The sequence below is a fragment of the Lagenorhynchus albirostris genome, chromosome 12 (genome assembly GCF_949774975.1).
Source record: "Lagenorhynchus albirostris chromosome 12, mLagAlb1.1, whole genome shotgun sequence".
NCBI lineage: Eukaryota > Metazoa > Chordata > Mammalia > Artiodactyla > Delphinidae > Lagenorhynchus > Lagenorhynchus albirostris.
Window position 1 is genome coordinate 15876016 of NC_083106.1, and position 53094 is coordinate 15929109.

A 53094-nucleotide genomic window follows, 5' to 3' on the forward strand; every position below is an offset into this window, starting at 1 on the left:
TGTTAGATTTACCCATGTGTTAATCATTTCTTTACTCACCATTCTTGCATCTCAGATCTTCCACATAGGATGTAATTTTCCTTCCTTCTGAAACACAACATTTGATATTCTTCAGTGACAGTCTGTTGATGGTGAACCCTTAGTTTCTGCTTATCAAAAATGTTTTTAGTTCACCTATGTTCTTTAAAGTTGATTTTCTACATACACAATTTTAAGTGGACAGCTATTTTTTTCTCACCACTTTGAAGACGTTCTACTATCTTTCGTTATTGCTGTGGAGACACCCATTATTATTCCTAATGTCATTACTTTGGAGGTAATGTGTCTTTTCTTTCTGGTTGCTTTTGTTGCTGTTGTTGTTGTTGTTATATTTAGTATAAATAGTCTTTATTGAACTGCACTGAGAAGATTGCATCTACATAAGCATAAGTTGTAACATTTCACAACTTCTAAAAAGAATGTCAACAATTATAGTGGTCTATAATCACATTTAAGAAGCATATTCAACCATTTCTAAAGAAATGCTTTAACATTGTTATATTTGTTGTTATTAATTAAACTTTTCATGTTGTAGATTCACATGCAATTATAAGAAATAAACAGATGCTTGTACCCTTCACTCAGTTTCTCCCAGTGGTAACATCTTGTAAAAGTGTAGCACACGGACTTCCCCGACAGTCCAGTCGTTAAGACTCCATGGTTCCACTGCAGGGGGCACAGGTTTGATCCCTGGTTGGGGAGCTAAGATCCCACATGCCGCACAACACAGCCAAAAAACAAACAAACAAACAAACCAAAAAAACTGTAGTACAATATCACAACCAGGATATCGACACTGACACAGTGAAGACGCAGAATATTCCCATTACTACAAGGGTCCCTCCAGTTGCCCTTTTATAGCCACACCCACTGCCCTGCCTCTCCTAGTACCTCCTTAACCTCTGGCAACCAATTAATCTGTTTTCAATTTCTGTCATTTTGTCATGTCAAGAATTTTATATAAATGGAATTACATAGTGTGTATCCGTCTGAGATTGGCTTCTTTGTCATTCAGCCTAATTCTCCAGAGATTCTTACAGGTTGTTGCATGGAATTTAAGGGGGAAAAATGTCATGAAGAACCTAGGGGTAAGACAGGAATAAAGCCACAGACCTACTAGAGAACGGACTTGAGGATATGGGGAGGGGGAAGGGTGAGCTGTGACAAAGCGAGAGAGAGACATGGACATATATACACTACCAAACGTAAGGTAGATAGCTAGTGGGAAGCAGTCACATAGCACAGGGAGATCAACTCGGTGCTTTGTGACCGCCTGGAGGGGTGGGATAGGGAGGGTGGGAGGGAGGGAGACGCAAGAGGGAAGAGATATGGGAACATATGTATATGTATAACTGATTCACTTTGTTATAAAGCAGAAACTAACACACCATTGTAAAGCAATTATACCCCAATAAAGATGATAAAAAAAAATAGTTAATTTGTTTTTATGGCCAGTAGTGTTTCCTGGTATGGATGTACCACAGTTTAACCATTCACCCACTGAAGGACAGTGGGTTGTTCACCGTTTGGAGCTATAATGGATAAAGCTGCTATTGATTTTTGTGTGAACAGGAATCTTCATTTCTTTTGGGTAAATGCCCAGGAGTGCAATTGCTGAACATACAGTAATTGCTTGCATAAATGTTTACAAACTGCTAAACTGTTTGCCAGAGTGGTCATACCATTTTACATTTCCAGGGTATGGGTGATCCAGTTTCTCTGCATCACTGCCTATTTGGTATTTTCACTATGTTTTTTTTTTTTTTTTTTCCACTATGTTTTATTTTAGCCATCTGGTAGATGTATAATGACATCTCACTGTGGTTTAAATTTGCATTACCCTAATTGCTAACGAGGTTGAACATCTTTTCATGTACTCATTTTGTCATCTTCATATATCCCCTTTGGTGCAATGTCTCTTCATGGTTTTTTGCCAATTTCTAATTGGATTTTTTTACTTTGAGAGTTCTTTGTATATTCTAGATACTAGGTCTTTGTTGGGTATGTTGTTTGCAAATACTTTCTCGCAGCGTCTTGCTTGTTTTTTTCATCCTGTTAACAGGGTCTTTGTAGGACAAAAGATTTTCGTTTTATTCAAGTTCAGTTTATCAGTTTTTCCTTTTGTGGACCGTGCTTTTGGTGTCAAGAATAAGAATTGTCTAGCCCTGGATCCTGAAGTTTTTCTCCTACTTTTCTTTTTCTAAAAGCTTTGTAGTTTTAAAATTGAAGTCTGTGATCCATTTTGAGTTAATTTTTTTTTGCGGTATGCGGGCCTCTCACTGTTGTGGCCTCTCCCGTTGTGGAGCACAGGCTCCGGACGCGCAGGCCCAGCAGCCATGGCTCACGGGTCCAGCCGCTCCGCGGCATGTGGGATCTTCCCGGACTGGGGCACGAACCTGTGTCCCCTGCATTGGCAGACTCTCAACCATTGCGCCACCAGGGAAGCCCTTGAGTTAACTTTTGAGTAAGAGGTAATACTTAGGTTGAGGTTCTTTTATGGATATCCACTCACTCTAGCATGATTTGTTGAAAAGGCTCTGGCAGCTTTTAAAGGTTTTTCTTTGTCTTTGGTATTCTAGAGTTTCACTATGATGTGTCTAGGTGTGGATTTATTTTATTTATCATTCTTTGTATATAATTTCTATGTTTGATGGCTTCATACTTTTCACCATTCTGGAAACTTCTCTACCATAATATTGCCTCTCCTCTATTCATTCTATTCTTTCCTTTTGCAATTCCAATCAGTTTTTTGTTAAACCTTCTCATTCGGTTCTTTGAATCTTAACTCTCATTTTCCATATGGTGTTTTCTGAATAATTTCTTCACGTCTATATTCCAGGTCACTGATTCTTTCTTTCTTCCTATAAACATAATCGGCTATTTAATCCATCCAATGAATTTTTGATTTCAGTGATTCATTTTTAGAAGTCCCATTTAATTCTTTTTCAAATTTGTATGCTTATTTTTATTTATTTATTTTGATAGGTAAGAAGCGGATTTATTTAGAGAGAAACACTCCACGGACAGAGTGTGGGCCACCTCAGAAGGTGAGAAAAGCCTGTATGGTTATTTTACATTTTCCTTGCTTATTTATTTCCATTCTGTTTTGTTTCCATGGTTACTTAATATTGTGTTTTTGACAATTCCAATATCTACATTTTTTGAGAATTTGAATCTAGTTTTTTTCTGCTAACTTGTGCATAGTGGATTATTTTGTGTTTCTGATGTTTTTTTAAATGGGGGATACATAATTTGGGACTCCCAAGGTATGTAAATTGAGGATGCTTTTCTCCAAAGAAGATTTCTGTTTATTTTTTAGGCTCCAGGTGATGTTATCACTTGGGGCCATTTTAATTTCTTGGCTTACTATTTCCATGGGCATACATAGTGTACTTTTGAACCACAGAATCTAGTGAGAGTTTATAAAATATTAGGGAAGGTACGTCTATTATTAGGATCTATCCCCATCTCCATCATTGCAGAGCTGGGAAGATGCCTGAAGATTTTTTTTTTTTCCTAGCCTAGTCCTTCTCTTCTAATCTCCTGGCTTCATGTGAAAATCTTAGATTCAGTTTCTGAACTTTCTTTCAAGCCAAAAGTCTAGTCTTCATCAATGTCTTTCATCACTGTGGCCTGAGGCTGTTAGTCCCCAAAGCTCTACATTGAGGGCTGGTGGTTTGCTTACCATTTTGTTCATATATTTTTGATCTTGAGGAGTTTCCCCAACTGTCTTACAATCTCATCAATGCATTTAAAGTACGACTGCTGGAACTTATCTGGATTTATCTTACATGTGGATTTATCTGGCATGTGTAGGGAGAGGGGAATGTGAATGGTTACAGTTCAGAATATCCAGCCCACCACACTGCTAAGAGCAGACATCTCTCCGCTAGTATACATAACCCTTAGCCACCAATAGAAGAAAACTGTAATGACATTACATAAGAAACTATCACCCTGAATATAGAAAAATAAACATTGTCCACGCAGAAGATTCTAAAATGTGGTTTGAAAGATGAATGAGCAAGAGAGAAATGATTGCTGACTGTGACAGGAGTCCTGAGAAGAAAAAACTTACTGATAACTAAAACTTGAATTCAATAGGTTCAGTGGGAAGAATAAAAGTAGTAAAAATTTCTGAACCTATTGTTTCAAGGAAAAACTATCCTTAATTGCAATAGCTGATATCTTGGGTATGAAAGACTCTAGTTTTAACAAAGTTGTATGTATGGAAACACTGAGTCCTATTAATCAGAAAGTATTTTTAATGGTGATGACCTCTAATTACAGTGTCCGTCAAGTCTCCTTGACTAGATACAGGGCAGCTGTGGTGCTATGTTAGTATTACTAACAAGTAGGGTAAAGTGACCATGTTTCCTGCTTCTTCTGTTTTGCTTCTCTAGGTTTTAGGTGAACTCTTAAAACCAGGCTCCAGTAATATCTTACTTTTGCTTAAAAAAAAAAAAAGTGAGCTGTAGGTATATATTTTTATCTTTAAGAGGAAAAAAATAGTTATTTTGGGACAAAATTGCTCATTCCTTGTAACTTTGCTGTAAACTTTCAGGTTTGATCTCCCTTACCCGTTGAATTTTCAAAGATTTTGATCGGAACTATTAAAGGCTAAAAGAAGAGAAACTTTAAATAGGTCCATACTTTCACAAACGCCTTTTAGTAAATTGGTTGCTTTTTATTACTGAAAGATATATTTCATACCTGTGTTTTCCACTCATCATAAAAAATTTTTAATCTTGAATTTGACATTTCTTACCCACCTAGATCGAGTCACAAAGAATGCATTATAGATAGTAAAATCGAAATCACAGAAGGCTTACCTTTCAGTAGCTGTTGCTATGAAACCATGTTTTGATGGGAAATTTTAGAGAAGCTTGTGCTTCCTGTTGTTAAATGATAGAATATGGAGATCCCCTTAATTTTTAAAATTGCCCTTTTTAAAAAGCAAGTAACCTCAATTATTCCTTCTAATGGGACACTCTTTGCTCTTACCCTACCTTACCCACCCAGGACTGCTAATTAGGTTTAATTTTATCTTTGCTTCCTCTCCTATTCCTTGTGCATTGAATGGGCAGATGGGCAGAGTTTATGAGAGATGTTTTATGTGCAATTACAAGGTTGTATTGCTATTATTTATTTTACCTAGGACACTAGGATGCTCAAGATACAGAAAGAATCAAAAATATGGTAACTTACGAGCAAGAGAGCGTCCATAAAATGGGAAGTTAGAAAAGTGCCTCTTTGTTGTTGTGAATCTAGAAAAAGACCACAATGACCTCTGGTTCCTGAAAAAGAGAAAAATTTTGTTTAATTTTGTTTCCTCCAGGCAGTGTGATCTGGTGGAGAGAGCTTGGGATTCCAAGTCAGAAAACAAGTCAAAAGGCAAGAGGTGGAGGGAGAGTAATCTGCTGGTCTGACTAAAGCAGAGGACTGTGAAGCAGAGAGCATGGAAAGGCGGGAGGAGATTAGGGAAGGGAGTGAGCTGAATGCAAAACTGGGCACCTTGGACTTGATTTGCCAGGCAGTGGGAAAGCAGAACATATTCCTAACAAAGGAAGCGGCACTGGGATAGTTGAGAAAGTTACTCTGGGAGTCGTGTATAGTTACTCAAGGGTTGGCACCAGATTCCTCAGATGGCACTGCATATGATTCATTTGTCATCTATTGACACATAGCCCCCAATGCAGATTTACATCAAAGCAGGCTTCCCAGGGGAGACGATGTATATATGCTGACACCTTCTGCATTTGCTATCCAAGTTGGTGCAGAACGTGGAATGGGCCGCCCAATAAAATTTGTAAAACTCATACAATCTTGGCGACATAATCACTCATTGAGCATTATAGAAAACAATTCAAATATCTTTGGAATGGTGGTAGATGGACATGCTTTTAGTAGAACTTTGATATGGTGTAGGGTCGGAATGGAGACCCCCTGGCTGAGGGCTGCTCACTTCGTACTGCGTTGGTGGGATGTGTGTGTAGGGCTAGCCTGGAACCGTCCTGAGAACAGGCACCTCGTCAGATTCATCGCTGCACATCTGACACGCAGGAGAGTGCCTCACCTTCGTGGGAAACCAGCCCACAGATTCTGCGATCTCAGCAGATGGCAGTAATGTGGGTTTTTTTGCGGTACGCGGGCCTCTCACTGTTGTGGCCTCTCCCGTTGCGGAGCACAGGCTCTGGACGCACAGGCTCAGCGGCCATGGCTCACGGGCCCAGCCGCTCTGCGGCATGTGGGATCCTCCCGGACCAGGGCACGAACCTGTGTCCCCTGCATTGGCAGGTGGACTCTCAACCACTGCGCCACCAGGGAAGCCCAGTAATGTGTTTTTAACTTTATCATAAGTGGTGTTTCATTATTATGTTGATAATTATCTACTATTCATTCTCTGAAAATAAACCAGAGACACACATTCATGGCCTTTTCCCCTAGCGTGTGCTTATGGGAAAGAATGTGACAGGCATCCCCGTAAAACCTGCTTGATCTTCGGGCTTGTCTATGATGTCTTCTCGCTGCACACCCCCAGCATGTGTAGGCACAGGCCGTGTGCAGCACGTGCAGACAGCCGCTTCTCGGCCGGCCAAGCAGCCCTTGGGCACAAGGACTCAACTCTTCCCGCTACACAGGAGGAGTGTGCTTAGCTTAGTCAGCGGTTACCACGGCTAAGAGCCCTGGGGGAAGACGTTTTGGAGGTTAAGGGGTGTATTCGTTTCCTAGGGCTGCCATTACATATTACCACCAACTGGGTGGCTTAAAACAACAGAGGTTGATTCTCACAGTTCTGGAGGCTAGAAGTCCAAAGTCAAAGTGTCATCAGGGCCCTGCTCCCTTTGAAAGATCTAGGGAAGAATCTTAACTCGCCTCTTCCTAGCTTCTGGTGCTTACAGCTGCATCACTCCAATCTCTGCTTCTCTTCACCTGGCCTTCCTCCCGGCAGCTCTTCTGTGTCTCTGTATCCAGATCTTTTCTCTTGTAAAGACACTAGTCATTGGATGTGGTGGCCACCCGCATCCAGTGCAACAGCACCTTAGCTTGATTACATCTGCAAAGACCCTATGTCCAAGTAAAGTCACATTCACAGATGTTGGAGGTGAGGACTTGAACATATCTTTTTGGGGGGCACAATTCAACCCACTGCAAGGAGTGAGGTGTTGCAAAGTTCAAGAAAAGCCTCTGTAGCACTTTGGCCAGAGGCCAGAAAAGATGCTGTTAAGAGAATATGGAGCTGAGCCTTAGAGCCCAAGTTTCTAGACGTAGAATGTGTTGCAGGTGTTCAAATGTGACCACTTACATCTGCTGTCATTAGACCCAGAGTAGTGCTTTATCTGAACACAAGTATTGTCACTCATTCTACGCCCTTAACCTGGGTTCCTCCACCTGTTTCCCATAGACCTCACACCTTTTGATTCACGGTCTCTCTTCCTTGCAATGGCTAGAGTGTTAGACCATCTCATGTTTCCCTCAAGGCTTTTTGTGAGACAACTACGGACTCCAGAAAATGCGGGTTCCCCAGAGTCAACTGAAACTGTAGGTGTGGTTGCAGCAGCTTTAGGGAGCTTTTCCAAAATGCCAGCTTATTATAATTACATAGATGCACTCTCACGATCTAAGTAGAGACTGTCTCCAGGACCAAACACAAAGGCATTCGAGCCCTCAGTCAGCGACTCAGACACTAAACAATGGGGCAACGAATTCGGTAGCCAAGGGTGGAGAAAGAATAGAGTCAGTTGGACAGTGCCCTGGAAAACCGGTACTTTTCTTACTTCTGGTTGGTAAGAAGGTCTGAGATGCTTCAAAGATTAGATGACCTTTGAAAGGCCAGGCTCTTCTCTTTTTTTTTGCGGTACGCGGGCCTCTCACTGTTGTGGCCTCTCCCGTTGCGGAGCGCAGGCTCCGGACGCGCAGGCTCAGCAGCCATGGCTCACGGGCCCAGCCGCTCCGCGGCGTGTGGCATCTTCCCGGACCGGGGCACGAACCCGTGTCCCCTGCATCGGCAGGCGGACTATCAACCACTGCTCCACCAGGGAAGCCCCAGGCTCTTCTCTTGATAACTTCGAGTACTCTGATACCCTCTGTTTTCCCAACCTGGTAGCTTCATGACGGCCCAGAAATGGAAATCATGACAAAACAACCCATGTGTGAAAGAACATATTAATGATTCAGTTAATTGTATTTTAAAAAATGAAAATGCTTCCTAAAAAAAAAAAAAGCGTAAGTTTTTCCTGAGCTGAGTTGTTTCCCCTTGGGCCCGAGCCTCAGCCCCAGGGAGCTGGGCATGCTTCCTGTCCCTCTGAGCCTCTGCCTAGATTTCCCTCCATCTGGAATATCCCAGAGAACCCAGCCTTCTCTCGGGACACTCTGGCCTCTCCTTCAAAGTCACCCAAGCCACCCTCTCCTCCACGAGGCCTCCTCTGCCCCTCGTGCAGTCAGTACTTCCTCGTTGATGGAACCTCTTGCCCAGCAGTTCTGAATCAGGGGCGATTTTACCCCCAGGGGACACTTGACAATGTCTGGGCCCATTTTTAGTTGTCACCATGTGGAAGGTTGCGCCGCTGGAATCTAGTGGGTAGAGGCCAGATGAACGTCCTACCCTGCACAGGTCAGCACCCACCGCAAAGAATTATCCAGCCCATGACATCAGTGGTGCCGAGGTTGCTTTAGTCTAACGCTGCTTCACGCTAACATTTACAGTGTCTCTGTCATTCTTTGTTGACAATCATGTCACTCAGGGGGCAGAAACTTTGTTTTGTTGGTGTTTATGTTCTCAGCCTGGTGCGTGGTGTGAAATGAAAGTGAAATGAATTTAGCAATTTTTTTTTTTTAAGCAGTGTTTTTATTGCCTTGATCCCTGCACTTGTTTATGGTAACATCTCAGGTAGAACTCAAAGAAAGTGACACATAGATTTTATTTAATAACAAAAATTGTTTTAAATGCACAATTGTTTTAAATGAGATTATTGGGCTAAGCCAATAACAACTGAGGTTAGATTATTGGCTAAGTGATAGAACAATGACAGCAGCTTCCCCACTTGCTTCTGTGTGGTTAGTGGACGTACACTTCCCTGTTGATGACCCAGAGGGTTGTTCTGCTTGTCTCTGGAGCCCTCTGACAGTTTTGCAGTGTTCCCTGGGTGCTAGACTTGGCCATCATAAGTTCTGGTAATCCTATCTTCATTAAAATTTGTGCTCATAATAATAACATCTAACTATTAAGCACTTGCTCTATGCCAAGCACTGTTCTAAGCACTCTATGTGCATTAATTAATTTAATTATCACGATATCCTTGTGAGATAGGTGTAATTATTATCCCCATTTTACACATGAGGAAATAGAGGCACAGGGAGGTTAAATAATTTGCTCAAGGTCACACAGCTAGTAAGTGACAGGGCAGCCCGACTTCAAGTTCATGACACCAAACTGCCTATCCTGATAAGCTTAGGTCTTTTCTCATACAATTTGTAAAAAAAAAAAAAAAAAAAAATCCAGATCATGATAAAAGATCTGATTATGAAAAATAGAAACTTACAACTTTAGAGAAAATCTAGGAAAATATCTTTACAATCTCAGGATAGGGAAGGATTTCTTAAACAAGATTCAAAAAGCACAAATGATGAAGGAAAAGCCAGTAGATTTGACTACATGAAAGGAAAAACATCTGCAGGCCCCAAAACATCATAAACAAAGCTAAAAAGACAAGCATTTGACTGGGAGCTGAAAGCTACAAAAGATATACATATACAAAACATATACAAAAGATAAAGGATTAGTAGGAAGAATATATGAAGGTTAATACCAATTAATAAGGAAAAGACTACGCGGTAGGAAAATGGGCAATAGAGGGAAAAAAGAAGAAAACTATACTCTCCGTGAACATATGAAAAAATCCTCAAGTTCACTAGTAATCGGGGAAATAAAAGTTAAAATAACCATGAGACGTGACATACCATTTCTCACACATCAGGTTGGCAAGAAGCAAAAAGTCTCACAGGCTCAAATGTTCGTGGGGTAACAGAGAAACAAGAACTCCCACGCGCTGCCAGCAGTGCAGTCTCTGGGGAGGAAGCTGGGTGACCTCCAGCAGGGCTGAGCCTTTGCGCGCCCTAGCTACAAACAGCTGCACCCTGTTTCAGCTCACAGAGAAACCAGATCATACAATAAGACTGTTCTTGGTGCTCACTGATGCTATACATAGACGGGAGGTAGCCAAGCCAGGGGTCCTGCCCTGGGTCCATCCGCAGGCTCCCAGGGTCCTGAAACAGCCCATGCCATCTGCCCGCGGGTTCATGTGTTCCTCTCTGGGGAGGGTCTGTACCCCACATTTAGGAACGCTGTCTCCACACCTCCAGGCTGCTTCCTGAAAGTACAGACCTCTGTCTCTTACAACGAGGGCCAGAGTGCAGAAAAAATAGCCTCAGGTCAGACTCAGTGCCAATCTTAAACAGAGCAGAAGAAGGAAGTGTGCCACTGTTCTCCAAGTCTAATAGCTTTAGAGACATGTAGACATTGACCCAGTTACCTCTGCAAGTGGGAAGCTGCTGTCCTCTTTTCAGTCTACCGTAGACAGAGTCTAGTTTGGGGTGAGTGATACAGTACCTAAAATTGTAACCTCTGGCAAGTTACAACTGGGGAGAAATAACCTAAAACAGTGGTGCAAATCTTTTGGCTTCTCAGAGTGGTGGCAGCTAAGTCATTTTAGCTGTAGAGGAATCAAGGTGAGATTTCTTTAAATCAGATTATGTTATTTAAAGTCACCAGATGGTGGCTCTTTTCTCAGGAAGCCAGCTAAGTAATAATTTTTCTGGTCTACATAACATCTCCAAGGTTTCAGACACAGAATTCTAGGATGTCTGCCAAATACTTACTTGTCTGATAGTTGAGCAGATTCAAGCATCTTTTTGGCGAAACTGTTAGCTGCTGGCCACTGTGGTGCCTGTCCTGTGCAGAGGTGCCACTCGCCTGGGGTTGACACAGATCAGGATTCATAAGGTTCACCGCCCAGGTTCATCTTTTATTAAGTTCATAGCATGGTGGCACTTGACAATCTCCGCAGAGAATTCCTTCCTTGACGGGTTTCTATCCTGTACGTAAAAATATTGTGGCTCAGAATCCGGTATTTGGGAGAGATGGTCCAAGGAGCCCCTTTGCAGTGTGTGGCTCTGAGTTCTGTAGCTTTATTTGGCTAGACAGTCAGAGAACAAGGCTCTTGGACAACGTTAGGTCATTTCCCCACAGAAACCCTCTCCTGAGTTGAGGTGTGACAATTCTGCTTTGACGGAGGCTTCCAGTAAAGAAGGGGCATTTGATGGCCCATGCCTCTTCTATAGGACTCGAGCTGAAGATATTGTCTGATATGTTACTTAACATAAGGACTTTGATTGCTCCTAAAATTTAGTACCAGGAAAATATTTACTTCTCTTGAAAACTGTGCGTGCTTTACTAGGGGGTGGGAGCTGACAGGCTACACGTGACCATGTAGAGTGTATTTTGGGGATTTCCCTCGTGGTCCAGTGGGTAAGAATCTGCGCTCCCAATGCAGGGGGCCAGGGTTCGATCCCTCGTCTGGGAACTAGATACCACATACATGTGGCAACTAAGAGTCCACATGTCCCCACTAAAGATCCCTCATGCGGCAACTAAACATGCCGCGATGAAGATTCCGCAGCTAAGACCTGGCGCAGCCTAAATTAAAAAAAAGAAAAGAAAAGAGTATTTTGAAGCCTGATGGCCCTGGGTTTCAATCCTGACTCAGCCACTTACGGAGTGAACTTGGGCAGTTTAGTTACCCTTCCTCAACCCTGATGACCTCATCTCAAAAATGGGAATAATAATTCCTATGCGTAGAGCTATTGTGGGATTAGGAGACTTTGATGGAACGTTAACAAATATACTGCAGGGGCTGGACACATGGCAGTTTATTTTAGAAAATCCATTGTGCCCCACATTTCAAAGCTATGATTAGTGTTCAAATGAGGTGACTATTTTCATCCAGGTTCTAGTACATGTTCTTTTTTTCTTTGAATGATTTCTGGTTGTACTTTTATTTTTTATTAATTTTATGAATTTTCATCATTTAAAAAAAAATTGGAGTATAGTTGATTTACAATGTTGTGTTAGTTTCAGGTGTTCAACGAAGTGCTTCGGTCATATATATATATATATTTCAGATTCTTTTCCCTTACAGGTTATTACAAAATATTGAGTGTATTCCCTGTGCTATACAATAGGTCCTTGTTGCTTATCTATTTTATATATAGTGGTGCGTTGATGTTAGTCCCAAACTCCTAATTTATCCCTCCCCTCCTCTGATTGTACTTTTTTTAATTTAGATGATCCATTCTATAGGTGCTTTAATATTCCAGACTGCGTCCAATCTTCTGTGGGAGACAGACGGGGAATAAATAAAGAAAAGCAGCAAAGGTCTGGGAACTTGTGACTTTATTTCCTCGGCACCAACTCCCAGGATCTAAACTCAGCTTGACCATCTGGCTGACTGTGCATTTCTGGACAGGTCACTTTAGGGGCGTTGTCACTTGCTGGCAGGTGGGCTGCTTTGGGATTTGATTGTGTTCCTTCCTCTTATTCTGACCCCTGATGGGCATCCTCCAGTGCAGGAGATAACCACAGAGCTCGGGGTCTGTTGCCTGTACCTGTTGAGGCTGCAGCAAGCTGGGCTGCAGGATGCTGGGGTCACGGTGTCCAGGGTTAGGCTCCTCCTGCCACAGTGAGAGAGAAGCAGCTGCACACCCCATACAGGGCTGCAGAGAGGGGAGCCCAGGGTCATATAATCCCCAACAGAGGCCAGTGCCCTGATCCTCGAGCTGGAAGGACTTTGTGACCTGCCTGGGACCCCTGTGATGGCAGGCAGTTGCCCACACCCCCCTGCACCGAGTCTCCACAGCCATGTCTGCTCTCTCCCTGCCCTGCCCCCTCTTGGCTCCTGCATTCTGTATTTTTTGTTTGTTTGTTTGTTTTGTTTTGTTTTGCGGTACGCGGGCCTCTCACTGCTGTGGCCTCTCCCGTTGCGGAGCACAGGCTCCGGACGCGCAGCCTCAGCGGCCATGGCTCACGGGCCCAGCCACTCCGCGGCATGTGGGATCTTCGCGGACCGGGGCACGAACCCGTGTCCCCTGCATCAGCAGGCGGACTCTCAACCACTGCGCCACCAGGGAAGCCCCATGCTGTAGTTTTGTTTGTGAAGTTGTGAGCACCCAGCCTCCTAAGGAGCATCTAGGCTCAGATGCTCTTCTCCTCTGGCGGCACGAGTGGGAGCAGCTGTGTCCACTGTCGGAGGCCAGAGAGCTCATGCTTTGGTCTGCGGCCAGCCCTGCCCTCACAGAGCGTGTTTTGCATGTGGTTGTTGAACTTTGATTCAGTGACTCATGCTGAGGCGCAGGCTTTATCTCCCTCCCTCATCTGATTGCTTTCTTCCTTTCCTTTTTTTTTTTTTTTTTTTTTTAAGTGCAAAGCAAAACTACCTTTGCAGCTGAACATGACTCTGGTGAAAGGAAGTGGAGCTTTGGCCTGAAGTGGCTCCCCGGGCCTCGGGGACACCTGGCCAGCAGGGAGGACAGCGTGTGACCGCTGCTGAGGGGAGCACAGCATCCACTGTGAGGGCCCTCGACACGCCCTGCTGGTGAGTGCATGTCCCCTGGCCATCCTTCAGTGTGACAGAATGCTGTCAGACTTGGGTCCAGGGGTGGGAGGAGAGAGACAGAGCACACGGGGAAGGGGGGGCAGTTCTTGGATGCGTGGCGTCCTAGCAATATCATCTCCTTCAATTACTTTGAGGGCTCAGCAGAAAACAATTAGGTAAGCATCTTTAACCTCCTTTGGGTGAAACCTTGCTCATTCTAGCAAAATTGTAGTTAATGTCAAGAGGGCTTTTGTGTACCTCCCTTGAAGGGTTGTCATAGGACTGAATGAGAATTTGTCAAGTGTGAGCACCATGTCTAGCACATAAAAAAATTCTCAGTAAGCTTTCTGTTATTATTTTAAGAAAGAGGGCTTTTGTGGGAGAAAGATTAATGAGAGGAAGCTCTTCAGTTTAAGTAAAAACTCTTGCTGTGGTCTTTGAAGATGTTTTAATTTTATGAACTCAGAAGAACTAGAGCTCTCAAGCACATCTGAAACCTGTCTCCGTGCTCCTGAAAGTATCTCCTAGACTAGATGCTTTTTGGCAGGTGTCTAGTTTCCTGGCAGATCAGGAACGTTTGGCAGTGGCCCCAAATGCCGTCTCCTCTAGAAGATGACCCTGTGGGCTTCAAGAAGGCCTGTGAGGACATGGAAATAAGTCTTCACCTGATGGCAGTGAATGTAATTTTGGCCAGTTCCCTGGAGCCATTAGAATGCTTGGCCATGAACCCTAAGATATGACCTCTTCTCCAGGGCCAGACGTTGTCAAGGTGGGAGTGCCAACACCTGGCACGTGAATAGGTTGGGAGTGGCATTTTTTTTTTTTTTTTTGTGGTACGCAGACCTCTCACTGTTGTGGCCTCTCCCGTTGCGGAGCACAGGCTCCGGACGCGCAGGCTCAGCGGCCATGGCTCACGGGCCCAGCCGCTCCGTGGCATGTGGGATCTTCCCGGACCAGGGCACGAACCATGTCCCCTGCATCGGCAGGCGGACTCTCAACCACTGCGCCACCAGGGAAGCCCTAGAGTGGAATTTTTTTTTTTAACATTTTTATTGGACTATGATTGCTTTACAATGTTGTGTTAGTTTCTGCTGTATCACAAAGTGAATCAGCTATACGTATACTTATATCCCCATATCCCCTCCCTCTTGCGTCTGGGAGTGGCATTTAGTAGAGGGTTTTGTTTTAAACTTTGCTTCAGAGTTGCCCTGGGATCAGGACTGTAAATACTTGTGTGTATGCCTGAAGTAACCTACGACAGCACACAAGAGCAGGAGACAAGTTTGAGGGGCAAACAAAGACCAAGCCAGTCCACCCAGGCTCACAGCTACACTATTCACAACAGCCAAAGCGTGGCAGCAGCCCAGGTGCCACTTGGGTTGCTTGAGTGGATGGATGGATGGATAAACACAATGTGCTATATACGCACAATGGAGTATTATTATTTCCTGCCTTAGAAAGGAAGGAAATTCTGACACCTGCTACAACATGGATGAACCTTGAGGACATTATGACAAATGAGAGAAGCCAGTCACAGAAGGACAAATACTGTATGATTCCACTTATATGAAGTACCCGGAGAGGTCAAATTCATAAAGACACAAAGTAGAACCGTGCTTACCAGGGGTTAAGGGAGGGGGTGGGGACTTAGTGTTTAATGGGGAGAAACTTTCCATTTTGGAAGATGAAAAAGCTCTGGAGATGGATGGTGGTGATGGTTGCTGAATGCCGCTGAAATGCACTCTTAAAAATCGTTAAAACGGTAAATTTTATATTATGACCACTTTGCCACAATTTAAAAAAATTATAATTCCGTTAAAAAAAAAAAAGACCAGACGCAAATCAAAATCTCACGGGCTGAAGTCTTTGCCTCTCTGTGAATTCTTCAAACTCTGACAGCTTCCCTGAGGGCCTCTAGATCTGAGCTGAACCAGAAAACTTCGGCGTGGACCCTGTTTAGAACTTTCTCCTCAGCATGGTGGGTGACTTCTGATGGGTGTCTGTGGTAGGTTTCCCTGGAGCTGGCAAAGGCGACCCAGGAACGGACTTGGGGGTCAGTGTCGTGTGTTGAATGAGGGCTGGCCCTGCTCTGTGGCCGCCGAGCAGCCCTGGACTGCACCCTCTGGCAGGAATTGGGACGCCCTTGGGAGCCTAGTCTCTCCCATCCATTAGCTGTGGGATCCTGGGTACAGCATCAAAACTTCTCTTTCCCTCAGTCTTGTTACCTGCAACGTGAGGAACTCTTTCCATGTCCCAGGGACTTGGGGATTTTCCAAAGGTGACATACCAGCAGGCACTTGTAACTAGAAAACACAGTGCCCATGTGAGCTGCTGTTTCTCTACAGCTCTTATCCCTCTCATTTTCTCATTCTTCTGTTTCTCATTTATTTTTTTCCTTAGGGGCTCTTCCAGCCAGAGGTTACAGCCTTTTTGGCCCAGAGCCCCTCCCTCTGGATTGGCTGATTCTAGAAGACCTGATCTGACCCCCGTTGTTCCACTTGTGAGGTGTCCCTCTCCTCCTTTCCTGCTGTTCTGTCAGGTCCTGAACCCACCTCCACAGCCTTGACACTGAGCACAGAGCAGCATGCCACACTGACCGTTGTCAGAGCTCAGGAGACCTGGGAAGATTTTCAAAGTGTCACTAATCATCTGTGCTGTTTGTGACTTCCAGTCAAGATTGAGGAAGAAAACTAAGATGAAATTGTTCATACTTTCAGGTCTTAAAAATAGAAAGGAAAAAGTAGCTGCTGGCAGTGGTGCAGCTCAAGGGCCGACACAGCTGAAGGGGGAGGGTTGTGACCTGAGGCTGCGGAGAGCGGCCTCCCACCCCCGTGTTCTCCCTTATTTGGAAATTTTATGAGGAAATGAAGTTATTTTAAAGTCTCAAGGAGGGGGGGGGAAGCCTCTGAAGTAGGTGAATTCTTTCAGTTAATTTTGTGTAAAAACAGCCCTCCTGTCCCACACATAGCCTTTCAGAAGTCTGCTCAGAAGAGGAGCCCTGCTGAAACTTGAGGGTTCTGTGGGCAGCTGCCAAGGTCAGGGTCCCACTCCCTCTCCCCTGCCCCAGGGGAAAAGGCCAAGTTTTTTCAGTTTGAAAATGTTCATGTTTCTGTCATACCAGAACGCAAAGTCACAAAACAAATGTGGACTCTCCTCGTAGCTGTTACTTGGTGACCCAAGAGAAGTCACCTGACACAGTCATATTTTGGTTTTTCCATTTCTGTGATGGCAAGGTGTTGCCTCCGTCCTGAACACAACTCAAAGCAACCCATTATTTTGGGCATCTACTTATGGTCAGTCTCTGCCATTTAGTAGCTGTATAGCCTTTACTCTGTACCACTCTGAACCTCAGTTTCTTCATCTGTGAGAAGGGAGTACTTTTATCTACCCTGTCTAACCACCAGGGATGATGGGAAGTTCAAGTAAGAGTCTCTACAAGAAAGCGACCTGGAAACGAAGAACAACGTGAATACAGACTTTTACGTTCGTGTTGCCTGTACTGTCTTTCTTCTCTTTCCTTTTCTCTCGTTTGTGTTCCCTCCCTCTTTTCTTTCTTCTACCCGTCCTCTCAAGCCTCCCTTCTCTCTCTCTTCCAAACCCAAATAAGTGCTACAGAGCAGGCGTAAGCAGGGAGGGGTGGAGGTGGGAGCGACTGGGGCCGCCAGGACTGGGAAGGTTTCTCAGAGGAGGTGACAGTGGGGTTCGGTCTGGTGGAGGAGGGGCAGGCGCTCCGCAGTGGGAAGGGCCCAAGGGGAGGCCTCCAGGCCTGAGAGACCAGGGTCTTTCAGGGACAGTGAACAATCCCTGGTGTGAGGCTGGCCTGCCGGGCGGGTGAGTGTCCCCTTCCTCTGTGGACATTGGGCCAAAGCTGGACCCCGGCCCAAGGGAACAACCTTCCTCAGAGAAAAGGACTGGCCACTGGTCAGGGAAAAGGTGAGACTGAACTAGAGGTATGTGGCCATCGAGACTGGAGAAGGGGTTGCAGCCGTTGTGAGGGGCCTTGCCTCTCATGCTGAAGGGTTTGACATCCACTATTAAGGACCCCAAAGAAATTTTGCTTATGTGGGTTCTAGCTATCTATGCATATGTACCTTATTAGAAACTAAAACTATGAAATTTAAAAATATTCATTTATTTTAAAATCAGAATAAACCAATTATATTAATATAAATGATGTATTTTATGAAAAAGAACTCTATTTTCCAAAACCCCCCAAATTTGTAAGAAGACTGGCACTGATTTACATTTTTTGCAAATCTCTTTAACAGCCAATTTAATAGAAGACCACTTGCTTCTCATATCTGCTTCCACATTCAAGCTGTCACAATATCACAACCACATGTACCCTCTGGGCTACTTCATGGTATGCTCATGAGAGGATGAGAGTGAAAAAAACCCAAATTACACCTAAGCATTATTATGGAAATAGTTTTTACCTTAAAGACTCCCTGAAAGGGTCTTGGGCTCCCCCTGGACCCCGCTTTGAGAACCACTGAAGTGGGCTCAGCAAATGCCTGGTGCGTGACAGCATTGTGGGTTCCCACAGCACTTTATCGCATAGCCTGCAGGGCATTTATCTCCTAGATCTGCAGCCATGTGTGCCCCGTGCTAGCAAGAGGTCTGAGCCAGAAGCGCCGTTGTGCGCTCCTTGATCTAGGGGCTGGGGGAGGGCATGAGGGGGAGGGAAGATGGCCTGGGCAGGGCCCTGACATTGAACAGGGGAGCAGAGGCTAAGGAAAGAGCTGGAAAGACTTAGGAGGAGACCCAGGCCAAGTTGTACAACCTAAGGGAGAAGAGAGTTTCAAGAAGGAGATGGTCCAAAATTTTTGGATTTAAAAATCACAAGGAAGGGAGTGGTCCACAGAGTCAAAAGTCGCAGAGAGTTTGCCTAAGGCGAGGCGTGTGAAGGTGCCGTTTGGATTGGGCAGTTAGGATGTCATGGTGACCTTGGGGGCGGTTGTGGTGTTGCAGCAGTCAGTGGGCCAGGTGGGTGGGAGCTGACAAGGGGAGGCTGCAGGAGAGACCTCTCCATTCAGGAGGCTGGCTTACAAGTGCCCTTGACCTGCCAGCCCCAGGCATTGTGAGTCCTGCTTGGGTTCCAGCACTACCGGGAGATACCCTGCAGGAGAGGGGGCGGCCATGCTGGGAACCCAGAAGAGGGAATGTTGCAGAGGATTCCAACAAGAGACTGGGAACTGAGGATAAAGAACCTGTAATACTGAGGAGAGGATGAGGTGAAATGATAGACGTGTGTGAATGTGCGCTGAGCATGAAGTGTAACAGGGAAAGATCGAAGACCATCTAAATTTCCGTCATTTGGCATATGGATAAACACCATTCATTCATTCATTCAACAAATATGCATTGAGATTCAGCTGTGCCAGGCACTGTTCTAAATGCTGGGGTTACGGTGGGCAGCAGAACTGGTAAACCGGCAGGGAAAGCTTTCCAAAATGCCTTTTTAGTAAGAAAAGTACGTTGCTAAACAATAAGTCCAGAATGATGCTATTTATGTGAAAATCACCTCCTTTAAACAGTATATGTGTGTATCTATTAGATATGCAAGTAAATGCATAGAAAAAACTCTAGAAGGAGACAGGAGAGGCAAGTGGGATTTGGGGTAGGTATGAAGAGAACTTATATCTTTTTATTTGCTATACTTCTACATTGCTTCAATTTTTCACACTCAATATATTTTCGTGATTATTTCTATATTTTAAAAGGCTTTTTGAAAGATGTAGGTCTCTGTGAGTAGAAAAGAGAGAAAAGACAGAGGGACCCAGTGTGTCCAGAGTGTCCCCTTTGGCTCACTCATCTTTTTCTTGTAAACGTCTGTCAGGCTGCAGCCCACTGCCCAACACTACCCCAAAGGTGCAGGCCAGGCAGTGATGGCTGAGTGGAAAGGATCAAATTTGGGTTAGGCCCTTCTATTTTAGAGGTTCCGTAAGATCTGAGTTCATTGCTAGGGAAAGCGTACCAGTGCACAGAGCTGAATTTAGGTCAGAGCGTTGTGTTTCTGGGAATAGAATTCACCAAGGGGCGTTTTCCCCTATTTAAGCCGCAGAGCTGTATTAGTTTGCCAGGCCTGCCGTGACAGAATACCACAGAGTTGGTATTTATTTTATGCACGTATAATATGTATACAATCGGCCCTCCATATCCTCGAATTCAACCAATTGTGGATTCAAAATATTCGAAAAAAAATCCCAGAAATTTCCCAGGCCCAGGCCCTGGAAGGCTGAGCCCCTCACCTGCTCTGGCCCTGGAGAAGCTGTCCCGCCACCTGTCCTCCTTCCTGGCTTGGTGGGGCCTGGCTGAGGGGCAAGACTGACCCACGGAGGAAGGGGGAATCTGTACCTGCTGCTGCTTCCTCTGTCTTGGCTAACCCCCGTTCCCCCCGAACAGCTAACCAAACTCAAAGAGTTCCCAAAGCCTGAGACCTGGGCCATTCAAGCAAAACTTAAATTTCCCACGCCCTGGCAACTATTTACGTGGCATTACATTGTATTAGGTATTGTAAGTAATCTAGAGGGGCTTTAAACTATACCGGTGCATATGCTTAGGTTGTGTGCAGATACTAAGGCATTTTATATAAGGGACTTGAGCATCCACAGAGTTTGGTATCTGCAGGGGTCCTGGAGCCTGCCCCCTGCCCCCAATACCAAGGGATGGCTTCATAGATTTATTTTTAAAATTTTAATTTATTATTATAATTATTATTACTATTATTATTAGCATCACCTCCTCACAGTTCAGGTGGCCAGAAGCCTGAGATCACAGTGTCGGTGGGGCTGGTTTCTTCTGAGGCCTCTCTCCTCAGCTGGTAGATGGCCTTTTGCCCCTGTGCTTTCGCGTGGCCTTCCCTCTGTACCCAGCTGTGTCCGGATCTCCTCTTCTTATGTGGACACCAGTCTTATTGCATTAGGGCCCACTCCACTGACCTCCTTTTACCTTAATCACCTCTTTAAAGACCCTATCTCCAAAAAGTCACATACTGGGGGGCTGGGGGCTGGGGGCTGGGCTTCAACATATGAATTTGGCGGGGGAAACAATTCAGCCATAGCAGAGCCTCAAAAACATTTCTTTGGCCTGTGCACGAATGTCCCCAGGGCTGGGCGGCCTGCTCAGCGGCTCTGGGTCCCTCTGGCCCCCTTGCGGGACCGGGAGTGGGGTGAAGGCCTGGGAGAGCCACTAGTCCAGGCACCGTGGTTGCATCGCAGCTCTTCAAGCACACTCAGCCACTGAAACTCCTCAGGGGACCAGGCCCCGACGTGACTTCCTGACAGATAAGTGGGGGGAGAGAGCACCCGTAATTCACCTCCTCTGCCCAGGAAACACCTGATGGATGCCTTTTCTCTCTAGCTCATGCCGGTAGGGCTCTGCCAGGAGGAGGCCGGCGGCGGGACCCTCACGGGGGCCCAGCTAGCACAGCATGGAGCGCTCGAGAAAGATGGAGTTCTTCCAGAAGCTGGGCTACGGCCGGGAGGATGTGGTCAGGGTGCTGGGCAAGCTGGGCGAGGATGCCCTGGTCAACGATGTGCTGCAGGAGCTGATCCAGACGGGCAGCCGGCCCAGTGCCCACGAGGGCAGCGCCGCGCCCCTGCTCGTTCCCAGGGGCTCCTGTGGGAACCCCGACTCTGCCCAGCGCGGGCTGAGGGCGGACCCGGAAGAGGACAGAGGAGGCCCAGCCAGTTCCTTGCGACCCATAGTGATCGACGGCAGCAACGTGGCAATGAGGTAGCTTTCTTTGTCCCCTAACCGCGGGCGGGGAGAACTGCCCTTCTTCTCGGTGGGTCTGTCCGAGGAGCTTTGGAACCCATGGATGGGGCTTGGAATCCCCATTCCATCCCTCAGTAGCTGTGTGGCCTTCAATAAGTCAGTTAACCCCTCTGAGCCTCACTTCCTCCCCCTGTAACGTTGGTCTACAAGCTCCATAGAAGGTAATTGTAAGAACTGGAGCTGCACAGAAATGCCTAGCGCAGTGCTGACACCAAGTAAGTGTTCAACAAATGGCAGCTTTTATCGTACTAACTCAGGAATAATCGGGGAAGAGCCTAGAGCTGGGCCTTGGTGAGCACGGCTCCCTGTCTGGTGTCTGTCCCTAACCAGCTGTGTGACTCTGGGAAAGCTGGGGTATCTCAAGCTTCCTCCTCTGTGACACAGGTCAAGAGAGAACTCTTCTACTCCCCTCAAGATTATGAGAAGCAGATGGGAAAACGTAATACTTGAACCGTGCTGGAAGCCCTCTGCTGGGGGTTGTGAGCCGTGCTGGTGGTGGCCCTGGTGGTGGAGTGGCTCCCTAGCTGGGTGCGGGAGGTGTGCTTGTGGCGCCTGAGCTCTAGAGGCAGTGTTATACTGGTGTATTGGCATCCTGTGTGTTTCGGTGATGAGAGCTTCGCGCCCCAACTCATCTTTCCTGGAGAGGCCAAGTTCAGCTGAGGGAGAAGCTCTGCAGCCTCACCCACACTCCGCGCTGGGCATGGAGGAGGCTTTGCCCAAACAAGCGCATTATTTTACTGTTTGGCTGGGCTGCAGCCCCGCAAAGGGCAGAGCCGTAGGAAGGCGGTCACTCACAACTACAAACAGACGCTCGTCCCTTTCCCAAAGCTGAGCCACGTGGATGGAGAAGAGCAGTGTTATCAGTGCTGAACGTGTCAACAGGGTATTCTCTGGCTGACAGACCGAGTGGTCTTCCCTGAAAATTTGGGCTCGCTTTTTTGTTTGTTTGTTTTTAAATTTAAAAAAAAATTTATTATTTGGTGGCGCCAGGTCTTAGTTGCAGCAGGTAGGCTCCTTAGTTGCGGCATGCATGTGGGATCTATAGTTCCCTGACCAGGGATCGAACCTGGCCCCCTTGCACTGGGGATGTGTGTGTCTTAATCACGGCACCACCAGGGAAGTCCCTGGGCTCACTTTGGATTGGGCGCTGCAGGACAGAAGTGTGGAAAGGTTAACTCAAGATGGCCCAGGCTTGGGGGTAGTTCCAATATGCCCTGCTTGGTGTGTGGGACAAGTTCATTCAAGCGTTCATTCAAGTTTTAGCCAGCCAAGTCTCCCTGGCTTGATTATGTCAATAGGCAATGGAGCCCTGCCTTTTCCCTGGGGCCTAGGAGATGGTCCTTCGGTCTCTCACGCGTGCTCTGTGGAGGCACCAGATAGGTGAGACTCTGAAATCCTGCTTAATTCAAGATCTCTGGGGGAGTTAAAGGGATTTTTAAGAATCCAGTAGGTTCTGAGCATCCTAGGAAGAAAGTCTGCTGGGTTCTGAGAGGGGCCTGGCCTCTGCCTGGTCTGGATGAGGCATCTCTTCCTCTAGACATCAGTAGAAAGACATGGGTTACATGTAAAGATTTTTTCGATATGGACCATTGTTAAAGTCTTTATTGAATTTGTTACAATATTGCTTCCGTTTTGGTTTCTTGGCTGTGAGGCATGTGAGATCTTAGCTCCCCTACCAGGGATCGAACCCGCACCCCCTGCATTGGAAGGCAAAATCTTAACCGCTGGACCGCCAAGGAAGTCCCTGGCTTGTATTTAAAATAAGATGATATTGCTTAAATCGAAGACCTTTCCAGTCCTAAGATTATATGAGCTCTCCGATTCCAGATCAAAAGAGCAGAATGGCTGCAGGGTAAAACAACTACTTCAGATGCTACAGGAAAGCATTCTCTCTTTGGGGACCAGACTTTTTTTTTTTTTTTTTTACTATTTATTTATTTATTTGGCTGCACTAGGTCTCAGCTGCGGCATGCAGGATCTTCGTTGCCGTGTGTATTCTGGCGTGTGGGATCTTCTTAGTTGCGGCATGCCAACTCCCAGCTGTGGCATGTGGGATCTAGTTCCCCGACTAGGGATCGAAAGCAGGCCCCCTGCACTAGGAGCGCAGAGTCTTAGCCGCTGGACCACCAGGGAGACCCTAGGGACCAGACGTTTTTTAGGAACGGCTACAATAGGGTGATGGTGGAGGGTTTTCTTTTGATGAAAGTCTCTGTTGCTGCTTGGAATTCACATTTAAACCACGTCCTCTATTTGCACATGACCTAGACGTGTTCTGGGTAAATCCATTTAGTCCCACCCTGCCCTCACCTCCTACGATTGTAATTAGTCTGTGGCTTACAAATGGAAACCATCTCTCAGGCTTATTATGAACATGTGTGTGTCAGAACATGAATTCTTTCAGACTTGTGCTGCCTAAAAACGACCTCAGATACCTAGAACACATGTATTTGTGTGTGTTCTCAGGGTGTGTACGTACATATATGCACGTATACACAAACATCCCCTCCCCTGCCCCCCTGCATCCCCTTAGTTAGGAACAAAAAGAGAAATTTCACAGCTCCCTGAGGGTGGGACTTAATTTGTTCAAAGAGCCGTCTGGGAGAGAGCTGGGGTCCGATGTTCAGATCCACACCTGCTCCTTCTCCTGCAATAACACCTCCCGTGTCCTCCAACCAGAGTTTCAAGAGGACCCCTGACCTCAGGCTCGGCCGGATCCTCGTTTGTAAAGGACAGCTCCCAGTGTGGGGCGCGTCTTTAGAGGGGCCAGATTATTGAAACCCAGCATGGTGTCTACTCGTCATCTGCTGACCTCAAAACTCAGTTAACCTCAGAAACATGGTTTCTGAAAATTCTCCTTCGCTGAAGTTTTATAGTATCGCAGGCATTGCCATTCTCTGTTTTTGAAGATGCTGCTGCTTCATGTGCTGTCTGGTCCTGGAAGGAGTGGGGAGGAGCCTAAAAGACAGGTTGGGATGCATGTCCTTTCTGCCCTGAGCAGGTGAGAAGCGTGTCTTCTGTTGGCAGCAGCATCCTATAGGGTGCCTGTTGCCGATTTGCTGACTGTGGCTTTGTCCCCTGGAGCCTGGGACTGTGTCTGCCTTTGCTCACAGAGAACAAGAGCCTGACTTTTCAGCCATGTTTTTTTTTCTCATTATCTTTGGGAAGTTGTGTTTCAGTAGATCTTTAAAGACCAAAAAAATCTGTATTAGTTTCTATTGCTGCTATATCAAAATTACCACACAAATGTAGTGACTTAAAACAGCACAAATGTATCGTCTCGTAGTTCTGGAGGTCAGAAGTCTGGCCTGGGTCTCCCTGGGTTGAAATCAAGGTGTCAGCAGAGCTGTGTTCCTTTCTGGAAGCTCTAGGGGATGATATGTTTTCTTGCCTTTTCCGGCTTCTGGAGGCCACCTGCATTCCTTGGCTTATAGCCCCTTCCATCTTCAAAGCCAGCAGTGGCCTGAAATGATTTACAAAAAGTAGAATCTGTACATATATTGGTTCCCTTGGGAGAAGATCCACAGCTTCCAATAGCTACTTAGAAGGTCTGTGATCCCCAAAATGTAAAGAAACACTGATGTAGAATGAGCAGTTCTAGATAATGTCATGCTTTACGGCAGGGCGCTAAGCCTCTCCATTAGCACAGAGAATGTGAGAGGGGGTCATCTGTCCTTGCCTCTGACCATCTGAGTCGAGAGAGGAAAAAGCACAGGAAGGGCCTAGAAGGGCTTGGCCAAGATCAACACTGGCTCCATCAGACCCTGGCCTCCAGCCTTGTGCTCTGACCATACCATCACTCTAGGAGTTTCCATGGGCTCCTGTCCCCAGAGCCTCAGAATGTGTAGCCCAAGTCTATTTGTAGTGGCTGAACCCAGTAGGCCTGGGGTGGCTGCTCTCTGGAGATCGGCAGTGAGGGTCACTGGCCAAGTGCTTTTAAAGATAAGTGGGAATGTATTTGTTCAGAGCACACATCTTGTTCAAGTCATTTCGAAAGGACCGTACCACCCAATTCCAAAAACCTCCCATCTCCTCACTGTAACAACAAAAGGAGTCTATTTGGTTCTTACAAGCAGGAGCAATGGCTTCACTTATCATTTCCTAAGTGGTGGGTCAACTTCAATGTGAATTCTAAGTTGCAGTGGCGGACGTGTAAGATTGGGACCTGGGAAGCAGACCTCATGCTTGTCCGTAGTTTTGCTGAAATCCTTGTATTTCACGTAGGAAGCTAGGGAGGTCAGGAGCAGGGGACAGAACATAGGGCTTAATAGTCCGAAGATCTGAGTTGTGACCTCTAGCCTAGGGCTGCCCAATAGCGCAGCTCCTTGTGACGATGGAAAGTTCTTTACCCGCATATGGTGGTCCGTATGGTGGCCGCTTGCTACATGGGGCTGCCCAGCACTGGAAATGTGGCTGGTGTGGCAGAGGAGCTGAATTTCCAATTTTATTTCTTTTGAATTAACTTGAAGTGTAAATAGCCACATGTGGTGAGTGTCTGCATAATGGACGGTACAGCTGTAGCTCCTCAGCTTACCTACTGTGTGACCTCCACATGCGTCACCTGACCTTTCTAAAAAAATTTTTTTTAATTTAATTTTTTATACAGCAGGTTCTTATTAGTTATACGTTTTATACACATTAGTGTATACATGTCAATCCCAACCTCCCAGTTCATCCCAGTACCCCACCCCCCGCTTTCCCCCCCTTGGTTGGTGTCCATACGTTTGTTCTCTGCATCTGTGTCTCTACTTCTGCCCTGCAAACCGGTTCATCTGAACCATTTTTCTAGGTTCCACATATATGCGTTACTATACGATATTTGTTTTTCTCTTCCTGACTTACTTCACTCTGTATGACAGTCTCTAGGTCCATCCACGTCTCTACAAATGACCCAATTTCATTCCTTTTTATGGCTGAGTAATATTCCATTGTATATATGTACCACATCTTCTTTACCCATTCATCTTTCGATGGGCATTTAGGTTGCTTCCATGACCTGGCTATTGTAAATAGAGTCACCTGACTTTTTTGAGCCCTGTTTAGACAGGTAAGAGGTTGGACTGAATAATAATAATCTTATGTAGTTTCTCATCTCTAACATTCTCGGATTCAGAGTGATTATTTTATGCATGTGTGAAAGAAATAGATGCATTTTTCTTATAAAGGAATGTCTCTCCTTCTGCAGAGGTTCAGAGAGAGTAAGTAACTTGCCACAGGTCCCAGAGCAGTAAGTGGCAGGCTCTGGCTTCAGTGCTCTTCCATTTCCCCAGCACTGTGTATCTTTGGGCTGCTAATTCCATGTATCTTTGGTCTCAGAGTGGGAGACCCTGACCCCATAGACTTTTATTCCGGGGCCAGAGCCTGCCTGTGCTGCCCAAAGTCCTCCCCAGGCACGATGAGCTCCAGGCGTGCTCGCTGCAGACAGGACACGCCAGACCCCTCTCCCTCACCAGGGGCCAGGATGCCCCTCCTGCAGCTGCCAGCCTGTTGGGAACCCTCAGAAGGTCACACGTGCATTGAATGGTGGCTCTGCTTGACCAGCAGCACAGAGACGGATTTTCAGTCCCTACACCTTCAGGGGTGTGTGCGTACGTGTATGTGCATGTGGGCATGTGCAGGAAAGAGGAAGCTGTGAGCCGAGCACTGGAGTCGCTGTACGCTTGGCCTTAAGAAAAATGGCCAGAGGTTTTAAAAAGGTGATTTTCGTTGAAAGCATGTGACCAGCTGCACCGTGGTGTTTGGGAAGAATGTTGCTTCTCGCTGCCGACTCTTGCCAACATTTTCTTGCCTGGCAAACTCACAAATACCCACACGTACCGACAAGTACCAGTGGTGTATGTTCTGTAGGCAAATTTAGGAAAGGAGTGAGTTGAAGGCTTTCAGCCTGGGGAAAAAACACCTAATAATTTCACATCCTCTTACTGGCCTTGACAAGGGTTTCATTTGAGTGTTTCCTCATTTGGGGGTGTACAGGGTTTTTTGTTTGACTTGCTGTTTACCTTTTTAAACTCTTAAAAACCTTAACAGCACCTGGCGTATTCTGGAGAAACAAATCTTCAGTGATGAGAGAGCTGAGGTTGGCAATGGGAGGTTTTCATCAGGCCCCTCTCAGTGGGTGTAGGGGGCACACTCCTGGGCTAGGGGTCCAACCTGCCTCTCAGCCCCTGAATGGACTCCAACCAACATTGGCCTTGGGTTCCCACCTAAGTCTGCACCCATTTCTCCTTTTATGAGATGAGGGAGCACCCTCTCTCAGAGGTCACCCCCGTCTCCCTGCTGACCTGAGCTGGGGAGATCTCTTGGTGGAAGGGCTAGAAACTCCAGGTTCAGAGTGTTTGCAGTTTAACCCCAAGTAAGAAACAGAGTCAATCAGTGTTGGGCCTTTACATCTCACACCCCAAAGGAATCACCGCTTGTCTTTCCTTTCGTCCCACCCCCAAACCACTGCCTCGCTCTTCATAAGACCATCTGCTGGTTTCTGCAGAGACTTCTTGGGCAACAGTTAATGATACAGGGGCGTTCACTTAGATTGTCAGTTACTGTAAACGGCTACGCGCTGATGGTGGCTGCCCAGGCACACTCGTCAGGCAGGATTTGCCTCAGGTACCTACCCACTTCCGTTACCACCTCCCTTTGTTCAAATCCTCCCACTCCTGTTTCCTTTTCCCCTGCATTGGCGCTCAGCTCTCTGCCTGATAAATGGTTCTCAGTGGCTTTTAATAAGCGCTAAGGTCCCTCCCCCAGCTCGAGCATTTTAACAGCTGGTAATTTTTTAAAGTTTTGATTGGAGCACAGTTGATTTACAGTGTTGTGGACAGGTGGTAATTTTTGCTCCGAAGGAGCTGCTGTCTGGGTCCCAGGAGCAGAGACTGGAGAGGGGCAGGAATAAATCGAGATGGGAAGGAAGAGTTTGCAGCCCAACAGATTAGGCTCTGAGATCAGCGAGCCAGCACATGGCTTTGCTTTAGTTTCCTCAAGGGTGAAATGGGACCAATGTCACTTCCTCAAGGGCTTCTTGCAATGATTAAATTAGGCACATGTGCAAAGTGGTCAGATACACAGGACTCTGTTAAGAATGAGCTCCAAGAAGCTGGCGTGAGGTCTGCCTCGTTCACTGCTCCCCAGGCCCCCAGCACAGCGCCCTGCTGACGGAGATGTTCACAGCTGCATGCTGAGCGAGTGGAGGAGAAGCCCAGGGGAAGGGGTGCCTCTGGCTAATGTACGCGGGGTGTGGGCTTCCAGGGTGACCGCTGAGCTTTATTACCTGACCGAGAGCTCTGCCGTCTCCTAGAAACAGAGCCCCACGTGGTGAGGAGGTGACCCCTGCTTGTGGCATCAACCCTGCCATTGCTCAGAGCTTTCTGTGGCCAGGACTAGGGCAGCCATGGTGGGGTTTTGAGGTTGGTAAAAAAAGACATGGCAAGGACTGAACATAGATAATCTTCACATTTCTAGAGACCAGAAGGCTCATGAGGCTGGGGTAGAGTGTGTGCAAAACGGTGGACCTGAATGAATAAATCCTCCATTCCAGAGAGACCAACTTAGGGGTTCTCAGGGCCAGTCCCCAACCTCCTTGTGCCTGGAATTCAGGCTGGAAGACAGGGTACCTCCGAGGGAGAGAGGGAAGATACTGGCCGCACTGATGGGAAGATGTACACTCCCTCCATCGTCCACTGGTCTGGGGGGTGCGTATCTGTCCTTTGGAGCCTCCTGGTTGGGGTCTGCCATCTTGGAGTCCTGTATCAGAGAGGCCGTGGGGCCAATTTCTGCTGCATGAAGCTGATGGTGGCCCCATTCCTCAGCTCTTCTCTTCCTGAATCTCTGCACCTCCAACTGCCTCCCCTCCACCTGCCTCCAGAGTCGCTGGAACTCGTCACCCTGCTCCCCATTGCCCACTCACAGGGATGGGGTGCCTGACACCTCTGATGGGTGTGAGATTTATACCTCCCAACCCCCGTCCCAAGTCACACACCCATCAAAGGCATCAGGGATGGAAAGTTGGCTTTTGAACAGTTAAAGACAGATAGGTAGTCACAGAAAAGAGAGCAATCAAGAAACAAATTTTAGGGACTTCCCTGGTGGTCCAGTGGTTAAGACTCCACGCTCGCAATGCAGGGGGCCCGGGTTCTATCCCTGGTCAGGGAACTAAGATCCTGCAACCCGCATGCCACATGGCATGCCAGAGAAACAAATTTTAAAAGAATCGTGGCAACGATATGTTTTCTTGAGAATGGACTGTGGGCACTTTGCTGCGGCCAAGAGATACGTATGCTCGGGGGCGGGGTGGGAGTGTGGGTATCATCCGATGTTCACATCACTGCTGCAGTGTGCACAGAACACAGACTTTGTTTTCTATGATAGATGAAATCTCTTCGCCACCTTCTAGGTAGCGGGAAGGAGCAAACTTTACACTTGCCCGTCTGTGATAGCTCAGTGTCTTCTGTCTTCTGGAGGACTCAGGCTTCGTGTTTCCTCTCCCTTCCTCTGCCCCTCTCCCAAATGGCATCTGGAGGCTTTTGAGACCTGGTGTTGTCTGGCTGAGGGGTCTGGGACGGTCACCGGGCTCCTCTGCAGAGCAATGGGCTGGCCTGGCTTCCGGAATGGTCAACAGAGAGGGTTATTGGTCCCATTTGTCCTTTTGGGGAACCATGCTGGCTTAAAGTGCTGTCCACCAGGCTGCGTGAAATCCTCCAGGCCTGGGGAAGCAAGGGATCCAGGGGTGTCGCTTCCGGTTCACCTATTCACCACTTTCCTCCACGGCAGCTCTGCAGCCCTGCGGGAGGCTGCACCCACTCAAACCACGATTTCTCTGAGAGGCTTGCAATAGACCCAGGCTGTGCTGAGAGACAAGCCTTCAGCCTCCTGTTCACATCCATCACGGTGTCGCCAGCCCTCCCGTCCCCTCATGGCTCAGCGAGTGGGGCAGGCCTGGGGGGCAGGGTAAGGACGCTGTGAGTGGCCCCTCATTCTCCCTCCTTCTCCTTGTTTTGCAACTTCTGCTGGGGCCGAAGGGACTAGCTTTCCATTTCCTCTTCCTTTTTACCACAGACGGCCCCATTGATTTTTTTTAAATAAATTTATTTATTTGTTTGTTTTTGTTTTTGTCTGTGTTGTGTCTTCGTTGCTGCACGTGGGCTTTCTCTAGTTGCGGAGAGTGGGGCCTGCTCTTTGTTGCGGTGTGCGGGCTTCTCATTGCGGTGGCTTCTCTTGTTGTGGAGCACGGGCTATAGGCGCGCGGGCTTCAGTAGTTGTGGCACGTGGGCTTCAGTAGTTGTGGCTTGTGGGCTCTAGAGCACAGGCTCAGTAGCTGTGGTACATGGGCTTAGTTGCTCCGCGGCATGTGGGATCTTCCTGAGCCAGGGATCGAACCTGTGTCACCTGCATTGGCAGGTGGATTCTTTTATTTTTTGTGGGTTTTTTTTACTATTACCATTTTTATTAGACAGTCTTCTAAAAAAAATCCTAGTCTAACTAAAAATACTGAATTAGAAATAAGGGGTATTAACTGTAGGAAAAGAAGATATAAAAGTAGTATTATTGCTGATAATTAATGTATTACTTGAGAACAAAAACCACAAACCATTGGAGAAATAGACCCTTGACTACATAAGAAAGTAATATAAGATGAAGAAAGGGCCACCAGTCAATGGGAAAGAAATTGGGTTATTCAATCAGTTGTGTACAGCATCCAACTATCTACTTTGAAAGAGAAAAATTGCATAGAGCTGCATGTTACATTCTACCACAAAACAAATTCTAAAATACTAAAAAGATAAGTATGAAAAAGAGTCATAAAACTAAAGAAAACAAAGTTGATTATTTATCATAACCTTGAATCAGTAATAATGTTCTAAACTCAGTTAAAAAAAAACTGCAAAGAAAAAGATTGGTACACTTAAATATGTAAAAATCTGAAACTTCTACATATCAAGAATTGTAAAATTACATGTCCAACAAAACTAGAAAAAACATTGGCAATAATATGACAAAAGCTTAATATCGTTAATAGGTAAATGTTTTTACAAGTAAAAGAAAAAACAGACATCCCCAAATATATGCAATAGAAAAATAAGCAAAGAACATGAATAGAAAATTCACAGAGAAAAAACAATAGCTAATGAACATATTTTTTTTAACGTTCAATCTCATCAGTAATCAAAAAATGCAAATTAAAGCAAGATTTCATTATTTGCCAATAAAATTACCAAACTGTTGAAATGACGCAGTGCTCTAATACACCACTGGTGGGAATGTGAATTGGTACAATCTCTCCGTAAGATAATTTAGCAATATGTATCAACACCCTTAATAAAAATACTCATGTTCTTTGACCTAGTAATTCTAATTTGAGGGAATCTATCCTCACGACATAATTTTGAAATACAAGTAGAGTTTTATGCACAAAGATGTTAACTATGTCATTATTTTTGATGGCAAAAGACTGGGAATAACGTAAATGTTCAGTAATAATGGATTAAGTAGATAATGTAATTCTACATGATGAAATTACATTTACTACAAACTCTTTTTTTTAAACATCTTTATTGGAGTATAATTGCTTTACAATGGTGTGTTAGGTTCTGCTGTATAACAAAGTGAGTCAGCTATACATATACATATATCCCCATATCTCCTCCCTCTTGCGTCTCCCTCCCACCCTCCCTATCCCACCCCTCTAGGTGGTCACAAAGCACTGAGCTGATCTCCCTGTGCTATGCAGCTGCTTCCCACTAGCTATCTGTTTTACATTTGGTAGTGTATATATGTCCATGCCACTCTCTCACTTTGTCCCAGCTTCCCTTCCCCCTCCCCATGTCCTCAAGTCTATTCTCTACAACTGTGTCTTTATTCCTGTCCTGGCAGGCGGATTCTTAACCACTGTGCCACCAGGGAAGTACCCCTGTTGATATTTTCTCCTTACTGTTTGCATAAGCCTCACAGCTCAGCGACAACGGCCAAAGGGCTATTTTCTCTAAGCTGGAAGACCCTACAGATCTAGGGGGGTGAGGCCTGGTTCCTGATACGTCACTGGAGCTACAGGAATCTAGAGTTCTCTTGAATCTCCACAAAGCCCAACTTCTAACACCATTGATTAACATTTCTTTTTTTTTTTTAAAGAATTAATGACTTCTTACCATATGGTGTCATATACTAAGACTTCATGATGTTTTCTTTTAATTTTATTTATTTATTTATTTATGGCTGTGTTGGGTCTTCGTTTCTGTGCGCAGGCTTTCTCTAGTTGTGGCAAGCGGGGGCCACTCTTCATCGCGGTGCGCGGGCCTCTCACTGTTGCGGCCTCTCCTGTTGCACAGCACAGGCTCCAGACGCGCAGACTCCGTAATTGTGGCTCACGGGTCCAGTTGCTCCGCGGCATGTGGGATCCACCCAGACCAGGGCTCGAACCCGTGTCCCCTGCATTGGCAGGCAGATTCTCAACCACTGCGCCACCAGGGAAGCCCCTGATTAGCATTTCTAAGACTCCCTTTTTTATATAAACCTGGACCTATCCTAATCCTCTCTGAGAAAGTAGTGGAAGAAGCCACGCACAAGAGAAAGCACAAATGTGAAGATCTGATGTGTTGACCTTGCCTGGACGTGGAGAGGATGCGAGGGCCATGGGGACCCTTGGCTCTCTAAGCACCCAGCCCTGCCCCTCCCACCTCCCCTTCTCCTGCTCCATGGGTTGCAGCCGCACTGTCCTCTTTTCAGTCCCTAGACACGCAAGCCTTTCCTGCACCAGGGTCCTTCCAGCCAACCCTTCCCTGTGCCTGGGCTGCTTCTCTTCCGGCTGCTCATAAGACCTGTTTCTTCTCAGTCATTCATTTCTTCAGCATGTTTTTGTTGAGCCCTTACCAATTATCAGGCACCACCATGCTAGGTGCTGGGAACGACGGGCAGCAACAGGAACCTATGCTCTAGAAAGGGGGAGGCACAATTCATCCTGTGGGGGAGTGTGCATGTCCATCTGTGATAGGTGCCAGGAAGGACAAGGATGGTGCTGTGAGGACTCCTAACAGGGGAATCTGACGGAATTTAGAGGCGAGGGGATGCTTTTCCTGAGGAAGTGACGATGAAGCCGAAGGAGGAATGGGCTGGGCTGAGAGGAGTGGAAATAGTTGGTGCAAAGGCCCTGTGATGGGAGTGAAGGGAGATGCATGGTCAGGACAAAGGGCTGAGGGAGTGCTGGTGGCTGGGTGGAAGTTGTGAGCAGGGGGTGAGCTAGTCTTGAGGCCAGGCCATGGCCGAGTCCCAATGAGTCTGCATTCTCAGTATCTCAAATCTATGTACCTGTCTCCCTCTCCAGCAAAATGCCGCTGACCTCCACTCATGAAGTCTGAGGGGTGTTTTCAGGCTTCACTGGCCCCTCAGAGCAGCATTTGGCTGCCTTCCTCCCGAGGCTTCCACGGTGCAGCCTCTTCTGCTTTACCCCCTGCTCTTCTTATTTTTTTATTTTTTATTTTTTTGCGGTACGCGGGCATCTCATTGTTGTGGCCTCTCCCGTTGCGGAGTACAGGCTCCAGACGCGCAGGCTCAGCGGCCATGACTCACGGGCCCAGCCGCTCCGCGGCATGTGGGATCTTCTTGGACCGAGGCACGAACCCGTGTCCCCTGCATCGGCAGGCGGACTCTCAACCACTGCACCACCAGGGAAGCACCCCCCTTCTCTTCTGAGAGATGCCTTTGTTTCTTCCCTTGGTTGTCCTGCTCTACCTGCAACCAGCTGCTCGATTCCAGGGCTCCTCCAGGTCCAGCCCCTGATGCTCACTCTCTGTCCAGGCAATTCTCTCCACGCGGTGGCTCCAACTGGTGCTTAAACAGATGACTCACATGTTTTATCACCCAGACCTCTCTTCTGAACCCTAGCTGTTTATTTAATATTTCCACTTAGAGGTCACCAAGGCTCCTCCCAACTCTCCATGTGTCCACGACCAAACTCAGGATTGTTTTCTCTAAATCCTGTCTTCCTCCCAAACAGGATCTGTCTCAGGGAGCCCTCCATCCCCTTATACAAGTCAGAGGTCTCCTCAGTGCCTTTTCCCTATCACCCCTGTACCCAGTCAATCACCACATTCTGGAGATACTACCTTCTAACTATCTCTCAGCTTCACCTACTCTTCACCACCACCAGTGGGTCCAGGTCACCATCAGGTTTTGCTTTGATGACCACAACTGCTTCTTAACTGGTATCCCCCCTACTCTGGATCCTTCCAACTTATTGTCCTCTGTGCTGCCAGGTTGAACTCTTTGAAACATACATCAGATCACATCTCATCACATCACATATACCCCCAGTCTTAAAATCCTAAAATCTTTCTACAGCTTCTCATGCTTCTTAGGAGTAGACAGATCTTCTAGCTCCTAAGACCCTGCCTGGTCTTTTTCTTTTTTAATTTATTCTATTTATGTATTTGGCTGCTCCGGCTCTTAGTTGCGGCACGTGAGATCTTCGTTGCGACATGCGGGATCTTTAGTTGCAGCATGTGGGATCCAGTTCCCTGACTAGGGATCGAACCTGGTCCCCCTGCATTGGGAGCACGGAGTCTTAGCCACTGGACCACCAGGGAAGTCCCCCTGCCTGGTCTTGAGTCTCCTCTCACACTACTCTCTCCTTCCTGTCTCCATTGATGATGATTACAGTGGAATTTGTGGGGCACATTGGCATCCTTACTTGGACTTGGGAAGACCAATATCACATGGACAACCCTCTCTTTTTTTTTTTTTTTTTTTTTGCGGTACGTGGGCCTCTCACTGTTGTGGCCTCCCCTGTTGTGGAACACAGGCTCCAGACCGCAGGCTCAGCGGCCATGGCTCATGGACCCAGCCACTCCACGGCATGTGGGATCTTCCCGGACCGGGGCACGAACCTGTGTCCCCTGCATCGGCAGGCGGACTCTCAACCACTGCACCACCAGGGAAGCCCTGACAACCCTCTCTTGATCCATATTAGCTTCAGTTAATAAGAGGATCTTGTCTATTAATCCTTGGAATGCACTCCCCTTGGAGCCGGAGACCCTCTACATATTATCACAAGCTAATTGGTTCCAATTAAGGGACATATTTTGTGCAAAGAATGACCTATTTTCAAAATGCAGATTTGCCTGATTCCCTTTGATTATGAGACTATGATCCAGGCTATTCCCAGGAAAAGTCACTCTTGAGGAACCCTTCCTGTTTCTCTGCAGATGTCTTTGTTTTCTCATTGTAGTCATGGAAATAAAGAAGCCTTCTCTTGCCGGGGAATCCAGCTGGCTGTGGACTGGTTCAGGGACAGAGGACACACCTACATCAAAGTTTTTGTCCCCTCCTGGAGGAAAGAACCACCAAGATCTGATACCCCGATTAGAGGTATGCTGGAGCAGGTACATTCTCAAGAGGGACTATACACCTTTCCTCCACAGTACTCCTGAAAATCACAGTCAGTTATCTGCTTACCGCTTGTTTGATGATGTCTGTCTTCCTCACTGGACTATAAGCTCCATGAAAGCACTGACCATGAGTGTGCCCTGCCGGAGCCCTGTCACCTAGCGTAACAGCTGGCATATAGCAGGTGCCCAATAAATAGTTGTTGATAGATAAATGAACAAAGTATTTACTCTTTTAGTGTGAAAGATTAAGTTCCAAAAATAATAGAATCTTATAACTTTTAACACTCTGCAGAAGATTGGGTCTGCATCCCACCCCTAGTAGAATACAGGAACTGAAAGAGGCATCCGTTTGGTCCAGTGATATTTATTAACTGAATATCTAGTTCAATCTCTTCATTTAAAAAAAAAAAAAACAAAGGGAAACGAGACCCAGGGAATTCTTTATTTTTAATTCTTATATCAGCTAGGAATATTTTCAGCTACAAATAATAGAACAGGTGGTTTAAATAAACAGGGTTTTTTGTTTGTTTGACTTTCTTATAAGAAGTCACATGCTGAGCCACTGCTGGTATCATGTCAGCCAAGTCCGCAATGTTGGGACCGACCTCTTCGTGATCCTGGCAGGTTTCATTGACTTCTTCTTCCAGCCTTTTAACCAAAAGTTGCTGGTTTTGTTTTCAGTTCTGTCAGTGGTTACCAGTTGCTTCTTCTTCTCTTTCGGATTCTGTTTTTTAAGTAAAACGCTATTCTTGTTTTACAGATACGGTATCTTCTTGACTATTTCTATACTAATACAGACTTTAAAAAAGTTCTCTGAAGTTCCATGAATCTTATTTATTTTTTCTGGGGTCAGTTCTGTTTGTTCATCTCTCTCTTTCTCTCTCTTTGTGCTGTTAAATCTTCTTCTCAAAAGTCTGGTGATCCTTTGCTTGTCAGTGTTTACTTGTGAAAAAAGAACCAGATTGGTTAAATACATACCTGTGCAGTTGCCGTGGGCTTCCTCTCCTGGTATTTGGATCTTTCCCTAAAAGGTAGGACTGACCACTGAATGTGCTGAGCAGGAGAGTTCACTTCAGCACACCCTGCGCAGAGCAGGCAGGCAGCTGGACTCCTCTGCCCACCACACGTTCCAGTGCCACGAGGATGATGGTCTTACTTTAGGAGGTCAAAGGCCACATGGGGACCTCCTCCTTCCTACTTATATCTTCACTTTCCATACAGTGATAGGGACCAGAAAGGGTGGATGCAGCTGCCCCATGGTAGCCTTTCAGTTAATAATCCGACTTCTGCTGACTCGCCACTCCTGCTGGAGAGCGCTGGGACTTTGCAGGGAACGGGCTCTACCTCCTCTTCAGCCTCCATGCACATCTGGGCTGTGGTTCCCTTTGTACTGTAGGATCAATATGATCCTACCTGCTTGCTTCCTTTCTTTCTTTCTTTTTTTTTTTTTTTTTGCCACGTGGCATGTGGGATCTTAGTTCACTGACCAGGGATCAAACCCAAACCCCCTGCATTGGAAGCATGGAGTCTTAACCACTGGACCGCCAGGGAAGTCTCTGATCCTACCTGCTTTCTGTCTTCCTAAAATTTGTCAAAATCCTGGGTGTGCTGCTGTCCCCAAGCCCATTTTTAATGTGCTTATGGATTCCCTACCCCTTCTGTACTGCTTCCCTTCTCTTTCAATGGGATTATGAGAAGGAGGGGGGATGAACACCTGTGTTCATCATGGACCAGTTGTCCCAGATTATTCTTTATGGTCTGAACATGGAGAATGGTGTCTTTCAACAGCTGTGCAATATTGTGCAATATATATTGTGCGATACATAATGGATAAAGAGTAGGGAATTCACTTTGGGGTAGGGAAGAATTTTTAAACAAGCCACAACAAATGCAGAGACAGCGGAAAGAGTCATAAATTTGCCTACATTACAATAAAAGCTTCCGTTCATTAGCAAATACCACAAAAACAAGAAAACGAAAAGACAAGCCTCAACCTGGGAGAGGCCATATATCACTTATCCCTGATGAAGGATTCCTGTTGGAATCTATAGGGAACTTATCCAAACTAATAAGACCAAGACAAAGGACAAATATGTAGAAAAATGTGCTAAGGCATGAATAGGCCTTTGACAGAAGAGAAAACACAAACGGCCAATAAACATATGAAGCGATGCTCAGTTGTATTAGTAACCAGAGAAATGCAAAATAAAATCACAGCAAGAGGCCACGTTTCACCCACCAGACTGGGAAAAATTTTAAAAACCTGCAAATGCCAAGTGCTGGCAAGGTTGCCTTAGACGCTGTGTTGGGTAGTAACTTGATATAACTACTTTGGAAAATAACGCAGCGTTACCTTGTAAAGTGCCTTTCCCTACAACTCAGCAATATCACTCCTTAAGACAGACCCTAGAGGAACCCTTGTCCTTCTGTACCAGGAGACTTCTGTGCAAAACTGACAGTCATGACATGGCCAGACCTCAGGCACACAATGTTCAATGAGGAAAGAAGTCGCCCAAGAATATGTGCGAGGTGATTCCATTTGTGTGAAGTCTGGAGGCTCATAATCACATTGGAAATTGTCCTTTTGAAGGGTACATAGATATGCATTTAAAAAAATAAAAGCAAGGGAATTATAAACACAAAGGTCTCAAAATTGGGTTATCTTAAAGGGAGTGGAGGGAGATGCAAACTTCGAGGGGCAATGGGGACTTCAAAGCACGGGCCGTGTTCTATTTCTCAAAGGGAGTACCGCACACATGGCATTTAACTAATGAACTGTAGTTTTAAATTGAAGTATAATTGACTTACAGTATTGTATTAATTTCAGATGTACAACGTAGTGATTCTGTTGCAGGAAAAATGGGGCACAAGAGGATAGTCATGTCTGAGGTCTTGAGTGAGTCCTTGGGACAGACGACCAAGTGAGGGTCCTTGGCTTTGGGCAGGAAAGAATTCTAGAGTGAACCATAGTAAAGTGAAAGCAGGTTTATTTAGAGAGCTACACACTCCATAGACAGAGTGTGGGCCATCTCAGAGGGTGAGAGCCGGCCCTGCGATATGCAGTGGTTAGTTTTTATGGGCTGGGCTAATGAGTGGGGGGAATATTCTAACTGTCTTGGAGAAGGGGCAGGGGTTTCTAGGAATTGGGGCACCCCTACTTTTTGGCCTTTTATGGCTAGCCTTGAAACTGTCATGGTGCCTGTCATAGTGTCATTTAGTTAATGCATTACAATAAGGGTATAATGAGGCTCAAGGTCTAGGGAAGTCTAATCTTCTGCCGTGTTGCGCCTAGTAGGTTCTAACCAGTTTTTGTCGCATCCCGTTCTTCTTAATGGTTGTGTCATTCTTTCAATAGTTGTGTCCTTCCGCCTTCCTTCCTGTCTCAATTCGATATTTTTATACATTACAAAATGATCAGGGCTTCCCTGGTGGTGCAGTGGTTGAGAGTCTGCCTGCCGATGCAGGGGACGCGGGTTCGTGCCCCGGTCCGGGAATATGCCCCATGCCGCGGAGCAGCTGGGCCCGTGAACCATGGCCGCTGAGCCTGCGCGTCCGGAGCCTGTGCTCCGCAACGGGAGAGGCCACAACAGTGAGAGGCCCGCGTACCGCAAAAAAAAAAAAAAAAAAAAAAAGATCACCACAGACACGGCATTGAAAAAAAATTATTCTTTGTACCATACATGCATTATGCACTTTTGAAAAGTCTGGGAACCATGTCATATAGGGAAGGACTGAGACATGGGGGACGAATATGCTAATAATCTTCCACATGCGGAGTAACTGTTTCGTGTGGAAGGGATTTCTTTTGTCTCCGAAGGCAAAACTCAGATCAAAGAGTAGGCCGTCCAGAGATGCGGATTTTAGCTCCTGCTAAGAGACCTTGTAACGTCTGCAGCTCCCAGGACACACTCCCTCCTCCCTGGCTTCTTGGGGGCTCGCCCCACATGCGCTGGTCCAGTCGCCCCACAGATGCTGGGAGGCAGGTGCAGGAGTCATCCTCCTCATCTTATAAGTGCAAAACCTGATGTTCAGAGAGGGGTGAAAAACCCGAGAGCTGGAGCTAAGAGCGGAATGTAGGCTGCAGATTCCTAATCCCGGCCTCTCTGCGTGACATTCTTGTGTCCCTCAAAGCTGTCAGTTGTGGGCTGCTCCGTCCTGAAGGTGTCGCAGCAGACTCCTGTGTCATGGGAGAGGGGGCAGTGGTTCTCCGCTAAGGGCCCCGGCAGCACTCTTCCAGGTGGATGCAGGGCTCCTGGTAATTCCTAAGTGCCGGGATTCTAGTTAAAATAGGGATGTCTTTCTCTAGAAGAAGGCCTCTGTGTCTACCGTGGGAGGGGCACGGGGCAGGTAACCATCACAACGACAAGGCTTCACTCTTCCTTCCAAAGTGTGTCTCCCTGGCTGGGCACCATCCTCAGGGCTCCCGTCATGACGCAGGCAGGACAGAAGCCAAGAGCCCACTTGACCTCAGGCTGCTGGCAAATTCCTCTCGAGACCTCCCTGCTCTTCGCCTGCTAGGCTGGGCCATAGGGGAGAGGGGGAGGGGGGAGAGGGGGGAGGGGTCTAGGGGAAGGGGGAGTAGGGGGAGGGAGGCGGGGACGGGTGGGAGGGGCGAGCTGATCAGAGAGGAGCCCTGAGCTGCCGGAGCCGCTCCGGAGTTTAGGACGGCTCTGGGGGTGGAGAGCCCCTCCGAGAAAGCGCCTCATGCGGTCCCCGCCCTGCGGCCCCCAGAGCAGCACGTGCTGGAGGAGCTGGAGAGGCAGGCGGTGCTGGTGTACACGCCGTCCCGCAAGGTGAGCGGCAAGCGCGTGGTCTGCTACGACGACCGCTACATCGTGAAGGTGGCCTACGAGCAGGACGGGGTCATCGTCTCCAACGACAACTACCGCGACCTGCAGAGCGAGAACCCCGAGTGGAAGTGGTTCATCGAGCAGAGGCTGCTCATGTTCTCCTTCGTCAACGACCGGTGCGTGTGGCCCGTGGGGTCCCAGGGCGGGTAGGGGGCGGGGCGGTGACAAGGGCCCCCGCGGGGCTTAGTCACGGGCTCAGAACCCCCTGCCCCGGGCCGCCCGCGCCCCTTCCCCGCCGCACATCTCTCTGTTGGCCCTCTCTGCCTCCTCTCTTTCGTGACCAGATGTCCCCCACGGGGCTGTCTTGTACCAACTGTCCTGTGACCTTTCTGTTCCCAAGCCCACATCCAGCTGAGCCAGCACCCAGTTGCCTGATGCATGGCCTTGGGGGGACCTTTCTTTTTTTTTTATTTTTGAAGAATTTAACATTTCAAACAAGAGCACTGGAACTGTCATCATGGGGTGAATCTGAACTTTGTTGCACTCCCTTTCACTTCTTTTATGCTTCTGTCTGTTTTTTTTCGAAGTTTTGAATTCCGGATGGGAGTGGGCACCATCACCTTTTCTTTGGGGCTGTGAAGATCTTGGAACCGTCTCTGTCTTAATACGTCTTGGTTGACACTTTCAAGAGAATCTGGTTGGTTCATCTGTCCCCTAGGGTGTTTCTCCTGGGTCAGGTCCCCCCGGACCAACCAGCTACAGCAAAGGGAGGACGAAGTCAGGGTCACAAAGCACAGACCAGTTAGCAGGTGCTGGGTGACCAGTTAGCAGGTGCTGGGTGAGTCCCTAGATGGGGCTGAGGTGGGCAGGGTGTGATGGCTGGTCCACAAAGCACAGACCAGTTAGCAAGTGCTGGGTGAGCCCCTAGACCGGGCTGAGGTGGGCAGGATGTGATGGCTGGTCCACTGCAGGTGTCCTGGGGCATGCTGAAGAGCCTGGCAAGGTGGGCATGGTCACAGGGTGGGACAAGATGGGAGGGCACAGCAGGCTGGGACGTCACTCGTATTCCAATTTCTGTTCCAGGCATGGTAGCTCGGTCCTCATTCTGGGCTCTCTCACTGGCTTGTAGGAATGTGGTTTGGGACAAGCTCCCCAACTCCGTGAGGGCAGGGACTGTATGTGTCTTATGTGCCACAGCTCCAGCCAGCCTGGCGCATCATAGGCACCCAGTGACTAGTTGTAGATTACTGAGTGAGTGAGTGTAAATGGCTGTAGCCCTTGGGTAGGGAAGATGGGGAGACAGAGGCCACGTGGCCGCTATATCAGGCCACCTGCACACGGCAGACCAGCTCCTGACCTGGAGCCTGCGGGGCTGTGTGTGTGGTGGAAAGGGCTAGGGCTCTGGAAGCAGCAGATGAGGTTTCAAATTGAGGTTCTGCCACTTACTGGCTGTGTGTGGTGAGGAAAGCTCTCAACCTCCCTGGGCTGAATGTTCTTCACCTTGAATCATCTGCCCTTGGATTAGTCACACTTACCTCTGAGACGGTCGTGAGGACCAGAGAGGACTGTATGTACCCCTGGTGGTGGCGGTTATTCTCAGGCCAGGCCAGGACATGTGCCTCCAGGGCGTACTGCTGCCCCCACCACCCCTTGGCCCACAGCCAAGGAGGCAGAGGCACCGTCCTACGCCCCAGGGCGGACGGTCACAGCAGCTACTCCGCAGCATCCCCCACGGCCATTTCCACGTTCAGGAGGCTGGAGGCTTCCTCTCTCTGGCTCAGGCCCGGAGGAAGCTGGCAAGGCTGGCACCCTCGGATCCCGAAAATCCTCACTGAGTTCTGACGGATCATGGCCGCCTCTGACCTGGTGACAGCCTGGGGTCCAGGCCAAGTCCTCTTGACACACTGGCCTCTGCTCAGGGCCTGCCCGAAGGTCCCCCGACTGCCAGAGGGCAGAGCCTGCCGCCTGCCTGTGGGCAAGGACGCTCGCCCCGTGCCCAGGGCACGTCCATAGGGCCCTCCTGGCCCAGCTCCCGGCTGTGAGGCCCGGGAAAGAGCAGGAGGTGACGCCTTTGGGAACTTTTAATAACTGCACTGGGTGGCTCCCTGGATTCTTGGTCAGGGCCCAACTCTGAGAAGCCGGCTGTGTAGCTGGGATCTGAGCCACGCAGGCTACCCGGGACCAGGGATCACCCAGCTCGGGGCCGGCCTGGGGGATGTGGTCTGCACGGTGGGACCCCAGCGTGACCCTTGACATTAAGGGGGAAAGCAGCCCGTAAATACAAGCCCCCGATCAGAATCCACTCCCTCTCGAGTGGAACCTCTGCGTGACCTGGAAGCGCCTCCTGGGAACGACAGTATTCGTACGAAAAGTGGATCGTGCTGAACCAGGGAGTTTCCCTTCTGAGGAAAGTTGTTTTCCCTTTTGAGCTGCGGGCATCGAGGATGCATTCCCTTCCTCCTCAGACCAAAGCCAGGGAAGGGAAGGGGCAGGCGGGGGGCAGGGTGGTGTCAGAGAGTGACAAAGTGACCCCCGCCCGTGGTTTGCAGAGGAGGGGGGAGCCTGCGCTGAGCCCTGGGGCTGCGTGTGCCGCCGCACCTGTGTTCAGGCTGCACCCGGATCCGCTTCTTCGCTGACCCACCAGCTGGCGTTTTGAACTCTGTTAATTTTCATCCCCAACCTGAGAGGCCCAGAGCTGTGGGGGCAACACGGGAGAAATGGAGCTCCCAGGACCAGAGAGTCCCCCGGGCCCCCCGGAGGTCTCCAGCCTTCTGCTGAGGACATTGGAATGCAGCTTAGAGTCGCTTTCAGACTAGGCCCTAGTGCAATTATGCTTCAACTTTAGTGGATAAAAATGATCTGGGAAGTTGTTAAAATGCAGATTCCTGAACAACTTGAGGTTCTGATTAAGCAGGTCTGGTGTGAAGCCCGGAGGCTGCATGTTTCCAGGAGTTGCTAAGTGATTCTGGCATTGCTGACTCAGCAGGAGAAAAACTTGGACAAGGCCCAGGGGCTGCTGTCCTGGGATCTGTCAGTGCTGTGCTCTGTGCGGGTCAGTGTGGAGGAAGGCTGTGCTGCTCTAACACGCTGTGACAACCCCTGGGTGGGAGAAAGAGTCCTGGACGGCAAGAGCCCTGGTGCTGCCCGCGGCGGGTCTCTGTGGGCCTCGCAGTCACTCCCCTGTGCTTGTCTTCCAGGTTCATGCCTCCTGATGACCCCCTGGGCCGTCGGGGACCCACCCTGAGCAACTTCCTGAGCAGGAAGCCAAAGCCCCCAGAGCCGTCCTGGCAACACTGCCCCTATGGTGGGTAGCGCCCCACGCCTCGTGGGCCCTGTTCAGGTCAGAAGCGCTGGCTGGGTGGTCCGCAGCCTGGGTTCTAGCCCGGCTTCTGCCCTTAATCAGCTGTGTGACGCTGGGGAGGTAACTTACCCTCTCTGGACGGCAGGTTCCGGACAGGGTTATTGTAATGGTGAACTGCCATCCTGGACCCCTGTTGCATGCGGTTTGTGAGGGCTGAATGCAGGGGTCACACACAGAGCAACGTCATATCCAGGGAGCAGGGATGCTGTGTGCACCCCACGCTCTCCTTTCTCAGTCCCTCCCCTGGCACCTTGTGCCCACATCCTGCCCCACAGTCTCACCTAAACCCCTACCTACCCTTAGGGACTCTGGTTGGTGCGATCCATTAAGAATTAAGGATTCTCTCCCAGAGACCTCCAGGGACGCTGGCTTTCTAGCCAGCTCTTTCATTAGCTTGCTTTGGGCAAGTTATTTAATGTCCCCACGCCTCGTTTTTTGTGCCTATAGAAGTTTAAGATGCCGTAAGTGATACTCAGAGTCATTTCTTGTTAGAATTAAGGTGATCACACACACACACACACACACACACACACACACACACACACACACACGTTGAGGTGGCCCATCCTGTTCCCTTCCACTCTCAGAAGGGCCCTGGTTTGGATGATAAATTATTTGATCACCTCTGTTAAAAACAGTCTGTAAGGGAAGGGCAGTGATTAGCACAAGGGATGTGGACAATAGGGTAAACTGAGTCAGCACTGGAGGCACAATCCTATGTCATGAGCACCCACTCCCAACACCCGCCCCCCCCGCCCCCCGCCACTAGGTTGGCCGGATCCAGTGTCTCTGGGGAAGTGGAGGCTGAAGGTCACTGGATCCAGAGATTTGGTCTCAGTCCCTGGTCATGGGAACTTCCAGACAACAGTCCCCCTGCGCTGGGTGGGTAACACTGGGGTACCGTGTCCAGTGGAAAATACCACGAGGAGTAGGGTGCCGCACCCTCATTCGTCCTGTCTGCGCCCCAGGGCACTTGTCCCCACCTCGTCCCGCCCTAAACCTGACAAGTCTGCAGCAGGCCCGGGGGCCTTCCCGGAGGAATCTCCAACGAGAAAGGCCGCGCAGGGCGGGCACTGCCCGGACCACACCGGGCCTCCCCACCCAAGGTCTCTCACCAGGAGCCCTCTCCCCCTGCCCCGCCCCTTCCAGGCAAGAAATGCACCTACGGCATCAAGTGCAAGTTCTACCACCCGGAGAGGCCGCACCACGCGCAGCTGGCTGTGGCCGATGAGCTCCGCGCGCAAACGCTGGCCTGGCGGGGCGCGGGCGGCGAGGAGGCGCGGCGGGGGAGCGCGCGGGCGGCCGACGTGGCGACTCTCGGAGACGTTTTCTCGCGGCTCGTCCTCAGCGACGACCCGGGGCCCCTCTGCGCGCCCCCTCGGGGCCCCGGCAGCGGCCGCGCGCCCAGGCCGCCCTGTCCCGATTGGGGGGCGTCCGGGCCCGCGCCGTCCCCGCCAGTGCCGCCCGGCCTCCAGAGCCCCCGGAGCCCGCCGGGCCTACGGGGCGGATACCGCCCCGGCGCCCCGCAGAGTGACCGGCGCCCCCCGTGCCGGCAGCCCGCCGACCCGTGGGCCCTTCCTCCAGGGGCCGGCTGGCTCCCGGGCCGCTCGGCCTGGGTGGGATCACGCTGGGATGAAGACGCCCTCGGGGGGGCTTCGGGGTCCGTGCCCCAGGCTGCCGCCCCCGAGGTGGACTCGCGTGCCAGGGCACGCACCGTGCTCTGCAGCACCTTCCCGCCCCACCAGGTGGACAGCGTCATGGCCCTGTTCCCCGAGCTCTCCGACATCGCCAGGCTCATCCTCCTTATCCAGAGATTCCAGAGGTCCGGTGCGCCCGTGGGGAAGCCCTGAGAGCTCATCGAGGCCACCACATGTGCTGCCCCAGTCTTGCCTTGCGACCCCACCGGGCTGGTGGCTGTGGTCAGCCTGCATCTGGGCTGGCCCACCCTGTGGAGCCCCCTTTCCTTTAAAGACGGTCCGTTCCCTGGAGGAGGCCAGCTTCCTCACCCTCTGCGGTGCCCACGGCGGCACTTGGTGACCTTCCCTGACCACACAGGGGCTGCTGCTGGAGGTCCGTGTTCTGCAGAATAAGGTTGCCTCCCATAGAGGGAGTGGTTTCTCTTGCCTGAAGACTGCAAAGGCCCGCTAGGGCTCCAAGGGTTTGTCCGGAACACTCCAGGGCTGTTTTGGTCCAGCTGCAACTGGGAGCCACAAGTGGGTCCCAAGATCAGTTTAGTGGGTGACACCCGAAATGGAGCGGAAGAGAGACACACCCCACGTAATCAGGCTAAGTGGGAAACTCTCCTTTGTTAGCTCCGGGTGTGCCTGTAGGCCCTTGGCGGCCATGGCCAAAGGTGGAAAACTGGTGAATGGCCTTGAATTTCATTACATCAGATCACGTTTGAAATAGGTAGTCAGTTGGCTGGTGCAGATGTTGGCATCAGGAGGTTTTCACATGAGCTCTGTCTAACCTCTTGAGGGGAACCCAGTTCTAGCCTCCACGTGTGGGCTCCACTTGTCACTCTGAGATTACGTGGCTGTGCTGGTCTGTGGGGGTGTGGCAGGGGCATCTGGCCGGGGCCCTCACACCCTTCACACACGCACACCACACACACAGGCACACGGCACACACACACACGCCCCTTGACTCAGGGCTAAGCGTCCCTGTTTTCAGCCGTCCATCACGGCAGTTTCCAGCCCAGGCCCTATACTGGCCAAGCCTTCTGAGCTACCCCTCACAGCTGAGCCCAAGCCCTGTGAGTCAGGACTTTTGCTCAGAAACCTCTGGGGGGTTGGTCAGAGCTGGGGTGAGCCTCAGTCATGGAGGTTTCTCGCCACCTTCAACCATGGCTGTTTCTCCTAGCTAACTACTGCTTTGAATTTTGGGGGGAAGGGGCCCACTCATTTGCAAAGGACAAGAGATGAGACAGTGCTGCCAGGACGCGGGCCTGAGTCCTCCGGGGCCATGGCATCTCTGGGTGGCGTCCACCCATTCACTCAGGGTTATGAGTCCAGCTCACAGATCTTGGCTGGTGTGTTCATGAGGAGAGTGTGAGGTACCTCCCAGTGGAAAACCAGCTCCCAAGCCTCCTGCCGACTGGCAAGCGCTCCCTATGGGCATGGCTGGCGCAGCCCAGTGCGCCCCCCGGAGAATCTGCTCCTGCCCCCTTCAGTGGGGTAAATGTTTCCTTTGGAGATACAGAGACCTCTTGTCCCCTGTGAGCCCTTTCACATTTTTAAACCGGATTCTTAGTGCGGCTTAGGTCAGATCTCTTCCTCACCTCTTTTTTTCCCAAAGACAACACCCACAATTGTATCTTAATATTTTGGGACTGCAGTCCTGAAGAAGACCCACTCTTTCTAGGCAAATTGGATTCCCCTCATGGTGGTGTGGGGTTTTTTTTTTCTTTTGACAAGACAAGCTTTACGTTAGAGCTGCTTTTGTCTCTTGGGTCTGTGTCCTGACTTGGAATCGTTGCATTGCTGATTTACAGTTAGAAATGTTTAAACTGCTTCCTTTGAGGACAAGTCTGAGTTTGAGTAAGCTGTAAAGCTATTTTATTTGGTGCACTGTGATTAAGACGAGCACAAAAACAAGTGAAGAAACAGCACATTTCAATGTAATCCCCTTTGGAATTCTTTCCAAAGTCTTGGTATGTCTTTGTGACACGAAACATGAATGGGATGGGGGTGAATGAAATGTTCCTAGTTGCATAACTATTACTGTGCTCCAAAAATAAATCACTTTTACCCACACCTGGACTCTCCATTGTCAAATTGTATGTCAGTTTCCCTTGTGTCGGCTTTTCCCCCCCAGGGCGGTTTTCTCACGTTAAATATTGTGGGTGTGAAGGCTGAGGTTATAGCTGCTTTATTCAGTGTTATTCCCCCCTTGGGGGAGGCGGGGAGAGGGCTGGAATTCACCTTTTCCAGGAGAAGCAGCGAAGCCCGAGGCAAGGACGTGCCTTTGCTGGACGTTCAGCAGGCTGTACCCGAGGACACAGGCAGAGTCCTCCGTCACTCAGATCTGAGGCTCCCCGTGCTGGACTGTTGTTTGCTATGTGGTGTAGCTTTCTCAGAGGCCTCTGGAAGCTGGTTTGAGACACAGTTGCAGAATGTTGGGGGTTGAGGGCTAGAAGCAAGAGAAGCCACTCCTGTTGTCGGCATTGTTCCAGGTCAGTGAATCGCTGCTCTCCGGATTTTACACAGAGCTCAGATGGGGAGCAAATAGACAACTCCCAGCTGGCGCGGGAATGGCTCGCTGCCTCTGGGAAAAAAGCCTCCGGTGGGAGAGAAGAGCATAGGGGAGGGGCTGAGTGGAAGGGTTATTAAGGAGTGGGTGATGGGGGAGGGGGCCCTGGGAACTGGAGCGACGAAGTGGAATCGCAGATCCCACCATGAGGGAACGCGTGGAGCCAGGACCCTGTGCAAAGGTAACTCGTGGGGCCCTACGTAAAGTCAAATAGCAGGGCTCCTTGTTCAAAAGCGATAAAGAATTTCAAGACATTGGCAACTGAGCATTGAAACGAGTGCCCTCTAAGTGCCCGCCTCTCATGCAAGAGACTGAAGAGGGGAAGTCGGGGGGATTGGCAAACTGCACACTGGATTGGCCACTTCCAAGGGAGTACCAGATGTACGCAGGGGGGGCTCTAACAGGGCAGCAGGCATGCTCATTTGTGTCGGGCAAGGTGGTTTTTTACAAGCAAGGCTCACAAACCAAATGGCGGGAGGCCAGGATGGGGGCAGCTGTGGGGTTGACTGAATTTAGGGGCTCGAACCCTGTCAGGACTCTCTCATCTGTTTTCTTCTATATGTGCGATCATTCTCTCCCTTAAGATTTTCCCTGCACTGTGAAAGCCATTCTGTTGGCAGACAGGCACATAGCCTTCTAGCTAAAGGACTCAGGAGGCAGCCTCAGAAAAATCCTGGGAAGAATTCTGATTGGCCTGGCTTGGATCACGTGTCCATCCCAACCAGTTGCTGTGAGGTTCTACCATTGGTTCACTGGGTCTTAGGTGCACACTGATTATCAGCTCACACCTGAACCCAGGTACTTTGTGGGGAGTTGGGGATGGTGAGTGGTTCCCTCAAAGAAGCGGGTACAGTGTCCAGGCAGACAAAACAAATGCCCCATGCACAGCAAAGCCAATCTACTGACACTGGGCTGTGGGGAAGGAAAGTACAGCATTTATTGCATGGAGCCAGGCAAGGAGAATGGGCAGCTGGTGCTCAAAAGACCTGAACTCCCCAATGGCTTTCAGGCAAGGGTTTTAAAAGGCAAAATCAGAGCTGAGGGTTGCACAGTACATGGACAGTTTTTTGATTGGTTAGTGGTGAGGTAACAGTGTGATGTTTCAGTAATCTCAGTCATCAACCTTCTGGTCCAACCAGTCTAGGGTCTACGTGTTTGTGGTCAGCAGTCTTCACTTGGTGGGGTCCTGGCTTCTGTAAAAACGACTAAAAATGTGAGTCAGAAGTTTATCTATCTCCCTCAAGGAGAAACTCGGAGTCTTGTGATTCTTTTATGGCTGGACTATTATTTAGGTTATTATTACTTTTTTGCTTCACTGCTTTTCCTTTGTTTCTGCTTTTTTATTTCTCTAATCATTAACTGCTTGGGCCTGTTCTTTGGAACTCAGGGAAGGCCTAGGAGACTAAAGCTTTTTCTACAAGCAAGAAATGGGGAACACAGGGGGTCTGTCACTGGGGAAGGTCCCTGTGCACCAGGACTTAGGACGTCCCCACCCTCCTCCACCCCCAACACTGGCTGCACCCGAGAAAGGAGCTGCTGTGTTTATTCACTTCCCCCTTAGTCACATCCACAGACAGCAGACGGCAGAGCTTTCTGTGGGAGGAAGTTGGGAGGCCCTGCTGCTGCGGCACCCGAGGTATCATTGCGTTCATCTTGCCAGTCCTGGGACTGCGGCCAGATGAGCACTTAGGTGGGAAGCCTCCAAAACCCCTACAGGGGAGGAAGTGCCTCCCCAGAGTCTAAGGTGACCTGGGTCCCTTTCAGTCACTTCTGAGCTGATGCCCTCAGGAAGCCTTGGGATCACGGCCGCTCAGCCTAGCAGCTGGCAGCCAGGCTGAAAATGAGGGGCTGAGGGCCTGACCCAGCTGGGGAATTGCTTTGTTCTGAATTCCTGGGGAAACAACATCACCTGTGTGTCCTCGTGGAGGAATGACATACCTATCCCCATGACAGAAACAGGAAAGGTGCTGGGTAGATAGAGGCAAATGGGCACGGCGCTCAAGAAACCAGCTGAATGCTGTACTTACTGACTAGCTGACTGACAGACGCAGACTGGCTGACTGACAGACAGTGATTGGTGGATTGACTGATACTGAGGGACACTGACAGGCTGACTGACACTGGCTGACTGATAAGATGGAAAGTGTGGTCAGCACCTGTAGCTGTGGGGAGAGATCACTCAAATAGGATTTGAAAACCACAATAGTTTTGACTCTATCTGAAGTCACCTTACTCTTGTCTTCAAATCAAGGGCGTGCTTGACTTAAACAAGCCCTATTAAACCTCCGAAGTTCAGATTCACCCATGCCATTCTTGAGGAGGCAGGTTACGGAGGCATTTTTTCTCCAAAGGAAAAATGGGAACGTCTCTCCTTGCAGCAGTGATTTCTCCCAAACAGGCCCTTTTCTCTTTCTCTGACTGTTTTTAGCCCCCATTTGCTCAGAACCTCTGCTTCACACAAAATCACCTGCTCAGCAGTCCTCTGGGCGCCGTGTTGTGCTCGATCACGACGCCTTTGCTCTCCCACCGCCCTTGACCTCCTGCCCCCCACCCCTGCCCTCAAACCTCCCCAGCCTTCATGCTTCCTCCACAGAGCCTGCCCGGCCATCCCAGCACCTTCTGCTCAGATGGCGTCCTGCTGTCCTTTCAGGGGCTGGACGTTTCCCGTCTGCTCCATGGCGTCCTGGCTCTGCATGGTGGTTGGCGGCTCATCATTGAACTCTTTCCTTGTATTTAGGCTGGAGGTCCCCAACAAGACCACACACACTTGGAGGGTTGGGACTCTGTCTTTAACCTTGTCTCTCCATCAGCCCTGAGGCCAGGCAGTCGAGGCCAGAGAGGTTACGTTACAGAAACAAAACGGTCCCTAATCCCGATGGCTAAGACCCCAGAGCTCGTTTCCCCACTGTGCTCTGTGTCCGTTGTAGGTTGGTTGGGGCTGTGCGTGCACAGACCGCTCTCAAATGGGCACAGACGCTTAAAGCTCCTCCCAGGCTCATCACTGCTCTCGTTTCATTGGCCAAAACAAGTGATATGACGACACCTAACTCCCCAGGGCCAAGAAAATGCAATTCTACTGTATGTCTGCATATGGTAGGCATATTTGTAGAACAGCACTATGACAATTTGCCTGCAGTGGCTTAGAGAGATGTGTCTGTTGATTGAAAACCTCAGTGGAAGGAACGAATTAAAGGAAGCATGGTACATCCATTTCATAGAATACTGTAAGCCACTGAAATGTTATCGGAGGAGGATGTGGATGACGTAGAAAATGTTGAGCATACATTATGAAGTAGAAAAGTAGATTATAAAAAGAATGTACCATATGATCTCTCTTTTTTGTGTAAAAAATGCATATTTATAGAAAAGAACCAAAGGAAATTTACTAGAAGTTCAAGAGAATATATCCGGGTGGGGAGATTACGATCACAGGTGGCCCTCTCCCCTTTTTGGTCTCTGTAGTTTTCTAAATCTTCTATAGCCAATAACTGTGGTAACAAGAAAACAATTTCTTGCTAAACAATGCTGCCTTTAAAAAAATAATAAAAGTACACATTCATGATAAAAGGTTCAGAAAATTCAGGCATCTTGAATTGACATCTGGTAACACCAAGGTGTAGATCCTTCCAGATCTCTTTCCATACACACGTGCATATTTAACTGAAAGAGGGTCCTCATGAGCTAGGGCCCGGGTCACACCTGGCTGATGTCAGTGACATCACAGTCCAGGTGAGCAGAGCCTCATGCTGGTTCCACCGCCAGAGCGTCTCGTGCAGGCCCTGGATCCCGGGAAGGTTGAAGGATCTGGGCAGGCCCCGCCCAAGCTCTATGTCTGCCGGCCGCAGTGGCGGTCGCATGAAGACCTTTCGGCACCCTGGGCCACGAACACTTACATCTGGGACCGTGCTATTGCGGGGGAGGGGGGCAGCTCTCACTGCTCAGCTGCTCGCCTGGGAGAGGAGGAAGATGCACGTTTCCCATTCTCTGTTGTGTTCTTTGAGTTGATTCAGCTCCAGGGAATTTTTCTGGCCAAGGCATTTTTCAAATAACTCTTCACAAACTATTTGGTGCAAATACAGTTGATTTGTGGCTCTGCTGACCTTTGATTTGTTGGCAAGTCCCTGCCTGGGGCCCTGGGGAAATTTCCCTTTGCTTGTTTACCAAGAGTGGTTTAGGGGCTGCAGTGCCAAGAAGGGTTCCCTAGCGCTTCCGCCCCGGGACCTGACCGCGTGGCCCCTGCCCTCAGGGCTCACACCCTGGTCGGAGCTCAGCCTCATATCTCATATGGAGAGGCAGTTGTCCTTTGGACTCGCTGGACCACGTCACTCATAGTCTCCGGCTTTTAACCCCTTTCCAGAAGCCCCCGAGGAGATTCCCAGCGTGTATCTCACCGGACGGCTGCCGCCTGCAGCCCCGCTTCGTCCCCCGTGTCTTCCACACCTGCTCTTTCCTCGCTGGGAGCTGAGCCACACGACTTTGTATTGATTCTGATGGGTCAGCTTATTACAGAGTCGGGGAGCACAGCCAGGGCCTGTGGTGCCCATGGACTCCAGTGGCTTGGGCCTCCATCTTGGGGGCTGTAGGTGAGGGCTGTGCCGGAGCCATTGCGGCTGGTGGACCAGACGTGGTGCTTTCCCATCAGGATGGAGCTGGAAGGAAACTCCCAGGGACTCCCTTCCTGGGAGGCTCGCTCAAGGCCCAGGGGAGCTTTCGGCCCCGGGACCCTTCCGGGCAGGGACGCATAGTTCTCCTCTTCGCGAAGGAGAAAGCATGGCTGTCTGCTGGGACCTCTGGGGACCTGGAGGCCATAAGGAGTGGACAGAAGCTTCGGGAAGGCGGGAGGGAGCTTCTTAGGGGTC

General features: G+C 48.8%; 1 protein-coding gene and 1 long non-coding RNA gene across 3 annotated transcripts; both read left to right on the forward strand.

Moving 5' to 3' along the window:
* Positions 1 to 2430: 2430 nt before the first annotated feature.
* Positions 2431 to 12416, forward strand: LOC132530429 (uncharacterized). Its single transcript, XR_009543800.1, has 3 exons — positions 2431 to 2510; positions 3025 to 3086; positions 12382 to 12416. It is a non-coding gene; the product is annotated as an uncharacterized LOC132530429 (long non-coding RNA).
* Positions 12417 to 12444: 28 nt separating this feature from the next.
* ZC3H12D (zinc finger CCCH-type containing 12D) lies at positions 12445 to 47730 on the forward strand. Of its 2 annotated transcripts, none has more exons than XM_060167652.1 (7): positions 12445 to 12472; positions 13515 to 13688; positions 21051 to 21425; positions 35674 to 35813; positions 40565 to 40799; positions 43821 to 43927; positions 45134 to 47730. In XM_060167652.1, the coding sequence occupies exons 3-7, from the start codon at positions 21121 to 21123 to the stop codon at positions 45832 to 45834; spliced, it is 1488 nt and encodes a 495-aa protein (XP_060023635.1). In that variant the 5' UTR covers positions 12445 to 12472; positions 13515 to 13688; positions 21051 to 21120; the 3' UTR covers positions 45835 to 47730. The 2 variants fall into 2 exon arrangements, with proteins under 2 accessions (XP_060023635.1, XP_060023634.1); XM_060167651.1 differs by lacking the exon at positions 12445 to 12472 and adding an exon at positions 12504 to 12595.
* The last annotated feature ends 5364 nt before the right edge of the window (positions 47731 to 53094 follow it).

Bases quoted from the DNA above. Each gene is read 5' to 3' on its own strand.
- ZC3H12D (XM_060167652.1), top strand. From the start codon at position 21,121: ATGGAGCGCTCGAGAAAGATGGAGTTCTTCCAGAAGCTGGGCTACGGC. The intron at 40,800-43,820 runs GTGCGTGTGGCC...CTTGTCTTCCAG, and splicing joins TTCTCCTTCGTCAACGACCG to GTTCATGCCTCCTGATGACC. The intron at 43,928-45,133 runs GTGGGTAGCGCC...CGCCCCTTCCAG, and splicing joins CTGGCAACACTGCCCCTATG to GCAAGAAATGCACCTACGGC.